Source organism: Zalophus californianus, chromosome 15 (genome assembly GCF_009762305.2).
Source record: "Zalophus californianus isolate mZalCal1 chromosome 15, mZalCal1.pri.v2, whole genome shotgun sequence".
In the NCBI taxonomy this organism is placed as follows: Eukaryota; Metazoa; Chordata; class Mammalia; order Carnivora; family Otariidae; genus Zalophus; species Zalophus californianus.
Genome location: NC_045609.1, coordinates 88922584 through 88981103, shown reverse-complemented (window position 1 = coordinate 88981103; position 58520 = coordinate 88922584). Strand labels below are relative to the sequence as shown.

Genomic DNA, 58520 nt, shown 5'->3' with positions numbered 1-58520 from the left:
ATGATGAACAGAAAAGCTGTGGTAACGTCCTCCCTATCAGCAATAACTTCAGTGTAAATGGTTGAGACTCACTTCAGGTCTCAGGACACACAGACTGAAAGGGAGAGCATGGGGGAAAGACACTCAGGGTAAATAGTGCCCAAGGGAAGGCAAGTGTGGCTATACTCATATGTGACAAGATAGGCATTATGTAAAACATTGTTATGAGAGACAGAGAAAAACATTCTAGAATGATACGAAGGTCAAGTGGCCAAGAAGATATAACATTATGCATATATATGCACTAACATCAGAATTCCTAAACATACAAAGCAAACATTGACAGAGTTGAAGAGGGAAACACACCAATCTACAACAGTAGTAGGAGTCGCCAACCCCTCACTTTCAATAATGGGAAGAACAACGAGTCAATCAATAAGGAAACAGAGGACCTTCAACAGCACTATGGGCCAGTTTGAAGTAACAGGCATGCACGGAAGACATCACCCAACAACAGAAAAATACCCATTTTTCTCAAGAGCACATGGAACATTCTCCAGGAGATACTGCATGTTAGGTCACAAAACAAGTGTGAATAATTTTTTACAAATTGAAGTCATACAATTTAAGTAGTTTTAAATCATACAAAGTATCTTTTCCAATTACATTGGATGAAACTAGAAATCAATAACAGAAGGAAAATTGGAAAATCTAATTTTGTTTGGAATGTGTGGAAATTAAGCCATCAATGGGTCAAAGAAATCAAATGAGAGATTAGAAAATACCTTGACAAAAAAAAATGAAAACACCACACACCATAACTTACAGGATACTGAAAGAATTATAGAGGGAAATATATAGTTGTAAACACTTTCATTTAAAAAAAAATTTAAAAACTAAGAGGCAGCCCACAGAATAGGAGAAGATATTTGCAAATGACATTACAGATAAAGGACTAGTATCCAAGATCTATAAAGAACTTACCAAACTCAACACCCAAAAAACAAATAATCCAGTCAAGAAATGGGCAGAAGACATGAACAGATATTTCTCCAAAGAAGACATACAAATGGCTAACAGACACATGAAAAAATGTTCAACATCACTAGCCATCCAGGAAATACAAATCAAAACCACACAGGGAGGGGGGATTGGTTAGCCTGGTGATGGGTATTAAGGAGGGCACGTACTGCATGGAGCCCTGGGTGTTATACGAAAACAATGGATCGTGGATCACCACGTCAAAAACTAATGATGTACTGCATGGTGACTAACATAACATATTAAAATTAAAAAAAAAGAAATCTGGGGAAAAAAACACAATGAGATAACACCTTACACCAGTTAGAATGGCAAAAATGAACAAGACAGGAAACAACAAATGTTGGTGAGGTTGTAGAGAAAGGGGAAACCTCGTACACTGTTGGTAGGAATGCAAGGTGGTGCAGCCACTCTGGAAAACAGTGTGGAGGTTCCTCAAGATGTTAAAAATAGAGCTACCCTATGACCCACTGATTGCACTACTAGGTGTTTACCCCAAAGATACAGACGTAGTGAAAAGAAGGGGCACATGCACCCCAATGTTCACAGCAGCAGTGTCCACAATAGCCAAACTGTGGAAAGAGCCGAGATACCCTTCAGCAGATGAATGGATAAAGAAGATGTGGTTCATATATACAAGGGAAGATTACTCAGCCATCAGAAAGGATGAAAACCTACCATTTGCACTGACATGGATGGAACTGGAGGGGATTATGCTAAATGAAATAAGTCAAGCAGAGAAAGACAATTGTCATATGGTTCCACTCATATATGGAACATAAGTAATAGCGTGGAGGACCATAGGGAAGGGAGGGAAAACTGACAGGGAAGAAATCAGAGAGGGAGATGAGCCATGAGAGACTCTGGACTCTGGGAACCAAACTTAAGGTTACAGAAGGGAGGGGGTGGAGGGATGGGGTAACTGGGTGATGGGTATTGAGGAGGGCACGTGTTGTGATGAGCACTGGGTGTTATATGCAACTAATGAGTCATTGAACAGTACATCAAAAACTAATGATGTACTATACAGTGGCTAACTGAACATAAAAATAAACTAAAATAAAAATAAAGGATTTCAGTTTTTAAGGGAAGATGTCAGTAGAGTAGGGGTCCTCATTTCATCTGGTCCCTTGAATTTGGCTAGATAACTATCAAATCATTCTGAACACCTATGAATTCAACCTGAGATGTAAGGAAAAAAACTCTGGAATTCTACAAATAGAAAAGTGACCACTTTTTGCAAGGTAGGAGGTGCAGAGAAGTGAATCGGAGGGGATATACTGGAAGATTAATGGTGGGGGGGGGCGAGGGAGCCTCCATAAGCCAGCTACCAGAAAGTGATACAGCACCAGATCACAAAATTGGAACTTTTAGAAATCTGCTCCAGTGAGAGATGCCCCTGCCTAAAAGGTGCTCAGGTGGCAAAGCGGGGCAGAATCTTAGGTGGGACAGTGTGGTCTCAGGATCTCCAGGGTTACAGAAAGAACAGGGTTGCCTGAGCCAGCAGAGTTCACAAGCATTGAGCAGGGAAACTGGCTATTGTCAGCAAGCCCTGGAGGGGGCTGTCACCTCAGTTTGCCATAAACCGTGAACTGCAGCACAATTGGGTGACTGATTTTCATGTGGGGGTTCTGCAAAGGGCAGAAACAGGGTGACCCTTGCCTTCCCTCAGGAGGATTGGTCTGGGCATGCGCCGCAGAAGTCTGCAGAGTTTGGCCCACACAAAAGTGAAAACTGTTTTTCCCTGAGGGTTTACTGAAGAGAGGGGGCTGTGATCTTTCAGCTCTCGGGCTGGAGATCAGGGCATGGCCATTTTTATCTTCATCCTCTAAAGTGTTAAAAGCCTTCAGGGAACAAAAGTCACATAGAGCAACCAGAAGCAGCTTACACTGAGCCCGGCCCCCTGGCAAGGTGCTGTGCAACTCCACCCAGGCAAAGACACATGAGAATCAGTGCAGCAGGCCCTCCCCAGAAAACCAGCTAGAAGAGCAGGCAAATATCAAGTTTAATAAACACACAGAACTGCAAAACTCCAGGGCTAGGGGAAAATAGTATATAGAATTTGAGGTAATTTCTCATGACTCTTTTATCTTTCAGTTTAAAATTTTCCTTTTTTTCCTTTTCAACTAGTTTCTTTATTTTTTTCATTTGTTTGGTTTTGGTTTTTGATTTTTTTAATTTAAATTCAATTAGCCAAAGTATAGTACATCATTAGTTTTTGATATAATGTTCAATGATTCACCAGTTGTGTATAACACCCAGTGCTCATCATATTATGTGCCCTCTTTATTGCCCATCACCAAGTAATCTCATCATCCCCCCCCTACCCAGCTCCCCTTCCGCAACCCTCAGTTTGTTTCCTGGAGTCAAGAGTCTCATATGCTTTGTCTCCCTCTCTGATTTCTTCCCATTCAGTTTTCTCTCCTTTCTCCTATTGTCCTCTACACTATTCCTCATGTTCCATATATGAATGAAACCATATGATAATTGTCTTTCTCTGCCTGACTTACTTCACTTAGCATAATCTCCTCCAGTTCCATCCATGTTGATGCAAATGGTAGGTTTTCATCCTTTCTGATGGCTGAGTAATATTCCATTGTATATATGGACCACATCTTCTTTATCCATTCATTTGCTTGAAGGGCATCTCGGCCCTTTCCACAGTTGGGCTATTGTGGACATTGCTGCTATGAACATTGGGGCGAATGTGCTCCTTCTTTTTATCTGTATGAAAAGATACATCTGTAGCTTTAGGGTAAATACCTACTAGTGCAATTGCTGGGTCATAGGGTAGCTCTATTTTTAATATCTTGAGGAACCTCCATACTGTTTTCCAGAGTGACTGTACCAGTTTGCATTCCCACCAACAGTATAAGAGGGTCCCCCTTTCTCCACATCCTCACTAACATTTGTTGTTTCCTATCTTGTTCATTTTTGCCATTCTGACTGGTGTGAAGTGGTATCTCATTGTGGTTTTGATTTGTATTTCCCTGATGGCTAGTGATGTTGAATATTTTTTCATGCATCTGTTAGCCATTTATATGTCTTCTTTGGAGAAGTGTCTGTTCATGTCTTCTGCCCATTTATTGACTGGATTATTTGTTTTTTGGGTGTTGAGTTTGGTAAGTTCTTTATATATCTTGGATACGAGCCGTTATGTCATTTGCAAATATCTTATTCCATTCCGCGGGTTGCCTCTTAGTTTTGTTGACTGTATCCTTTGCTGTGCAGAAGCTTTTTAAAAAGATTTTATTTATTTATTTATTTGACAGAGAGAGGGAACACAAGCAGGGAGAGTGGGAGAGGGAGAAGCAGGCCTCCTGCTGAGCAGGGAGCCCGACGTGGGGCTTGATCCCAGGACCCTGGAATCATGACCTAAGCCAAAGGCAGACGCTTAATGACAGAGCCACCCAGGTGCCCCTGTGCAGAAGCTTTTTATCTTGATGAAGTCCCAAAAGTTCAGTTTTGCTTTTGTTCCCCTTGCCTTTAGAGATGTGTCTTGCAAGAAGTTGCTGTTTCCAATGTCAAAGAGGATGCTGCCTGTGTTCTCCTCTAAGATTTTGATGGATTCCTGTCTCACATTGAGGTTTTTCATCCATTTTGAGTTTATCTTTGTGTATGGTGTAAGAGAATGGTCCAGTTTCGTTCTTCTGCATATGGCTATCCAATTTTCCCAGCACCATTTATTGAAGAGACTGTCTTTTTTCCATTGGATATTATTCTTTGTTGAAGATTAGTTGACCATAGAGTTGAGGATCCATTTGTGGGTTCTCTCTTCTGTTCCACTGATCTATGTGTTTGTTTTTGTGCCATTACCATGCTGTCTTGATGATCACAGCTTTGTAGTACAGCTTGAAGTCAGGCATTGGACTAAACATTCCTAAAATTTGTATAGAACCAGAAAAGACCCCAAATCACCAGGAGAATGTTGAAAAAAAAAAAAAGACTGGGGGCATCTCAACTATTCTCTTATTTTATCAACTCTTTGTTTTTAAGTCATTTTAACTTTTATTTTTATATTTACATTTTATAGATATATTCTTCATTTTTTACTTCCTTTCACTGTATTCAATTTATTTTATATAGATATAAATTTTGATTTCTTTACAATTTTGGGATTTAGTGTCTTCTAAAGAACAGGCCCAAAATACACCCAGGACCAAGTGGATCAACCTATTTTGTCCACCTGGGAAATTATATTCTCTCTTTTTTTCCCTTCATTTTTTTTTTCATTTTTCTTATCTTTTTTGGTTTCTGACCTTTTCAGATTTGGCTAGTGTGTATTTTGCTTTGGTTGTGGTTGATATTTTTTATTTTGCTCTCTCGTTCATCCATTCTTCTCTGAACAAAATGACTATAAGGAGGAATTCACAACAAAAGAAAGAACCTGAGGTAATATTCTCTGCCACAGATCTAATCAATATGGATATAAGTAAAATGCCGGAGCTGGAATTCAGGATAATGATTATAAGTTATTAGCTGGGCTTGAAAAAAGCGTAAAAGACACCAGAAAATCTCTTAGTGTAGAAATAAAATCTAATTAGGCTGAAATGAAAAATGCTTTAACTGAGATGCACTCTAATATAGATGCTAACAGCTAGGGTAAATGAGGCAGAAGAAAGAGTGAGTGACATAGAAGACAAGATGGTGGAAAGGAATGAAGCTGAGGAAACGAGAGAAAAACAGCTAATGGACCTTGAGGGGAGGCTTCAAGAAATCAGCAATATCATAAAGTGAAACAATATTAGAATTATAGGGGTCCTAGAAGAAGAAGAAAGAGAGAGAAAGAGGGACAGAAGGTGTATTTGAGCAAATCGTAGCTGAGAACTTCCTTAATCTGGGGAAGGAAATAGGCATTAAAGTCCAAGAGACAGAGAGAAACCCCTCCAAATAAATAAAAATAGATCAACACCCCAAAATATAATAGTGAAGCTTGCAGCTTTAGCTGAAAGCAGGTTCTTAACCTACAGGGGTAGGAACATTAGACTGGCAGCAGACCTATCCATAGAGACCTCACAAGCCCAAAGGGCTGGCATGATATATTCAGGGTACTAAATGAGAAAAACATGAGCCAAGAATACTTTATCCAGCAAGGTTGTCATTCAGAATGCAAGGAGAGATAAAGAGCTTCCAGGACAACCAAATTAAAGAATTTGTGATCCCTAAACCAGTCCTGCAAAAAATATTAAAGGGGATTCTATAAGTGAAGAGAGTGCCCAAAAGTAACATAGACCGGAAAGAAACAGAGACAATATACAGAAACAGGGACTTTATAGGTAATGAAATGATGCTAAATTCTTATCTTCCAATAGTTACTCTGAATATAAATGAGCTAAATGCTCCAATCAAAAGACACAGGGTATCAGATTGGATAAAAAAGCAGGACCCATCTATATGCTGTCTACAAGAGACTTTTTTTAGATATAAAGTCACCTCCAGACTGAAACTGAGGGGGTGGAAAACCATTTATCATGCTAATAGACCTCCAAAAGAAAGCTGGGGTAGCAATCTTCATATCAGACAAATTAGATTTTAAACCAAAGACTGCATGGAGCACTGGGTGTTATACAAAAACAATGAATCATGGATCACTACATCAAAAACTAATGATGTATTGTATGGTGACTAACATAACATAATAATATTAGATTAAATTTAAAAAAATAAACCAAAGACTGTAGGAAGGGATGGAGAGGGACACTTTGTCATACTTAAAGGGTCTATCCCTTCTAATAAGAAGATCTAACAATTATAAATATTTATGATCCTAACTTGGAAGTAGCCAATTGTATAAGCCAATTAATAGCAAAATTAAAGAAACACATTGATAATAATACAATAATAGTAGGGGACTTGAACACCCCACTCACAGCAAGAGACAGATCATCTAAGCAGAAGATCAACAAAGAAACAAGAGCTTTGAATGAAACACTGGACCAGATGGACTTCACACATATGTTCAGAACATTCCATTCTAAAGCAATAGAATACACATTCTTCTCAAGGGCACATGGAACATTCTCCAGAATAGATCACATACTGGGTCACAAATCAGGTCTCAACTGGTACCAAAAGATTGGGATTATTCCCTGACATATTTTCAGATCACAGTGCTTTGAAACTTGAATTCAATCACAAGAGGAAAGTTGGAAGGAACTCAGTCCCTTTGAGGTTAAAGAGCATCCTACTAAAGAATGAATGGGTCAACCAAGAAATTAAAGAAGAATTTTAAAAGTTCATGGAAACTAATGGTAATAAAAGCACATCAGTTGAAAACCTTTGGGATACAGCAAAGGTGACCCTAAGAGGGAAGTACATTGCAATACAAGCCTCTCAAAAAATTAGAAAAATCTCAAAACACAAGCTAACCTTGTGCAAGTGTAACTAAAGGAGCTGGAGAAAGAACAGCAAATAAAGCCTAAACCAAGCAGGAAAAGAGAATAATAAAGGCTAGAGCAGAAATCAATGAAATAGAAACCAGAAAAAAGTAGAACACATCAATGAAACTAAAAGATGGTTCTTCAAAAGAATTAATAAGATCAATAAACCTCTGGCCAGAATTATCCAAAAGAAAAGAGAAAGGACCCAAATTAATAAAATCTTGAATGAAAGAGGAGAGATCATGACCAACACCAAGGAAATACAAACAATTGTAAGAACATATTATGAGTACCTATATGCCAACAAATTAGGTAATCTGGAAGAAATAGATGCATTCCTAGAAACCTATAAACTACCAAAACTGAAACAAGAAGAAATAGAAAACCTTAATAGACCCATAACCAACAAGGAAATTGAAGCAGTAATCAAAAATCTCCTAAAAAACAAGAGTCCAGGATCAGATGGTTTCCCAGGGGAATTCTAAGAAGAATTAATATCTATTCTTCTGAATTTATTTCAAAAAATAAAAATGGAAGGAAAACTTCCAGACTCATTCTATGAAACAGTATTACCTTAATCCCAAAACCAGAGAAAGACCCCATCAAAAAGGAGAATTACAGACCAAAATTCCTGATGAACAAGGAAGTCAAAATTCTCACCAAGATACTAGCCAATTGGATCCAACAGTACATTAAAAGGATTATTCACCATGACCATGTGGGAATTATTCCTGGGCTGCAAGGGTGGTTCAACATTTGCAAATCAATCAATGTGATACATCACATTAATAAAAGAAAGGACAAGAACCACATGATCCTCTCAATAGATGCAGAAAAAGCATTTGACAAAATACAGCATCCTTTCTTGATTAAAAAAAAAAAACTTTCTGCCATGTAGGGATGGAGAGAACATACCTCAATATCATAAAAACCATCTAGGAAAAGCCTACAGTGAGTATCATTCTCAATGGGGGAAAACTAAGAGCTTTTCCTTAAGGTCAGGAACACGACAAGGATGCCCACTCTCGCCACAATTGTTCAACATAGTTCTAGAAGTCCTAGCCTCAGCAATCAGACAACAAAAAGAAATAAAAGGCATTCAAATCAGCAAAGAAGTGAAACTCTCACTCTTTGCAGACAACATGATACTCTATGTGGAAAACTCAAAAGACGCCACCCCAAAATTGCTGGAACTCATACAGGAATTCAGCAAACTGGCAGGATATAAAAATCAATGCACATACCAAGGCATACCAAAAGGCAAAAAACACAGTCTGAGGACACAGAACAGCATCAGAACCAGACAGGGAGGGATATTGGCATGGTCATGCCAGAGTCCAGCTCCAGCAGGGGAAGGGTCCTTGAAGGAAAGAACGGCATCGGCGAGTGAGGAGACATGGACACAGGATCAGGTTATAAGCATCTCCTTATATTTATTTATACATTAGAACATTTCCTTGTTTTTTTCATTCTTTCATAACATGTGATTTTATTTTTTACATCTTATCACAATCATCTTAAATCATTTTGGATTTAAAAACAAAGGTACTAGACAGAGCGTGACCATGCAAGACGAAGCGTAACCTATCTGCTATTGTGTCCTAATGTGGAAAAAGTTATATTTTTACTCTTGCTTAAAGGTTATCTAAAGTTTATTCTTCCTCCCAAGGCAACTTACAATGTGTGCACCCTATCCTATCAAAGTAACATAGGGAGGTCCCTGTACTGTGGGAATGACATGAGATTTTCCTTTCCTAGAACTCTGATGTTTCAGAGGTGCCCGAGGAATCTCATCAATAGGGACTTTTACTGGGCCTGGATCCAACAGCTCCCTTAAGCGAAGTTTATTAAAGAACTCTGCGTTGCTCATGTTAGATGAATTATGGATTGGAGGACATTGGGTAATTTTATTTCTTGGCCCATCGTCAGCCTTTTTTTAATCAGTTTCATTGTGATTGCTCACATAGGCATAACAAAATTTATAAATCATTTTATCATGAAACCCGAGGAAAAATCCCATGATTATAAAGATTGCTGCAAACAAAATGAAAGGAAGTAGCAGGAGCCAGCTGTGGAGTCTCCTGATTTTCAGGATTATCCCCCATACTTGGACTTTGTCAAATAGCATGAGCAGCTTGGCTCGCGCCATGGTCAGACCAGGAATTTAAAACAACTACAATTGATATGCTAAGGGTCCTAAGAGATAAAGCAGACAGTATGCAAGAAAAGGTGGGCGATGTAAGCAGAGAGGTGAAAATCCTGAGAGAACCAAAAAAGAAATGCCATATATATGCATTACTGTAACAGAAATGAAGAATGTCTTTGATAGGCTTATTAGTAGACTGGACGTAGCTGCAGAAAGAATCTATGAGTTAGTAAATATATCAATAGAATCATCAAAAAACAAAAAGCAAAGATAACAAAGACTGGAAAAAAGTATCAGAATATCCAAGGATGTAGGACAACTACAGAATATGTAACATACATGTAATGGGAAGACCCAAAGTAGAGAAAAGAGAGAAAGGACCAGAAGAAACATTGAAACAATAATAACTGAGATTTCCCCCAAATTAATGTCAGACACCAGTCAGGAATCTCAGAAAACACAAAGCAGGATAAGTGCCAAAACACTACATCTAGGAATATCATATATCATATTCAAACTGTAGAAAATCAAAAGTAAAGGAAAAATCCTGAAAGAGGGTCAGAGGAAAAAAACATCTTACCTACAGCAGAACAGAGATAAGAATTACATCCAAGTTCTCCTCAGAAACCAGCAAGGAACCAGAGAGTGGAATGAAATATTTAACCTGTTGAGATAAAAACCCACCAACCTAGAATGCTGCACCCTGCAAAATTATCCTCCAAAAGTGAAGGAGAAATACTTTCTCAGATAAACAAAAATCAAAGGTATTTGTTTCCAGTAGACCTACATTGCAGAAAATGTTAAAAGGATGAAAATAACATAGATCAGAAACTTGGATCTATATAATTACATATAATATAAGGGAGAATATATATTATACATATTATATATATATATATATATATATGTTTTTATGTAAGTGAAATGAATGGCAATGATAATACAAGGAAAGAAGGAGTTAGGAATTTGTTATACTACCTGTCAAGTGGTATACTACCACTTTAAAGAGGATTTAGATTAGTTGTAAGTGCAAACTCCCAGGCAACCACTGTAAATTATTTCTTAATTTTCAGAGTACTGATCTTTTACTTCTTTGGTTAGGTTTATTCCTAGGTATTTTATGTTTGGTGCAATTGCAAATGGGACTGATTCCTTGATTTCTCTTTCTGCTCCTTCATTATTGGTATAGAGAAATGCAACAGATAGAAATCTACATTAATTTTGTATCCTGTGACTTTACTGAATTCCTGTATCAGTTCTAGCAATTTTTCAGTGGAGTCTTTTGGGTTTTCTATATAGAGTATCATGGCATCTGCAAATAGTGAAAGTTTGACTTCTTTGCCAATTTGAATACATTTTATTTCATTTTGTTGTCTGATTGCTGAGGCTAGGACTTCTAGTACTATATTGATCAACAGTGGTGAGAGTGGGCATTCCTGTCATGTTCCTGACCTTAAGGGAAAGGTTGTCAGTTTTTCCCCATTGAGGATGATATTAGCTGTGGATTTTCTGTGTATGGCCTTTATGATGTTAAGCTATATTCCCTCTAACCCTACTTTGTTGAGGGCTTTTATCATGAATGGATGTTGCACTTTGTTTATAGTAGCATTATCAACAATAGCCAAATTATGGAAAAAGCCCAAATATCCAACAACTGATGAATGGATAAAGAAGATGTGGTATATATGTACAATGGAATAGTACTCAGCCATAAAAAAGAATGAAATCTTGCCAATTGCAATGACACCGAAGGAGTTAGAGAGTATTTTGCTAAGCAAAATAAGTCAGTCAGAGGAAGACAAATACCATATGATTTCACTCACATGTGGAATTTAAGGAAAAAAATGAACATGGGGGAGAAAAGAGAGGCAAAATAAGAAAGAGACTCTTAACTATAGAGAAAAAACTGATGGTTACTAGGGGGAAAGTGGGGGGCATGAGTTAAACAGGTGATGGGCATTAAGGAGGGCACGGTTGTGATGAGCACCAGGTGTTGTATGTGAGTGTTAAATCACTAAATTCTACACCTGAAATTAGTATTGTGCTGTATGTTAACTAGCTGGAATTTAAATAAAAACTTGGAAGAAAGAAGAATAAGTGATTAACTAAGAAAGGAAAGGAAAGGAAATTATATAAAATACTCAGTTAAAACTAAGAAAAAGAGGGGCATCTGGGTGGCTCAGATGGTTAAGCATCTGCCTTTGGCTCAGGTCATGATCCCAGGGTCCTAGGATCGAGCCCCGCATCGGGCTCCCTCCTTGGCGGGGAGCCTGCTTCTCCCTCTCCCTCTACTGTTCCCCCTGCTTGTGCTCTCTCGCTATCTCTATCAAATCAATAAATAAAATCTTTTTAAAAAACTAAGAAAAAGAAAGTAAAAGAGTGGAAGATAAAAATAGGAACAAAGAACAAGGGCAATGAATAGAAAACAGTAATAAATATGGTAGATATTAATCCAACTATATCAAGTATCACTTTGAATGTCAGTGGTGTAAATGCACCAAGTAAGACAGAGATTGTCATAATGATAAAAAAAATAGGACCCAACTATATGTTGTCTACAAGAAACCCACTTTATTTTTTTAAAGCTTTATTTATTTGCTGGCCTCATAGAATGAGTTTGGAAGTTTTCCTTCTGTTTCTAATTTTTGAAACAGCTTCAGTAGAATAGGAATTATTTCTTCTTTGAATGTTTGGTAGAATTCCCCAGGGAATCCATCAGGCCCTGGACTGCAAGTTGATACAGCCACTTTGGAAAACAGTGTGGAGTTTCCTCAAAAATTTAAAAATAGAGCTACCCTATGACCTAGCAATTGCCCTACTGGGTATTTACCCCAAAGACACAGATGTAGTGAAAAGAAGGGCCATTTGCGTCCCAATGTTCATAACAGCAATGTCCACAATAGCAAAACTGTGGAAAGAGCCAAAATGCCCTATTAATTTGGGGGTGGAGTCTTTTGGGTTTTCCACTGATGTAGTGATAAGAAGGGCCATATGCACCCCAATGTTCATAGCAGCAATGTCCACAATAACCAAACTGTGGAAAGAGCCGAGATGCCCTTCAACAGACGAATGGATAAAGAAGATGTGGCCCATATATACAATGGAATATTACTCAGCCATCAGAAAGGATGAATACCCAACTTTTGCATCAACATGGATGGGACTGGAGGAGATTATGCTAAGTGGAATAAGTCAAGTAGAGAAAGTCAATTATCATATGGTTTCACTTATTTGTGGAACATAAGGAATAGCAGGGCGGACATTAGGAGAAGGAAGGGAAAAATGAAGGAGGGGAAATCGGAGGGAGAGAGGAACCATGAGAGACTATGGACTCTGAGAAACAAACAGGGTTTTAGAGGGGAGGGGGGATTGGTTAGCCCGGTAATGGGTATTAAGGAGGGCATGTACTGCATGGAGCACTGGGTGTTATATGAAAACAATGGATCATGGATCACCACATCAAAAACTAATGATGTGTTGTATGGTGACTAACATAAGATAATAAAAATTTTTTAAAGATTTATTTATTTATTTTACAGAGAGAGAGAGAGCAGTGGGAGGGAGAGAGAATCTCAAGCAGACTCCCCTCTGAGCATGAAGCCTGAGGTGGGGCTAGATCTCATGACCCATGATCTCATGACCTGCGCCAAAACCAAGAGTCAGACGCTCAACTGACTGAGCCACCCGGGAACTCCCACACCTTAACATATTTAAAAGAACAGAAGTCATACCATGTCTGCTTTCAGACCACAATGGAATTAAGCAGAAGTCAATAAGAGAAGAGTAACTAACTGCAAAATCCCAAAATATGTGATTACACAATATACTTCTAAATAATACATGGATCAAAGAATAAATCAAAAGAAATTTAGAAATATCTTAAACTAAATGAAACTGAAAACCCAATTTATCAAAATCTGTGAAATGTACTGAAAGCTGCACATAGAGGGTGAATGACAGCACTGAGCGCACAGACTAGAAAGAAGGAAGACCTAAAATGAGTGATCTAAGTTCCCACCTTAGGAAAATAGAAAAGTAAGAGCAAATTATAGCCAAAGTAAGCAGAGAAAAGAAATAATATTAATTAGAGCAGAAATCAATAAAATTTGAAAGAGTAAATCAATAGAGAAAATCAACAAAACCAAAGGTGGTCCCTTGAAAAGACCAATAAAATCTAACTAAGAAAAGAAGTAAGAGGGTGCGGGCGCCTGGGTGGCTCAGTTGGTTAAGCGACTGCCTTCGGCTCAGGTCATGATCCTGGAGTCCCGGGATCGAGTCCCGCATCGGGCTCCCTGCTCAGCGGGGAGTCTGCTTCTCCCTCTGACCCTCTTCCCTCTCGTGCTCTCTATCTCTCATTCTCTCTCTCAAATAAATAAATAAAATCTTTAAAAAAAAAAAAAAGAAGTAAGAGGGTGCAAATAGTATCAAAAATGAAAGAGAGATGATCCCTACAGATGTCATGGAAGTTAAAAGGATAATCAAGGAATACTGAACAACTCTATGTCACAAACATGGTAACCTAGATGTATGGGCCAATTCCTTGAAAACACTATCTGCCCAACTAAAACAAGAAGAAAAAAAATGGTAGGAATAGACTTATATGCAACTAATGAATCATTGAACACTACATCAAAAACTAATGATGTACTATGCAGTGGCTAATTGAACATAATAAAAAAAGGAATAGACTTATCTCTATTAAAGAAATTAAATCAATAATTAATAACTTTCTAAATCAAAAGGCAGCACGCCCAGATTAATTCTACCAAACTTTTAAGGAATGAATTCTCTGTATAAAAAGAATTGTACATCAGGGCAGTGGATACAGTGTCTGGTGAGAACCTGCTTCCTCACTGAAGGCCATCTTTATGCTGTGCCCTCATGTGGTAGAAGAGGAAAGGCAGCTCTGTGGGGTCCCTTTTATAGGGGCACTGGTCTCACTCAAGAAGGCCTTGCCCTCCTGACCTAAGCCTTTCCCAAAGGTCCCACCTCCTAATACCATCACCTGAGATTTAGGGCTTCGACATGTGAGCTTTGAAGGGACACAGACATTCAGTCCACAGCACATGGAATTTTTTTGTTATGTTAATCACCATACATTACATCATTAGTTTTTGATGTAGTGTTCCATGATTCATTGTTTGTGCATAACACCCAGTGCTCCACGCAGAACATGCCCTCTTTGATACCCACCACCAGGCCAACCCATCCCCCACCCCCCTCCCCTCTAGAACCCTCAGTTTGTTTTTCAGAGTCCATCGTCTCTCATGGTTCGTCTCCCCCTCCAATTTCCCCCCCTTCATTCTTCCCCTCCTGCTATCTTCTTCTTTTTTTTTAATATATATTGCACTATTTGTTTCAGAGGTACAGGTCTGTGATTCAACAGTCTTGCACAATTCACAGCGCTCACCGTAGCACATACCCTCCCCAATGTCTATCACCCAGCCACCCCAGCCCTCCCACCCCACCCCCACTCCAGCAACCCTCAGTTTGTTTCCTGAGTTTAAGAATTCCTCATATCAGTGAGGTCATATGATACATGTCTTTCTCTGATTGACTTATTTCACTCAGCATAACGCACATGGACTTTTAAAGGTAATGCTGGTAATGGCACAGAAGTGGGGAGAGCTCTAGAGAGAGATTCTATCTTTTTAGAGCATTCAAAAGTAATCATGTATGAAATGTGTCAGAAGCATGGATCATAAAGACTGATCTGATAAGGCTCCAGACAGAAATGAGGAACACACTCAGTTGGCAATGCAGAAAAGGCAATTCTTGTAACAAGCTGGAAAAGAACTTGGCTGAATTGTGTCTGATTTGCATTGTTTTGTGGAAGGCAGAACTTGAAAGCAATGACACTGGATACATAGCTGAGCAGGTGTCTAAACAATGTACTGGCAGAACAGACAGGTCCTTCCTGACTGCTCATAGGGAAGTACAAGGAGAGAGAAGTGACTCGAAGATGGAAGTATTAAGCAAAAATCTGTTGGAAATTCTTATCCTATCCTTATTGCAAAAAGAGAGAGAGAGAGAGAGAGAGAGCATGTTCAGAAGAGAGCACGAAGGGTGTGGCCAAGTGACCCTTTGGTAAGGAGGTTTGCAGGGTGGGAACCAGGTGAGGGGGAAAGAGATGGGAAGGAAGGAAGGAAGGAAGGAAGGGAGGCTGTCAGACTTGGATTTTACCAGCTGAAATAATAGAGCTTTTCAGCTGTGAAGAGTGTTGTACTTCAAAGCAAGCGAAGCATGACCCTGAAGTCCACTCAGAGATTACGAGAGCCACCTCCTCAGTTTCAAGGGGGACTATCACCTTGTTTTCACAGGCCAGACATTCTCTGCCTGAAGTCCTTGGGGCCGGGATGCCTGGGGATGCCCACGGGCATGAACCCTACCCAGCAGAGGTTCAGGGGCAGGATCTCCACCCCATTGGTTCTGGAGGGCAGAGCCTCAAGCCAGAGAGGATTCTCCTCAGGTGTTGAGATCCTGTAATTTGCCATGCTGGGCTTTAGACGTCCTGGGACCTGCCACTCCTCCTTTCCTTACCATTTCTCCCTTTTGACATGGGAGTGTCTATCAGGCGCCTGCCCCACCACATAACTCATTTGGTGTCATGGGTAACAGCTGGAGAGAGGTTTTGCTTGAGGAGAAACAGTACCTCCAGTCTCACCCCCATCTGATTTAGTGGATATTTAGGGGAGACTGGATTTTGGACTTAAATGCTGACTGCAAGCAGTAAGACTTTGAGCCTGCTGGGATGGAATCACTGTATTCTACATGTGGGAAGATATGAATTTTGGGAAGCTAGGAATGGAAAGCTATAGACGAAATGTCCGTGTCCCCCAGAATTCTTATGTTGAAGCCCTAATCTCAATGTGATGGTCTTAGGCAGGGCCTTTGGGAGCTGATCAGGCCATGAATGGAACCAGTGCCCTTAGGAGAAGAGCCAGAGAGCTCTTTCTATACATGAGAACACAACAGGAAGTCAGCAATCTATGACCCAAATGCCATCTGCCCTCACTAGAACCCCACTCTGCTGGCATCCTGATTGTGGACTTACAGCCTCCACATCTTTCGGTGATAAACCACAGTCTATGGCAACTTGTTATAGCAAAGAGAACAGACCAAGACATTCCTTCTTTCCCTTGTCCACCCCACCCTTTCTCTTCCTGTTCCACCAAAGGTGGTTCAGATCAGTGGAGGGTTTCTTAAGCTCAGACTAATTTTCAAGGTAGTTTTACCAGGCAGTCCATGCTTGCCCTTGAGGAGACAGCAAGCCTCATAAGAGCTGGGGCTTGGGAAACCACAGCATGGATGCATTTTGGAATGTGCTGACCAAGAAGCAACCCAAGCCTGTTGATAACCAACTGCTGCTGCCTGGATCAGTTAAACACTTACACCCCAACAGCCCTCACTCTCCTCCCAACTGTTTTTCATCACTTTTGAGCACTTTAGAATTTTCCTAGGCATTCTCTCAACTTTAAATCCCCAAAGCAAATGAAAAGACATTTTCTTATCTTTTTCTGCTGGAAGTAGTATTACCCCCATGTAGGTACGGTCATGAAAAAGGCAGGCAACTTTCAGAACGGGGCAGCTGGTCCTCCTCAGTTTGTGATTTGTCAGTCTGTCAATGTTGGTTTTGCTAGTGCTTCATGGTGGGTAAGATGGCACACACATCCTAATCCTAGAACCCGTGAATATGCTACCTTACATGAAGAAGGGGCTTTGAATGTGTGATGAAATTAGGAACTCTAAGACAGGGAGACTATCTTGTGTTATCTGGGTGGGCCCATTACTGTCACAGGACCCATATAAGAGGGAGGTGGGAGGGTCAGCCAGAGAGAGATTGAAAGATGCTACATGGTTGGCTATGAAACATTATTCATTTTATTAAGGAACACTTATGCAGGACTTTCGGTGTGCCCCACAAGTTCCAAAGACTCTGCATACCTACACTGTCCAGCCCTCATACTTATTGCATAGAGGGGCCTCCATCAGGCCCAACCCACAGATGGGCAGTCAAAGCATGAAGGCTGAGCACACAGGGGGCTTTGGTGGGAGCCAACAGGGTGGGGACAGAGTTCTTGTTCCAAATTCCTCTACTGCTTCACCACATTGTTTAGTTCACTGAGCTGATTAATGATTTCCTCATTTCTGCCTTATTCCACACAGATTCCCCCGTGAGGCTAGAGTTTTTGTTCCGGGTACAAAGTCACATTTTAATGTTAAGAGATAATAACAGATGTCTGTGTTGACTTTTCAGACATAGTTTAATCTTTAAATATAGCACATGATGCTGAGAAGTGAGCCCAAAGAAACAACTTCATATCCTAGGGACAGATGGTAGTGGATACATTTTTGACATGGCTAACAAGCTTTCAAAAAATAGAGCTACCCTATGATCCAGCAATTGCACTACTGGGTATTTACCCCAAAGATACAGATGCAGTGAAAAGAAGGGGCACATGCACCCCAATGTTCATAGCAGCAATGTCCACAATAGCCAAACTGGAAAGAGCCGAGATGCCCTTCAGCAGATGAATGGATAAAGATGTGGTCCATATATACAATGGAATATTACTCAGCCATCAGAAAGTATGAATACCAACCATTTGCATCGACATGGATGAAACTGGAGGGGATTATGCTAAGTGAAATAAGTCAAACAGAGAAAGACAACTGTCATATGGTTTCACTTATTTGTGGAACATAGGAATAGCATGGAGGACATTAGGAGAAGGAAGGGGAAAATGAAGGGGGTGGACATCGGAGGGGGAGATGAACCATGAGAGACTATGGACTCTGAGAAACAAACAGGGTTTTAGAAGGGGTTGGGGAATGGGTAAGCATGGTGATGGGTTGTAAGGAGGGCATGTATTGCAATGAGCACTGGGTGTTATACGCAAACAATGCATCATGGATCACTACATCAAAAACTAATGATGTACTGTATGGTGATTAACATAACATAATAAAAATAAATGCAGAAATACAGAAATTCACAAAAAAAACCCAAAGGTATATTATTTTTCCCCTTTTCCAAACTACAAAATAGCATTTGTATTCTTTTTTGTGGACCGTGGTGACTGGGTACTTCTACTTTCCTGGAAGAGGTACATTTACATTACTACAGTCTCACTCACCCTTGATCCAGGGACCCCAACATAGACCCAAGTAGGTCATAGTTTGTTTCAATTTGTTTAATTAGTTTTACACAATCTTTTTTGGACTTCGCTGTCAAATTTCATCTGATGTACGTAACTCTGGAAAGCAGCACCTCTAGCCCAATTTCTTCCCTGTGAAGCCCTGAGTACTTTCACTGAGACTGTGCAGGGAGGGTCTTCCTGGAGGCACCGAGGGGACATGGGGGGAGCAGGAAAACTCCAGGTTTGCATCGAAGAGCCTGGGGCTGGGGTGGGACTCTTCAGCCCGAGCGGGGAATGACACAGAGTTTGTAATGGGGTGGGATCTTGGCAAACCCGACTGTGATGGGATTGAGGTCAATATCCTTGGGGTCAACAAGAGACTTCAGGTTAAAGTGCTGCAGAACAGCGGACAAGAACAGGAACAATTCCATGCGAGCCAGGCCTTCTCCAACACACACCCGCTTTCCTGGAAATGACAGTAGTGCTGCTGAGACTCTGAGGCAGCTTCAAGACACAGCAGCACAGGTGAGGCAGCAGCAGGGGGCGGGGGGCTGTGGCTGTGGGTAAACTGTCACCCTAAAGCAGAATGGACCCCTCCTGCCCCTTGGAAGGAAGCACATAACACCTTTCAGTATAAGAATATCCATGATAGACATATTCAGGGACCAGCCTTCATACAGCTTCTGTCACCAGGACTCAGCAGCATAAACCTACGTGGGGTTGGGAGAGTGATCTCTGCCCAGTGCTCACCCTGACATCTCTCAGAAAAGAAGTAGGGCCACAGCCAGAAGCCAGTGCTCTAACCTTGAGTTATCAAGTTGGTTACATACTTCCCTCCCACCAACCACTGAAGAAAGGCCCTGGAGGAGACCAAGGGCCCGAGAGAGGGCACTGGGACACAGCCTAGGGAAGGCCAGATGGTTCCGTGAGTCCAGGTAACCAAATGTTAGGTTTTGTTTACTAACCTTTGTTTAAAATTATGGAGAATTATGTAATGCAGTTTTGAAAGATTTTCACTAAGTCCTATTAAATAGAGTTTTAGCACTGGATGAAGAGAAGTATCTGCTATGAAGTAAGAATAATTCATCTCATTCCCAGGAACTCTGGTAAGAAGGTGTCATTTAACCTCTGTGAACAGGGGAGAACACACTTGGGTCCCTCATACAGGTGCTTAACTATGGCGGAGAGCAGGAATTGGGGACAGTTCCCTAGGAAAGGCCCTACATCTTCACTCTTCTTACCTGCGGAAAATGCCTTGAAATAGTCACTATACTTGAACTTTCCATTTTCATTCAGAAAGTGCTCTGGCTTAAACTTCTCTGGATCAGGAAATTCTTGGTTGTCAAACAAGACGGAGTCCAGTGTTGGAATTACAACAGTGCCCTAGAAGGAAAAAGGCCTGTGTCAGTCAAGTTAACAAAACATGAGCTTTCCACTGGGATGCCCAGTGGGGGGAGTCGTTTGCTTAAGGACTAGATGGAAGGCAGTCAGGGCTCTGGTCTAAATGGTGACAAGAGCTCTAATCTCATCAGAGGAGGAGCTCACAGGCTAGATGTTAACTGTTGTTGGTTTCTGAGGTTGGGAAGAACCACAAACCCCAGGCATTGGCCCAGAGGGCCCCTTGCAGATTTTCTCCATTCCTTGGTCACCAGGTCCATGTGAGGACTGCTGGGGAAGCAGCACTCTGTGGGGCAGAACGCAGGCCTGTCACCCACCATTCAGCCACATCTGCCAAAGGATCCTTCCTTTTGGTGGGTTAGCTGATGGGCTGGCAGGGAGGTGCTCATGGTGTGCACTCCAGGCTCATATCTGACCTTGGGGATGACGTATCCTCTGAACACCGTGTCCTGGTTTGCTTCATGGGGCAGGTTGGAGGGCAGGAGGTCGATGAATCGCTGAATCTCATGCACCACGGCATCCATGTAGGGCATCTCTAGCCTGTCCTTGATGGCAGGGATTCGACTTGGCCCAATCACCCTGTCGATTTCTTCGTGAAGTTTCTCTGCCAAGATATGAATAGAATAGATGTAAAGGATAATTGCCAGACTGGCTCGGCACCCCTCCACCCAGCAGATGCTTATGGGAGCACTCTCAGCAGTGCTTTGGGGTGTCCTGGATACTTTGGATCCACAAATGCCAATGAGAGCCACACTCTGTGAGGCTATTTAAGTCTCTAACGCGTGTTAGCCTCTAGCTGATCATAGCTAATCCAGTTCTTGACATTACACCACAGGAGTAGAGAATAACAAAAAGGTCTTAAAAATTTCAGTTGAAGGGAAATCTCTGTCTTAATTATGACCCCAGGCTGGTTTACTGCAACCTTCAGGAAGTGTGGAGGTGAAAGACAGGATGGAAACAGATACACGTGGCCTTCTGCATGAAGAACGAGGGAGCACCAGGACTACCCCCCAGGCTGGGCGACCCTTTCTTTGACAAGTTGCTGGGATAGCAATACATTGAGTGAATGACAAAATTGTGTACCATGTGGTTCCCAGGTAAAAATGTAAAACACGTCCAGTATGGCTGGTATGCTGATACTGAACAAACATTAAATGTATAAAGTCGAGCACAGAGATGACACAGTCCTGGGACAAGTCTGGGGGGGCAGACAGGGGTCCCAAGGAGGGGCTTTGGCAACCTGTTTTCAAGAGCCCTGAAGCAGATACTGCAAAGGCTAACACATGTTCCATTTGGCAGTGGTGTAAGGGTGTCAGTCATATTTATTTTCTTTTTCTCTATATTGGAGATTACTCATAATTAGTCATGTAAAAGTTTTTCAGTCTAGTTCCCCCAGTACAGACTGGTCAGAAGTTCTCTCAGATCTGTGAAAGGCTTTGCTCCAGAGACTTTTGGCTCCTTCACCCCTCACCCTCCTGTGAGACAGAAAATGCAATGGCTTTGGGGTCAGATCTGATCCTGAACAGGTGACATTCCACATCCCCGGGGGAAATTACCTCATATCCCAAAACACCTGCCCTAAGAGCACAGTGTATGTCAGGGCTCACGCTATGCCTGGCACATAGCAGGAGCCAAATTATCATTAGCAGCAACAGCCAGCATGCCTCAGGGTAATGGGGCTCCCTGGAGCAGGGCCCAGGGGCCTGGCCGCTAGCCATGAGGACACCCTCTCCCTGGAGCAGGGCCCGGGTGTGAGCCAGTGGGGTGTGAGGAGTTGGTATTCAAGAGTGCCAGGCTCTTGATGTATACCCATCATATACAAGAACACGTCCACTGAATTCATGCAGTGATCCCTATGTCACTGCCATGAGGATTAACAAGCAATGCCAATTTCCATTCTGCAGACAGAAAGCTTCACCCTAAATGCTCCAGCCTCACAATCCATGGCCCCAGAATCCTTGCCTGCTACTTGGCATACCTTCGATCTCTGGGTATTTCATGAGAATCAGGAGCCCATATCTCAGAGTGGTGCTGGTGGTCTCTGTACCCGCAAAGAACAGGTCAGCCACGGTCACAGCAATATTGTCCAAGGTGTACCAAGGCTCTGCACTGTATCTTTTCTGCAGATATTAGAGACAGACAGGGACTCCATAAGAAGATGTCTTCAGGTGGATGAGAGACCTCTGTCTCCCTCAGGTGTGCATGAGGGTATCCCATAGAGACATGATCGTCTCCATGGCACAGTTAGGGAAATCAAGGCTCCCAGAAAACTGGCTACAGGCTCATGCACCCAGCCCCACAGCCACTGAGGGCTCCTCCAAGAAAGCCGTCTTGCTGGCCAGCACCATGGACAGTGTGTGGTGTTTGAGTTTGGCCAGGAAGGCTGGCTGTGTCCCCACACCTTTAGGAGCAGGTGTGATGGTCATGTGAAGCCAGTGTGAGTTCAGACCAGGAGCATCAGAATGTGCTCATGTGGGCCCAGCAGTGTCACAATGTCAGTCTGAAGCATGCACGTGCATGCCCCCACCCCACCAGCAAACACATCTCCCTTCATGGAGTCTGTGGAGCTAGGGTCTGCACGGTACCTTCCGCAACTCCAGGAGCAGGCAGTCAGTGAAGTCTCGGAGGCAGTTGGGGTCCAGCGACTCCTGGTGCTCCTTCACTCTTTCTGAAGTGTAATTTTTTATTTCAGACACATTTTTAAATACTTTTCGATGGCTTCCAGGCAGGTAGTGCAGATAGCTTGGGAACATGTTATAAAGCTAGAAAGAGAGAGAGAGGGAATTTCTATTTTTTTTTCCAGATGCAACATGGTTTTGTGTACTGGGCTAATTATTTTCTCCAACTTGAATTATGGACATCATATTGTATTATTTAGAACATTTTGGCTCACAGTATCTTTTTGGCACCTCGTTGTGGGGTGTGTGAGGTCACGTGTTAATGGGGCCCTGTTTCAAAGGGTAAAACAGCCTCCCGTGGTCAGCAAGGGAAACATCAGGCCCCATCGATGTTTCCAGAAGCAACATCCAGGCTATGGAGTTGCACAAGCCCTGGCCGTCCTCTGGCTTTTGTGGGCCTATCTGCCTGTCCCCCAGTTCCTGCCCTTGTCCTTTTCCTAACCTCAGTGAAGCAACCCCGGGCAGGTGCAAACTGGGGGGGGGCCTCACTTGGAGCCAGTTCGTGCTGAGCAGGCAGAAGTTCTCATTGAAAAGCCTCTGTATCCTCAGACCTGTCTCATCCATGTAGTCAAAGTGCTTGCAGAAGAGGATGTCAGCGATGACGTTGCAGGGGGCAAAGCCCAGGAGAAAGGTGGGGTCGAAGGGCTGGCCTGGAAGACAGGGGAGTGGTCAGGGCAACTCCCACCCACTAACAGTTTCCAGCGCCTGTTAGCTGTCATCCTAAGCACCCCCGTAATTCTACGAGGCTTGTGGGAGCCTACTGGGGGTCCCTATACTTTCCAGTTATTCCAGATGAACACACTGGACATGGAGAGGACCCTGAGCTGCAGACAGTGTCTGTGGATTAAGGCAACCCTCTTGGTGCCAGCTGGGCCTCACGGGTCCACCAGGGCTGCCCCCCAGGCTGAGTGTGCAAGGACCTGGCAGTCACACGCACCCTGGGTGCCCCTGAGCGCCTCCAGCAGGAAGGGGATCTCCCTCTGGATTCGTTCCTCGTTGCCACGTTTCCCCATGCCATAGTCCCGGAGTATGGTCAGGGAGAGCCGCCGGGTGTCCTTCCAGCCGGGTCCATTGTTGAAAGTAATCCCTAGGGAAGAGGGGACAGCAGAGGAGTTACTGCAGACCCCCTGGGGCAAAGTGACAAGGCGAGCAGCTCCAGGTGGGAGGGACCCAAGTGGCAAACTGTCCAGCCTGGGCACCCAAGCACTAGGGCTGCCTGGTGTCCAAAAGCTTGACTGGTACCCCTGAGGCTGGCTTTCCACCTGACATTTCACCTCCCCCAGTGTTCTTCACACCATCAGTTTACTGTCTTTTTCCACTTTGCCCGGAGTCTTTACACATGAAACAAAATCACAGCTGCCCACCAAGAGAAAGCCCCCAACCCCTTTCCCAGAAACTTTCCCATTTCCACTGGTTTCTAACCTCCACACTACAAATCAAAAAGTGTCCTTACTAAAACCTGAGCTGTCACTCAGCTCCCAGACTCTGCCAACCATCGGATTTGGGAAGACCTCATGGACATCCCTCTTGGAGGTGCAAGCAGAGGTCTGAGGAAGGCCGAAGCATGGCATATTCTAGAAGGAAGTCTGGTGGGCCTGAGAGGTACCAGAGGTGTCACATGAGGGGGAGGGGGGGACCTGGAGCTGTGAGATGGGGGGCAGGAGGGACCGGAGGTGTGAGATGGGGGGGAAGAGGGACCGGGAGGTGTGAGATGAGGGGGGGGAGGAGGGACCCGAGGTGCGAGGTGGGGGGGGGAGGCGGGACCGGAGGTGCGAGGTGGGGGGGAGGAGGCGGGACCGGAGGTGCGAGGTGGGGGGGGAGGAGGGACCGGAGGTGTGAGGTGAGGGGGGGACGAGGGCGGCAGCACAGGCTAGACTAAGGTCTAGTTCCACCCTGAAGGGAACATGAGGTAGAGACAAACAGGTGGTCCCACCACGTGGTCCGTAACTGGGTGTGAGTGCTCGGAGGGTACACAGCACCCAGGGCCATACTTAGAGGTGCTGTTTGCCAGGTTAAACACACAGCTAGGGATGGTGTTTGGGGGTCCTGCATCAGGTCTGTGCATGCAGAGCTTTGGATTCCTGCAAGATGCTTTGGAGCCTGCTGGGTGGATGTAGGGGACACAGCTGGGCAGCCGGGGAGGGAACCCAGGGCATATGTGACCATACTCCCGTGTGTCTGTGGGATCCACGATGGTCTCAGCAGGAGGGCAGCCTCCATCTTCCAGTGCCTGCAGCAGAGGGGTTGACCCAGAACACAGGGCAGACAAGCACACACCAGAGTGTGTGCACTCAAGAGGCCAGAGGACATAGCTGTGGGCTGAGGACCCAAGAAGCTGGCAGGGAAGGCAGGAAGAGGGCGTGCCTAGTGGGCCTTCCCAAATGGCTGTGACATGGGGACTGGGGGGGACGGACAGGGAGGCAGACAATTCTAAAATAGTATCGGGAAGAATTGTGTGGCAATGGGAAGGTGGAAGAAGCCAGAAAATGTGAGGAGAAGACAGACAAAGACAGAGACAGAGAGAAAGAAACTGAGAGAGACAAAGACAGAGACAGAGAGATAAGACAGAGGGATAAAGGGGGAGACAGAGAGATTGAGACAGAGACAGAGAGACAGAATGACAGAGACAAAGAGAGACAGAGTGACAAATACAGAGACAGAGAGACAGAGACAAAGAGACAAGACAGAGGGATAAGGGGGTGACAGAGACAGAGAAACAAAGTGACAGAGAGACATATAAACACAGAGACAAAGAGACAGAGAAAGAGAGAGGAACAGAGAGAGAGAGACAAAGAGGGACAAAGAGGGCGACAGAGAAACAAAGAAACAAAGACAGAGACAGAGAGACAGACAGAGACAGAGAGACAGACAGGGAGATCCCAGAGGAGCCAAGACTTTGGAAACCAAAACAGGCTGAAATGGAGACAGTAATGCTTCTGGGTCAGAGCCTCATAAACATTCACTGAAACGAAATTTATTGAAATTAACATGGGCCCTGTGCTCAATATTATGCTGATAATTAACATCTGCACGATTATGCCTGGGGAATCAGAGGTATCCCATTTATAGGGTCTGGCTACATGGGACATGTGAAAATAGGACTTGGGAGCCATAGGCAGGACAAAACCCCCTTGAGTCCAACGCATGGAATGTGAATATGGCCCTTGCCTGGCTGCATTCAGGGGCCCATGACTTGGACCATGAGTGGCAGATAAGGGCTCCCTGGAACCAGGATGGAGCTCCTTAACCCCACAACTCCTGCTCTTGTGGTGCAACAAAGCTCCTCTTGTGTTAATGACAAAGACTGAGGAAGTTAACTTTGTTTTTGACAACCCCAAAGGAGTAAAAACCCACAATGTCCAAGAAAGAAAACGAAATGCCATTGATAGTGACAGGGTATGACCTTGTGAATGTAGATGGGAATAGGGGATGGCACCATAAGAACAGCAGATGCAACTGTAAGCATGTCAATTTGAAATTTCTGCATAAAATGGATACAGGTTTTCTAGAGATTTGTCATCAAAGTTAACTTAGGAAAAACTAGAAGCTTCTGCGTTTTGTAGGGTAGATGGGACACTGCTTTATTTCTAATCTGCTTTAGAATCTCATTAAAACGACAGTGAGCAAGTGGAAAAGAATCAGTGCACAGGGTCAGGAGACAGACAGTGGTGGGCAGCATGCTCACAGGGCTGTGAGCTGGAGGAGCTGTGAGCAGGCGCCCCCATGGGCTCCAGGATGTCCCAGGAGACACAGGAGGTAGGCGCTGGAGTCAGGAGTCTGGACAACACTCAGATAAACATCAGATAAACACTCAGACCACCAGATCCCTAATACAAGGTAACAGGGCCTATTCTAAATATGGGAAGCCAGGGCTCAGGAGACATGGGCTGCAGAAGAAAGAGAGGTGACACTGGCAAGACGGAACCATGTGGAAGTCCCTTTGTGAGCTGGGACTGCTGTGCTCAGAACAGCGCAGGTTGGGTATCAGAGGTCTCCAGGTTTAGAATGTGAACTGCAGCTGACCTAAGCCCCACAAACAAACAGGGTGCCCAGTGGGAGTCAGTGCCTGATCTTAGGTGAGGGGCCTCGGAGCATGGAGCACCAACACCCAGAAGCAGGTGAGGCTGTCAGTGAGAAGAGCTCCCCAGACTGAGGCCTCAGGAGGCTGGAAGGTCTGTGGGAGGAAGGAACAGCTCATTTGCTGGAGGCCTTTCCCCTCTGTGGTATCTCTTTATAAACACATCTGTACTGCTGGTCAGAGTGTGGGTGCTGGAGGTCCTGTTTTTTTGGCTACAAGTCTGTGATAGTAGCTTTCAATAAAGTGTATACTGAGCACCTGAACTGTTGAGGGTCTCTTTACTCTTGTTTTGTTGTGCTATATGCTATGTGATCATCAGCCCTGGTATTTCAGAACCTGGCTCCCACCCCACCATGGGGGGGAGGCGCTCTGAAAAGCACAGCTCACCTCTGTCCTTGTGCAACTGGAACGCAAAGACTTCTCCTCTGCCAGAAAGGTCATTCTTGTGGTCAAGCAGAGCTTCCTTCACCGCCTTGTAGCCATGCAGGACTACGGTGCGCTGGGAGCCCAAGTACACGGTGAACACTGGCCCGTACTGCTCTGCCAGCTGCAGGGACCAGCAAGGAGCCAAGTGAGACCACTGGGAACTTAGGAGGTGAGCCAGGCTTAAAACCCAAAGTTGTTGACCAACACAGATGGATCTGGGGAAAGACAGTCATTGTCCAGCCTGACTTGGGAAGACCCTTCCCATAGAGACTTTCTTCTGCAGGGAGAAAGGTTCCAGCATACCTGGGCTCCTGGGCACAATTAACTTGGTGGGCTGACTCCTGTCCCTCCCAGGAGGATCCTTTGCCAACATCTGCCCTATCACCCCCACTGTTTGCTGTCCCCAGTCAAAGTCCTAGACCCCAGGGTGCTGCAGGAGGGCCTTGAGCCAGCACTGTCCTGACCTCCACAAGCCCAGCCTCCATGGTGCACAAAGTACTATCAACATCTCCCTTACCTCGAACATTTCCCACACATATTAGGTGCCCTATAGCATTCTTTTATTAACTCATGTAATAGATTTAGCAACTCATTCAGTTTTTAGATTTGTTAGCTCATTCACTGTTCACAACAACTGTAGACAGAGGTACCACACAGGTTGGTTGACACCACTTTTCACCCTGTTCTTTGGTGTCTACAGTGTGCATCTGATGTAAATGCATGGCCTTCCTTACACTGCAGGGGGTGAACAGCAGCAGCCCCAGACACACTGGCCTCACCAAGCCAGCCAGTGACAGAGCATTTAACCCATGGCTCAAGCAGAGGCTTCTGTGGCCAGCCATAGCCAATGCCCACTCAAGGGCTCCATGCCCACACTGTACCACTAACTAAATATCATTAATATCACTCTTGGATGCTACTGTTAAGTCAGTTCACTCATAACAAGCTGGTATTGAATAACAACTTGTCTGACAATAAATTGAATGCAAACATACTACATCTAACCCCTGAATTCTCCTCCCCTAACCAACAATATTTCTCTTACCTTGGTGAAAGATTTTGGAATATTCTTTAAATCCAACTGAAGAAGATTCCCTATAATGGGCAGTGGAAAAGGGCCAGGGGGCAGTTTCCAGCTGCTGTAGATCTGCTTCCAGATAGAGATAAGCATTAGGGTGGCCATCCACACCAGCAGGGCAACTGTGATGCCCAAGGCAGCCATGGTGCCCTTGGGGTCACTGCTGACTTGTGGGAATGCTCTGAAGAAAGGCAAAGCTTTTATAATGCACCCTCGGGAAGGAGGGTGACCAGCCAACCAATGCCATCTTCCTTTTCCTCTGGCCCAAGATATTAGTTTATTATTAGCTACGGTTGGCCATCATTTCAAAAGCTGATTCACATAGTGGTTGCATCCAAGAAACTCTATCCTGGCGCCCACCTTATGATGCTCAGGTTCTGTCAACACTGGATGCTGGCACTTGCACCAACGTCAGCAAACACAGCATCCAGGGAAATACCACACCAACCCTTGGCTCAGAAGATCACACTGGTTTGGACAGGAGGATTCAGGTTATGTTTACAAGTGTAGTTCGGGGGCCGGATCTATCTAAGGCAGAAAGAATTATGTGCTGATGAGTGTCTCCATGGCAGAGTGCTGGATCTCATGGTGCAAGTCTCTTCACATCTGATCAGGTTTGCCTAAGCAGCCCCCAGGGGTACCTCAATCACCAGCAGTCAAACTCATAGGGCCAGAACAGGAAAATTCAACATCTGAATTCCACTCTACTTTGTCAAAGCAACTGGCAAATTCAGGGGAGGAAAAAAAAAAAAAGAGTTGACCAATTTTGAAAAAGTTACTACCTATTATGAAAAGGTATATTTTATTGTAGAAAATTAGGGGATAATTATTCTTTAGAATCATTTTTGTCAAATTCTAAAAAAATTACATTAGCATTTTTACTGGAATTCTTTTAAGTCAATGAGTTAATATGAGCAGACATGCTCTCATGACATCTTGCTTTTGTTTACCCACGAACACTGCAGGCTCCACAGTCTGCACCTTCTGCTCACCATTAGTCCACATGGGACCCTCCACCTACCTGTTAGGGTTGTTTCTAGGTATTTCGCAGAGCTTTTGTGTGCCTGTGTTTAGAATGAAGAGAATGTTTTTCATTCTGTCTAATTGGTGATATTAGGAAAGATCTTAATTTTAGGTTGTAATTTTATACCTTTATATAAGTAATGCATTTTTGTGTTTAATGGAAAATAGGATAAAAGATGAAAAAATAAAAACCACCTTCTATACTTTTATTTATATGAAAATGAGGCTGTACTCCATATACCTAATTATGACTCATTTTTTTCTCTCAAATTATTAGCCACACAGGCAGAAGTGCAGCCATGTTACTTGTGTTTTACTTGTTAACTGTCCCACGTTGCGAGGGGGTGTTGATCTGGCAGGATTTTGGGGGGTCTTGGCTCCTATCTTATGTGCTGTGCCCTGTGAGCTGGAGCTGACAAGGCTGGTTGGGTTGTAGACCCTGTGAGGGAACTGACATGGTGGGTTGGATTGTAGACTCTGTATGAGTTGCACTTGACCTTGATTTCCCTTCCAGAAGCTAGTGTGGAGTGGCAGGGCCCACTCCTTGGGATGGGAACTGTGCTATCTGGACCCTCTACCCTCTTCATCTGCCCTGCCAGGCTCACCTGGGTGAGACACCCATTGGGTATATGCACCATTTCTCCTGTTTGCTTCCCCTCAGGCTCTCATTCAAGCCAGGGTGAAGACAGGGTGTGTGTGAGGCAGAGCAGGCCTTGTGGCTCCCATTGGCTGAGAACAGGTGTACCTGTACACCTTTCCTGAGGTGTACATGTTGAGGAGGGAGCCCGAGGGCAGGTGCTGGTGAGCCTGGACCTCATAGGGGTGCAGCTGTGCTCTGGGGCTAGGTCCCACTGTTCTAGGTCCTCTGGCCATAATTCTGTTGGACACCCAAATAATATCAAATTCTAAATACAGGAATACATATCTTTTGAAAATAGTGGAATTTTTGAGTACTTCTTTGCAGAAGCAAGGCCTTTTTATTTGTCTTGCATCTTATTCAGTTGCCTGGACCTTCGAGGACAATGCTAACAAATGGTGATGACAGGGATGGTCTGACAAGAATGAGATCCTTCTGCAGGCTTTCCATCACATCTATTGTTAGTTGTTTGTGGCAAAGACTCAGTCACACCGGAGCCCCCTTCTTGTTTCTCTAGTTAACTAAGAGTACCTAGGATGAGTGTTGAGGTGATAAAATAGTTTTGTAATGGAGATGATCCTGTGATTTTTCTCCTTGGGTCTGCTGGATGGTGCTGGATGAAGACATGGTCTCGTGACGGTACTCACAGCTCTACATCACAGCCAGTGTTTTCAAGGGGTGACTCTCTTTTCACATGCTGATGGACTCAACTTATTAATAATGTTTTAGTGGTTTTGTATCTCTATCCATAAATAAAATTGGGCCACAGATTTTTATGTTTTATTAGGTTCTTGCATAAGAATTGTGCTAACTCAAGAAACAATTGAAATGCCCGCCATCTTTCTTCTGTGTCTGAGATACTTTAAACCCTCAGGAAATTATCTAGACTTTGAAATATTGTTAGAACTCACTAGTAAAACAACATGGAGAGGGGTGCCTGGGTCAGTGGGTTAAGCATCTGCCTTCAGCTCAGGTTATGATCCCAGGGTCCTGGGATCAAGCCCCACGTCGGGCGCCCTGTTCCGCAGGGAGCCTGCTTCTCCCTCTCCCTCTGCCTCTCACCCTGCTTGTGCTTTCTGATTCTCTGACAAATAAATAGATAAAACCTTTAAAAAAAACATGGAGAAGCTTTACTGAAGTTAAACAATTATTTATAAAGATTAACAGACCATCTTAATTAGGAAAGTAAAACATGTTCTTTGTAACAAATTCAAACAATACAGAACTGGATAAAGCAAAAAGTGGGAGTCCCAGACTCTCCCTACAGAGGGAACTTTCCCACTTTAAGACTCATTAAGAAAGAAAAATTGCTACCAATTCTTTTTGGCTATCTCTGATTTTTGTTATACTTATTGAAAGATTTCTTTTGAGGGCATCTTGGTGGTTCAGTCAGTTAAGCATCTGCTTTCAGCTCAGGTCATGATCATGAGGTCCTGGGATTGAGCCCCATGCCAAGCTCCCTCTCCTTCTCCCTCTGCCATTTCTCCTGCTCATGCTTGTGCACTCTCTCTCAAATAAATAAATAAAATCTTTAAAAAGATGAAAGAAAGAAAGACTTATTTTACACTTACCTAATTCCGTGTATTAACCTCATGCATACACTTAAAAGGGAAATTTAAAAAGTGCCTTGGTTACAGTTAACTTAAAACAACTTCCTGTGTGCTGGTATGGCTCCAGGTAGGAGCCACACCTTCAACACTTGCAGAATTAGCAGTAGGGAGTTGAAATAAAGTCCTACGAGAATAGCAGAGCCTTCTTTTTAAAAAGGCTGCCTGCTTAAAATCAACAACACAGGAAACAACAGGTGTTGGCGAGGATGCAGAGAAAGAGGAACTCTCTTACACTGTTGGTGGGAATGCAAACTGGTGCAGCCACTGTGGAAAACTGTATGGAGGTTCCTCAAAAAAATTAAAAATAGTGCTGCCATATGATCCAGCAATTGCACTACTGGGTATTTACCTAAGAAATACAAAAACACTAATTCAAAGGAATACATGAACCCCGGCGTTTATAGCAGCATTATTTACAATAGCCAAGCTATGGAAGCTGCCCAAGTGTCCATGGACTGATGAATGGATGAAGAAGATGTGGTCTATATATACAATGGAATATTACTCAGCCATAAGAATGAAATCTTGCCATTTGCAATGACTAGGATGGAACTAGATGGTATTGTGCTAAGCAAAATAAGTCAGAGAAAGACAAATGCCATATGATTTCACTCATATGTGGAATGTTTTTTTAAAGATTTTATTCATTTATTTGAGAGAGAGAGAGCATGAGAGGGGGGAGGGTCAGAGGGAGAAGCAGACTCCCCGCTGAGCAGGGAGCCCGATGCGGGACTCAATCCCGGGACTCCAGGATCATGACCTGAGCCGAAGGCAGTCGCTTAACCAACTGAGCCACCCAGGCGCCCCAATCATATGTGGAATTTAAGAAACAAAAGGGGAAAGGGGAAAAAAGAGAGAGAAAAAGACAAGCCAGGAAACAGACTGCTAACTCTAGAGAACACGCTGATGGTCACCAGAGGGGAGGTGGGGGGGAGGGGGAATAGGGGATGAACGTGTGCACTTGTGCTGAGCACCAGGTGATATATGCAAGTCTTGAATCACTGTGTTGTACACCTGAAACTAATATTGCACTGTATGTTAACTCTACTGGAGTTAAAATAAAATATAAATATATTATAAATACATAAAAAAGTAGATGTGCCCACAATGCTACTAACAGCACAGAGCACAATATTATGCAGGAAAACCACCACGAACGTTGACAGCTCAGATGGAAGATGTGCTTCCAAAGAGTTGTACCTGAATGACTTGTCCTGGATACAAACCCCTTGTCAGATATGCAATTTGCAAATATTCTCTCCCATTCTGTGGGCCGTCTTTTTACTTCCTTGGTGATGTTCTCTGAGCACAGAAGGTGTAAATTTTGATGAAGTCCAATTAATCTATTTTCCTTTTTGTCATTTGTGCTTTTGGTTTGTATCCAAGAAACCACTCCTGAATCTAAGGTCACACAGACTTACTGTCAGGTTTTCTTGGAAGTCTGTGATACACTTTGGGGTAAGGTTTTTCATGGTATGAGATACGTCTCCAACTTCATTTTTTTGCTCCAACACCACTTGTTGAAAAGACTATTTCAGCAGTGGAGAGAGCCCAAGAGTGCCATTTGTCTTGTCAAAAATCAATCGACCACAGATCTGAGGATTTATTTCTGAACTCTAAATTCTATTCCATTAATCTATATGTCTGTCCTTATGTCATTGCCACACTGTCTTGATTACTGTAGCTTTGCCATAAGTTTTTGGGTCAAGAAGTGAGTCCTCCAAATTAGTTCTTTTTATTTTTTTTCTTGTGTTGACTCATTTTTTAAAATTTTTTTATTATGTTCAGTTAGCCACTGTATAATACATCATTAGTTTTTGATTTAGTGTCCAATGTTTCATTAGTTGTGTATAACACCCAGTGCTTATCCTAACATGGCCTCCTTAGTACCTATCACCCTGTGACCCATCCCTGACCACCTTTCCCTCTGAAACCCTCAGTTTGTTTCCCGGGGTCCATAGTCTCTCATGGTTCGTCTCCCTCTCTTTTCACCCCATTCAGTTTTCCCTCCCTTCCCCTGTGGTCCTCCATGCTGTTCCTTATGTTCCACATATGATTATGATAATTACCTTTCTGTGCTTGACTTACTTCACTTATGATAATCCCTCCAGTTCCATCCATGTTGATGCAAATGGTGGGTATTCATTCTTTCCAATGGCTGAGTAATATTCCATTGTATATATGGACCACATCTTCTTTATCTATTCATCTGTTTAAGGACATCCCAGCTCCTTCCACAGTTTGGCTATTGTGGACATTGCTGCTGTGAACACTGGGGTGCATGTGTCCCTTCTTTTCACTTTTTAAAGATTTTTTTAGCTATTCTGAGTCCCTTGCATTTCCACATGAATTTTCAGCTTGTCAATTTCTGCAAAAAAAGACAACTGAGATTTTGGTAGGAATTGAAATAAATCTGTATGTCAGTTTGGGAAGGATTGCCATCCATATTAATTTTCTGGGGCCGCTGAAACAAAGCACCATCAACTGGGTGGTGTAGCAACAGATATTTATTTCTCACCGTTCTGGAGGCTACACAACCAAGACCACAATGTCTGCATGTTTCTCCCTGGTTTACAGACCACCACCCTCTTGCTGCCCCTTCACATGGCCTCTCCTCTGTGCACAGGCACCCCTAGGGTCTCTCAGTTCTTCATCACCCCACTCTAGTTCATGTGATAAAAAAATCTCCTATGCTCAGCCAGGCTTTATGCGGAGAGGGTGGGCTGCATGAAGGGGCACGTGTGACTACCCACTGAGTCTTCCCTCTGAAGATGGTTGTCAGGCCATAGTGCTCCTTGACTGCCTTCCATTATGCCATTCTCTTCAGTGGCAAATGCTGTGGGGGAAATAGCTTCCGTCAGGATGATTCAGTGTCAAGAGGGGCAGAGGGAGAGGGAGAGGGAGAATCCCAAGTACACTCCCCAATGAGCATGGAGCGCAATACGGGGCCCCACGCAGGGTTCGGTCTCACAACTTTGAGATCATGACCTGAGCCAAAATCAAGAGTTGGTCACAAAGACGGCGGAGGAGGAGGAGACCTGGATTTCGTCTGGTCTCAGGAATTCAGCTGAATAGGGATCAAACCATTCTGAACACCTAAGAACTCAACAGGAGATTGAAGAAAAGAATCGCAACAACTCTCTGAACAGAGAAGCGACCACTTACTGGAAGGTAGGACGTGGGGAGAAGTGAATCCGAGGCGATAATCGGGAGGATAGACGGCGGGGGAGGGGGCCTCCGTCAGCTGCTTCTGGCAAGTGATGGAGCCGCGGAGCACAAAATCAGAACTTTTGGAAGTCGGCTCCGCTGAGGGACGTTGCTCCAGTGGCTAAGCGGGGGGTGGAACCCTCCCGGGACAGTGTGGTCTCAGGACCCTCGGGGTCACAGAAAGACCGGGGGTGCCTGAGGGCGGCAGAGCTCCCAGGGATCGGAGCGGGGAAGCCAGCTGCAGAGACGGAGCTGAGGCGCGGGCTCTCAGCTCGGGGTGGCCATAAACTGTGATCGGCGAAAGAGTCAGGCCACTGCTCCTCCAGCAGGGACTCAACAAGCGGCAGAGCCGGGGAGACTCCCCTTCCTCCCCGGAGAGGAGCGGCGCGGGAGCGCACCGCAGGGATCTGCTGGGTTTGGAGACTCCACACGGGGTCGGGTGCCAGAGATACAAACGCTCGATCACAGGCCGGGTGAGCACGGAGTGCGGCCGGAGACCGGGGACAAGGGAGTGACTGCTTTTCTCTGGGGACGCACTGAGGAGCGGGGCCCCGAGTTCTCGGCTCCTCCGGGGCAGAGATTGGGAGGCCACCATTTTCACTCTCCCTCCAAAGCTGTACCGAAAGCTTCCGGGGAACAAAAGCTCCCGAGAGCAAACCCCAGCAGATTGCTTAGCCTGGACCAACAAGGGCGAAGCAATTCCGACTCCAGCAAAGACATTTGGGAACCACGGCAACAGGCCCCTCCCCCAGAAGATCAGCACGAACAGCCCTCCAAGACCAAGTTTACCGATCAAGGAGAATGGGAGAACTCCAGTGCTAGGGGAATACTGCACATAGAATTCATGGCTTTTTTACCATGATTCTTTAGTCTTTCAAAGTTAATTTTTTTAACTGTCTTTTTTTTTTGAATTTTTCTTTTTCCCCTTTTCAACCAACGTCTTATCAATCCCTTTTTAAAAAAACATTTTTAATTTTGATTTTTAGTGTCATATTCTATCCCTTCATAGTAGTCACCCTAATTTTTGGCATATATATATAAGTTGTTCTCTCTTTAAAACTTTGAGATACAGTTTCTTCTAACAGATCAAAATATACCCTAAATCTCTAGTGTATGGTTTTTTTCTAGTCTCCTGCCTGATCACATTCTCTCCCCTTTTTTTTTTAAAAATCCTCTTCTTTCTTTTTTCAAACAACTTATCTTATCAATTCCTTTTATAAAATTTTTTAAAATTTTCATCTTTACAGTCATATTCCATCCCTTCATTGTATCAACCCTTATTTTGCACATATATAAGTCTTTCTTTCCTTAAAATTTTGGGAGGCACTTTCTTCTAACAGACCAAAATACACCCAAAATCTAGTGTGTGGCACTAATCTATGCACCAGCCTGATCATATTTGATCATATTCTGGGTTTTTGTTTCTTTTGTTCTGTTTTTGTTTGTTTTTATATTTTTCTTTTTTTCTCTCTTTCTTTTTTCTTTCTTTCCCTTACTTTTCCCCTAGTTTCAGGTCTTTTCTGATTTGTTTAGAGTATATTTTCTGGGGACATTTTTACCTGTTAGCATTTTGTTCTCTCATTCATCTATTCTCCTCTGGACAAAATGACAAGATGGGAAAAAACACCTCAACAAAAAGAACAAGAGGTAGTACCGTCTGCCAGGGACCTACTCAATATGGACATTACTACAATGTCAGACCTAGAGTTCAGAATCATGATTTTAAAGATACTAGCTGGGCTTGAAAAAAGCATGGAAGTTATTAGAGAAACCCTTTCTGGAGAAATAAAAGAACTAAAATCTAACCAAGTTGAAATCAAAAAGGCTATTAATGAGGTGCAATAAAAAATGGGGGCACTAACGGCTAGGATAAATGAGGCAGAAGAATTAGCGATATAGAAGACGAAATGATGGAAAATAAAGAAGTTGAAAAAAAGAGAGAAAAACAACTACTGGATCACGAGGGCAGAATTCGAGAGATAAGTGATACCATAAGACGAAACAACATTCGAATAATTGGGATCCCAGAAGAAGAAGAAAGAGAGAGAGAGGCAGAAGCTATATTGGAGCAAATTATAACAGAGAACTTCCCTAATTTGGGGAAGGAAACAGGCATCAAAATCCAGGAGGCACAGAGAACCACTCTCAAAATCAATAAAAATAGGTCAACACCCCGACATCTAATAGTAAAACTTACGCGTCTCAGAGACAAAGAGAAAATCCTGAAAGGAGCTCGGGAGAAGAGATATGTAACCTACAATGGTAGAAACATTAGATTGGCAACAGACCTATCCACAGAGACCTGGCAGGCCAAAAAGAACTGGCATGATATCTTCAGAGCACTAAATGAGAAAAATATGCAGCCAAGAATACTATATCCAGCTAGGCTCTTATTGAAAATTGAAGGAGAGATAAAAAGCTTCCAGGACAAACAAAAACTAAAGGAATTTGCAAACACGAAACCAGCCCTACAAGAAATATTAAAAGGGGTCCTCTAAGCAAAGAGAGAGACTAAAAGCAGCATAGACCAGAAAAGAACAGAGACAATATACAGTAACAGTCACCTTACAGGCAATACAGTGGCACTAAATTCATATCTTTCAATAGTTACCCTGAATGTAAATGGGCTAAATGCCCCAATCAAAAGACACAGGATATCAGACTGGATTAAAAAACAAGAACCATCGATATGCTGTCTGCAAGAGACTTATTTTAGACCCAAAGACACCCCCAGATTGAAAGTGAGGGAGTGGAAAACCATTTACCATGCTAATGGACACCAAAAGAAAGCTGGGGTGGCAATCCTTATATCAGACAAATTAGATTTTAAAACAAAGACTGTAATAAGAGATGAGGAAGGACACTATATCCTACTTAAAGGGTCTATCCAACAAGAAGATCTAACAATTGTAAGTATCTATGCCCCGAACAAGGGAGCAGCCCATTATATAAGGCAATTAATAACAAAAGCAAAGAAACAGATTGACAACAATACAATAATAGTGGGGAACTTTAACACCTCCCTCATGAAATGGACAGATCATCTAAGCAAAAGATCAACAAGGAAATAAAGACTTTAAATGACACACTGGATCAAATGGACTTCACAGACATATTCAGAACATTCCATCCCAAAGCAACAGAATACACACTCTTCTCTAATGCCCATAGAACATTCTCCAGAATAGATCACATCCTAGGTCACAAAACAGGTCTCAACCGGTACGAAAAGACGGATTATTCCCTGCATATTTTCAGACCACAATGCTGGGAAACTAGACTCAATTATAAGAGGAAAGTCAGAAGGAACTCAAATACATGGAGATTAAAGAGCATCCTACTAAGAATGAATGGGTCAACCAGGAAATTAAAGAAGAATTAAAAAAATTCATGGAAACCAGTGAAAATGAAAACACAACTGTTCAAAATCTTTGGGATGCAGCAAAGGCAGTCCTAAGAGGAAAGTATATAGCAATACAAGCCTTTCTCAAGAAACAAGAAAGGTCTCAAATACACAACCTAACCCTACACCTAAAGGAGCTGGAGAGAGAACAGCAAATAAAGCCTAAACCCAGCAGGAGAAGAGAAATAATAAAGATCAGAGCAGAAATCAATGAAATAGAAACCAAAAGAACAGTAGAACAGATCAACAAAACTAGGAGCTGGTTCTTTGAAAAAATTAACAAGATTGATAAACCTTTGGCCAGACTTATCCAAAAGAAAAGAGAAATGACCCAAATCCACAAAATCATGAATGAAAGAGGAGAGATCACAACCACGATCAAAGAAATTCAAACAATTATAAGAACATATTATGAGCAACTATATGCCAGGAAATTAGATAACCTGGAAGAAATGGATGCATTCCTAGAGATGTATCGACTACAAAATTGAACCAGGAAGAAATAGAAAACCTGAACAGACCTATAACCACTAAGGAAATTGAAGCAGTCATCAAAAATCTCCCAACAAACAAAAGCCCAGGGCCAGATGGCTTCCCAGGGGAATTCTACCAAACATTTAAAGAAGAATTAATACCTATTCTCCTGAAACTGTTCCAAAAAATAGAAATGGAAGGAAAACTTCCAAAGTCGTTTTATGAGGCCACCATTACCTTCATCCCAAAACCAGACAAAGACCCCATCAAAAAGGAGAATTACAGACCAATATCCTTGATGAACATGGATGCAAAAATTCTCACCAAAATACTAGCCAATAGGATCCAACAGTACATTAAAAGGATTATTCACCATGACCAAGTGGGATTTATCCCTGGGCTGCAAGGTTGGTTCAACATCCGCAAATCAGTCAACTTGATACAATACATTAACAAAAGAAAGAACAAGAATCATATGATCCTCTCAATAGATGCAGAAAAAGCATTTGACAAAGTACAGCATCCTTTCTTGATCAAAACTCTTCAGAGTATAGGGATAGAGGGTACATACCTCAATATCATAAAAGCCATCTATGAAAAACCTATAGCCAATATCATTCTCAATGGGGAAAAACTGAGAGCTTTTCCCCTAAGGTCAGGAACGCGGCAGGGATGTCCACTATCACCACTGCTATTCAACATAGTATTAGAAGTCCTAGCCACAGCAATCAGACAACAAAAAGAAATCAAAGGCATCCAAATCGGCAGAGAGGAAGTCAAACTCTCACTCTTTGCAGATGATATGATACTTTATGTGGAAAACCCAAAAGACTCCACCCCAAAACTGCTAGAACTCATACAGGAATTCAGTAAAGTAGCAGGATATAAAATCAATGCACAGAAATCAGTGGCATTCCTATACACCAACAACAAGACAGAAGAGAGAGAAATTAAGGAGTCAATCCCATTTACAATTGCACCCAAAACCATAAGATACCTAGGAATAAATCTAACCAAAGAGGCAAAGGATCTGTACTCAGAAAACTGTAAAATACTCATGAAAGAAATGGAGGAAGACACAAAGAAATGGAAAAACGTTCCATGCTCATGGCTTGGAAGAACAAACATTGTGAAGATGTCAATGCTACCTAGAGCAATCTACACATTCAATGTAATCCCCATCAAAATACCATCCACTTTTTTCAAAGAAATGGAACAAATAATCCTAAAATTTGTATGGAACCAGAACAGACCCCGAATAGCCAGAGGAATGTTGAAAAAGAAAAGCAAAGCTGGTGGCATCACAATTCCGGACTTCCAGCTCTATTACAAAGCTGTCATCATCAAGACAGTATGGTATTGGAACAAAAACAGACACATAGATCAATGGAACAGAATCGAGAGCCCAGAAATGGACCCTCAACTCTATGGTCAACTCATCTTTGACAAAGCAGGAAAGAATGTGCAATGGAAAAAAGACAGTCTCTTCAACAAATGGTGTTGGGAAAATTGGACAGCCACATGCAGAAGAATGAAACTGGACCATTTCCTTACACCACACACAAAAATAGACTCCAGATGGTTGAAAGACCTAAACGTGAGACAGGAGTCCATCAAAATCCTAAAGGAGAACACAGGCAGCAACCTCTTCGACCTCAGCCGCAGCAACTTCTTCCTAGAAATATCTCCAAAGCAAGGGAAGCAAGGGCAAAAATGAACTATTGGGATTTCATCAAGATAAAAAGCTTTTGCACAGCAAAAGAAACAGTCCACAAAACCAAAAGATAACTGACAGAATGGGAGAAGATATTTGCAAATGACATATCAGATAAAGGGCTAGTATCCAAAATCTATAAAGAACTTATCCAACTCAACACCCAAAGAACAAATAATCCAATCAAGAAATGGGCAGAAGACACGAACAGACATTTTTCCACAGAAGACATCCAAATGGCCAACAGACACATGAAAAAGTGCTCAACATCGCTTGGCATCAGGGAAATCCAAATCAAAACCTCAATGAGATACCACCTCACACCCGTCAGAATGGCTAAAATTAACAAGTCAGGAAACGACAGATGTTGGTGGGGATGCGGAGAAAGGGAAACGCTCCTACACTGTTGGTGGGAATGCGAGCTGGTGCAGCCACTCTGGAAAACAGTATGGAGGTTCCTCAGAAAGTTGAAAATAGAGCTACCCTACGATGCAGCAATTGCACTATTGGGTATTTACCCCAAAGATACAAATGTAGGGATCCGAAGGGGTACGTGCACCGCAATGTTTATAGCAGCAATGTCCACAATAGCCAAACTCTGGAAAGAGCCAAGATGTCCATCGACAGATGAATGGAAAAAGAAGATGTGGTATAGGGCGCCTGGGTGGCTCAGTCGTTAAGCGTCTGCCTTCGGCTCAGGTCATGATCCCAGGTTCCTGGGATCGAGTCCCACGTCGGGCTCCCTGCTCCGCTGGAAGCCTGCTTCTCCCTCTCCCACTCCCCCTGCTTGTGTTCCTGCTCTCGCTATCTCTCTCTGTCAAATAAATAAAATCTTAAAAAAAAAAAAAAAAGAAGATGTGGTATATATACACAATGGAATAGTATGGAGCCATCAAAAGGAATGAGATCTTGCCATTTGCAACGATGTGGATGGAACTGGAGGGTGTTATGCTGAGTGAGATAAGTCAATCAGAGAAAGACATGTATCATATGACCTCACTGATATGAGGATTTCTTAATCTCAGGAAACAAAACTGAGTGTTGCTGGAGTGGTGGGGGGTGGGAGGGATGGGGTGGCTGGGTGATAGACATTGGGGAGGGTATGTGCTATGGCGAGCGCTGTGAATTGTGCAAGACTGTTGAATCACAGATCTGTACCTCTGAAACAAATAATGCAATATATGTCAAGAAAAAAAAAAGAAGATAGCAGGAGGGGAAGAATGAAGGGGAGTAAGTCGGAGGGGGAGACGAACCATGAGAGACTATGGACCCTGAAAAACAAACTGAGGGTCCTAGAGGGGAGGGGGGGATGGGGGGATGGGTTAGCCTGGTGATGGGTATTAAAGAGGGCACGTTCTGCGTGGAGCACTGGGTGTTATGCACAAACAATGAATCATGGAACACTACATCAAAAACTAATGATGTAATGTATGGCGATTAACATAACGATAAAAAATTTAAGGAAAAAAAGAATAAAGAAGATGTGGTCCATAGATACAATGGAATATTACTCAGCCATCAGAAAGGATGAAAACTCTTGTGTCAACATGGATGGGATTGGAGGAGATTATGCTAAGTGAAATAAGTCAAGCAAAGAAAGTTAATTATCCTATGGTTTCACTTATTTTTGGAACATAAAGAATAGCATGGAGGACATTAGGAGAAGGAAGGGAAAAATGAAGCGGGGAGAATCAGACGAGGAGACAAACCATGAGAGACTATGGACTCCAAGAAACAAACTTAGGGTTTTAGAGGGGTGAGGGGTGGGGGGTGGGTTAGCCCAGTGATGGGTATTAAGGAGGGCACGTATTGCATGGAGCACTCGGTGTTATACACAAACAATGAATCATGGAACACTACATCAAAAACTAATGATGTACTGTATGGTGACTAACATAACATCATAAATAAATAAATAAATAAATAAATAAATAAAGTTAGAAAAGAAATTTAAAAAAGGAAACAGTTGACAAACCAAAAGACAACTGGCAGAATGGGAGAGGATATTTGCAAATGACATATCAGATAAAGGGCTAGTATCCAAAATCTAGAAAGAACTTACAAACTCAACACCCAAAGAACAAATAATCCAACTAAGAACACTACATCAAAAACTAATGAAGTCCTATATGTTGGCTAATTGAATCTAAATAAATAAAAAAAAGAAAGAAATGGGCGGAAGACATGACCAGACATTACTCCAAAGAAGACATACAAATGGCCAACAGACACATTAAAAAATGTTCCACATCACTTGCCATCAGGGAAATACAAATCAAAACCACAATGAAATACCAGCTCACACTAGTCAGAATGTCTAAAATTAACAAGTCAGGAAATGACAGTTGTTGGCGAGGATGCCAAGAAAGGGGAAACCCTCCTACACTGTTGGTGGGAATGGAAGTTGGTGCAACCACTATAGAAAACAGTATGGAGGTTCCTCAAAAAGTTGAAAATAGAGCTACCCTATCACCCAGCAATTGCACTACTGGGTATTTACCCCCAAGGATGCAAATGTAGTGATCCGAAGGGGCACCTGCACACCAACATTTACAGCAGTGATATCCACAATAGCCGAACTATGGAAAGAGCCAAAATATCTTTCAACAGATGAATGGAAAAAGAAGATGTGGTATATATATATATATATATATATATATATATATACACAATGGAATACTACTCAGCCCTCAAAAAAATGAAATCTTGCCATTTGCAATGACGTGAATGGAACTAGAGGGTATTATGCCAAGTTAAATAAGTCAGTCAGAGAAAGGCAATTATCATATGATCTCACTCATATGTGGAGTTTAAGGAACAAAACAGAGGATCATAGGGGAAGTAGGAAAAATAAAACAAGATGAAATCAGAGACCATAAGAGACTCTGAATCATAGGAAACAAACTGAGGTTTGCTGAAGAGGAGGGAGGTGGGAGGATGGGGTAACTGGGTGATAGACATTAAGGAGGGCATGTGATGTAATGAGAACGGGGTATATAAGACTGATGGATCACTGACCTCTACCTCTGAAACCAATAATACATTATATGTTAATTAATTGAATTTAAATTTTAAAAAAATTAAAAATTAAAAAAAAAAGAATCTATTTTCTAAAGTGTCTGCACCAATTTATGTTCCTACCACCAGGGCATGAGTGGTCTGATTTCTCCACATCCTTGGCCACACCTATTATTGTCTATCTTTTCATTTATAGCTATCCTAGTCAGTGAAAAGTAGTGCTTCATGTGGTTTTGATTTGCATCTCCTTCATGACTTGTGATGTTGAGCATCTTTTCATGTATTCATTGGCCATTTATATATCTTCTTTTGAGCAATTTCTATTCAGATCCTTTGCCCATTTTTTTCTTTTTTTATTATGTTCAGTTAGACACTGTGTAGTACATAATTAGTCCTTGATGCAGTGTTCAGTGATTCATTAGTTAAATATAACACCCATTGCTCATCACAGCACATTTTTTTAATCAGGTTATTTGTCTTTATGTTATTGAATTGTAAGAGTTTTTTTAAATTCTAGATACAAGCCCCTTATCAGATGTACAATTTGCAAATATTTCCTCTCATTTGCTAGGTGACATTTTCCAATTTCTTGATGGTACCTTTTGACACATAGTTTTAAAATTTGAAGTTTAATTAATCTATTTTTCTTGGGTTGCCAGTCCTTTTGGTGTCATATCTAAGAAGGCATTGCCAAATTCAAGTCATGATGATATAGATGCCTCTACATTTTCTTCTAAATGTTTTATAGTTTTTGTTCTTAGGCCTTGACCCTTTATGGGTAATTCTTATATATGGCATGAGGCAAGGGTCCAGCTACATTCTTTTGCAGATAGATGTCCAGTTGTCCCAACACCACTTTGTTGAAAAGACTGTTCCTTCCCCACTGAATGGTCTTGGTAGATTTGTCAAAAATCAGTTGGCCATAGTTACATGGGCTTATTTCTGTACTCTGAGTTGTATTCCATTGATCTATATGTTGATCTTTATGCCAGTGTCATACTGCCTTGATTACTGTAGCTTCATAAAAGGGTTGGGTCCACTGGTATCCTGCTGAGGCTTGCTGCCCTGTGGACCTGGAAACCTCTGGAGAAGAGAGACTCTTGTGCTATGCTGAGAATTCTCATAGCCCTGGGACAGTTCTAACCATGTGGCAAGTGCCTACCGGATTGTTATTAACTAAATTATCACACATATTGAGGCTTATGTGCTACAAATTATGGCTACATGTTGTGGGCTATGAGGTAAAGTTAAAGTTCACTGATTATTTTTATGGATAGACATCATCCCTTTAAGGGGATGTGTCAATTAGGAAAATCAGACATAGCCAAATGTTGTATCACATATAAATAAGGTAGAGGAATCGTTCAGATCTTGAGTTGCTGAAACTCTATTGCATTTACTGTCATATGAAATAAATAATTATTGGTCAGAGCCTAAACCTTGTGCTGATGATTGAGGTGAAGGAATTAGGAGGCATGGGACCAGTGGTTATTCCTTTTGTGAAGTTAAGAACCCCTTCAAATTAATAATGGCCCCTTCTTTGGCTCTTTTGCAATGACTAATATCTGTATGTCTTGTTTTCTGAACTTGGTCACAAATATAAATTACTAGATTTTCCTTGTTCATACTATTTTTTATATGTTGGGCATGTTGTAGACAGACCACCAACAGACACTCCAGTTGTGAGCCTCCTGACCATTCAGGTGAAAAAGCCACCTGCAATGAGCTCACTGTGCCTCATCACCCACTGCCAGAGCCCCGAGGGGCATGGGGGCTGGGGTTGAGGAGGACTCTCCTCCCCTAACACTGGAACACCCAGCACTGGGCTGAGCACTTAAAAAATGGTTATGAAAAAAACCATCTCTCCAAACCAACATCAACAGTGAAAATCAATGATGGATGTCTCCTGGTGTGATGATGTGAGGGTGGCACCTCAACCTGTGATCTTCCTCCTGAAACACACCACCCTAGTCTGATCATGAGAAACACAGCTGACAAATCCCAATAGAGGAACACTCCACAAAATTCCTGGCCAACACTCCTCAAAACTGCCAAAGTCATCAAAACCAAGGAAAGTATGAGAACAAGTCAGGCAAGAGGACCCTAAATGCCATGTGATGTCCTGGGTGAGATCCTGGGAGAGAAAAAGGACAATCTTAGGGTAGAAACTAAGGCAATCTGAATCAACTATGGACTTTAGTTGGTGATGATATGTCAATATTGATTCATTACCAATAACAAATATCCTGTAGTAATGAAAGTTGTTACTAATAAGGGAAACTAGGTCTGTACTCCCTGTACTGACTTCTCAGTTCTTATGTAAGTCCAAAGCTGTTCCAAGAAATAAATTCTATTTGAAATAAAATCCTGTCTTTCCTGTGGGGATTCGTTTTACATGGCTCTTATCTGAGATTGTTTACAAGAAAGAGACTGTCACCTCACACTGCCTTCACACCCACGCCCGAGGGAGCCCTGTCCCTGTCGCCCCAGGCACCCTGACCCTTTTCAGTGCCCACAGGGACCTTGCGTACCTCCAAGTGGAGGTAATAGCTCCTTGCACTCTGAGCTCGCCAGCACCCAAACATCCCCTCAAGGAGATTGGCTCCATTTACAGGTTCACAGCAAACAAGGGAGTCACGGAACAGGGAGGATGGTCTCAGCTTCATGCCCCACCCTCTTTCCCACCAGAGTAAGAATTTCCTGTGTCTTTGCATGAAGATATGGGTGTCTTATATTTAGATAGGAGATTATATGGGGTGTACCCCTTACATCCACAGTGTCTTTCTGTCATTATCTCCTCTTGCTTTGGGAATTATCTTCCCTAATTTTCCTTTTGATGTTTCTCAAAAGGCAGATTTGGTTTTGCCCTGACCTATTTTATTGTGGAAAAAATGATAGGAAATTGCTTTGCTCATGGCTTTCACTGCTTCAGTTTGAAATTGCAAAGTCCTCAGAGACCTCCAGCACATCTGCTCATCTGTGACCTATCTGTGCACCACATCAGGAGGAGGGAGAAACCCAGCAGTGTGGTTTGATCTCTAAGTAGGTCAGGATCTTTAAGAGAAAGACCCAATGAGCCTGCAGCTGGGGTTTTATGAATCTGGGTAGGCAGCCAGCCACACAGGCAGATACCGGAGTGCCAGAGGGGAGCTTGGGCAGCTCAGATGCTGCAACCAGAAGAGGCTTTAGGAATTCCCACCTGCACACAGCAGGTCCTGGGTGACTGCTGAGAAGGGGTGTGTGTGGCATCTGGCATGGAACAGGGCTAGCAGTGACCAGCAGGTGGGGAGCCGCATCCTGCTGACTCAACGGCACCTTGGCTCTGCAGGGGTGGGAGCAAAGAGGGAAGAGGGTTAGATATGCAGCAGGTGGGGCTCTCAGGAAACCCAGAGCTCTACAGCCTTGGAGCTCTACCATAACTGATTGCAACTGGTGACATATTTCTGTAAATTAGCGTGTCTTTGTTCAGATTCCACCCAGGATAAGACAAACTTTCTCTGTTTGAGACATGCCATGTTGTTAACACTTGTGCCTGGTAGCCCACAACCCATGTGAGCCCCCAGGGCAGGCCACGGATGCTCCTACCTCATGCCCCTGGGACTGCATGGAGGTTGGCCCCAGGGAGGGAGATCGGGCTGGCCTTGTTTCCCTCATGCACCATCTGATTGCTCCATGGGCAGGAGGAAGATGCTCTCCTCGAATGAGCTAGGCCCTGTCCTGCCCAGGGAGACTAGGTGGCCCAGAAGGGTTGAGGGCTGGGGATACGCAGGCCTGGGAGCTGGGTGGATGTGTTGCCCAAGGTCATGCAGTTGTGCTGAACTGGGTCTGTGCCTTTCTTCCTGTATCCCAGTCCCTGGCCCAGAGAAGGGACAAGCTTCCTGTCCAGCCCAAGAGCAGGGGATAGGGTTAGAACCAGGAGCCTGGGTGACCCACACTCTCCCCATCTCACACAAGGATGCAGCCTGGAATGGCCTAGGCAGAGTTGGGCAGCTGTGGCTTCAACTGAAGTGCTGTGGCCAGGTCAGTCCACAGATGACTCTGATAAGTGAGAGTAACCTTCCCAAAGCAGCCAAACCCTCTGGTGCCCCAGCCATGACCAGCCTGGGCCCCCAGCCACTCACTCCCCTCCAAGACCCTGTGCTCCCCCTGACTGCCCAGCTCAAAGACCCCACAGGTGAAAATTCCATCTTGTCCTTAAGGCCGCAGCTGACTGGATTCTCCTTCCAGGAATCTGGAGTCTGGTGCCTGGCTTGCTGATGGAGACGTGCTCACCATGGCAGTGCCAGGCACACAGTGCAACAGTGAGCTTCTTGTCCCTGGATAATGTAGGAAATGTTCGAAATCAAAGTGAGGAAAGGCTCATGTTGAGTTTTCTGTGTAATTTGTGGTGTGATGTCGACCCAGCCAAAAGCAGGCTGTCATGGGGAGGGGTGTCTGCAGGGCTAGGAAGGGCTGGCAGGGAGGGGGTCCAGGAGGAGAGTTAATTCTCTGTCTCCCTGAGCCTAGGAACCTTCGTTGACATCTTCATTATGTGCTTTGTGCAGCAAAGTTCCAGACAGCAAGCATTCCCACAAAGGCTGCCCTGCCAACCCTGTGCTTTCTTCACAGGCAGGGTTGCATCCAAGGGCCAGAGGGCCCCACCTGCTGAATGGCCACAAACAACCCCACAGCTGTGGAGGAGGTTGTCCTGCAACATTTCTCAGGGGACCCTGGGCTGCAGGGTCTCTTCTTGGCTGTGTCCTTCCTCCTCTACTTTGGGGCTTTCACAGGAAATGCCTTCATTGTCATTGCCATCAGCCTGCATCCAGGCTCCATGCCCCAGTGAACCTCTTTCTCACCAACCTGGCCCTTGTAGACACCACCTGCACATCCACTATTCTCCCCAGATTGCTGGAGAAACTGGTGGCCAAGGGGGACACCATCTCCAACCAGGGCTGCCTGGTCCAGGTCTTCTTCCTGATATGGTTCTTGGGGGCCAAGCTACTGCTGCCCAGGGCTGTGGCCTGTGACCACTATGTAGCCATCTACCACCCAATGTGCTACAGCATGCTGAGGAGCTGGCCCATCTGTGTCCTGCTCTCAGACAGCATGTGGGCAGTCATTGCAGTCAGCATATCTGTGCACACAGGCATGACGACCAGGTTAACATTCTGGGGTCCCTGTTAAATCCATCACTTTCTGCGTGAAGTCCCCAGGCTGCTGCTGCTCTCCAGTAGCCCAACAGCCCTGAACAACACTATGATCATCATTGTGGACATTTATTCTGAAGTAGTCAACTTCCTTCTCACCCTGGTGCTCTACAGCTGCATCATCACCAGCATCCTGGGTATGCGCTCAGTCGTGGGCAAGTGGTGGGCATTTCTCATCTCACCTCCTGGTGGCTGCCTGGTACTACTCCACCATCATCTACACATACATCTGCCCAGGCTTCAGCTCCTCCATGGAAAATGGCAAAAGTTGTTGCCATGCTGCACAAGACAATCAGCCCCACCTTGAACCCCCTCATCTACTCTCTGTGGAACAAGGATGTCAACGTGGCCCTCAAGAAAGTATTTTCCAACATCTAACAAATGAAGGGAAATGGCCAATGTTGAATTTTTGGGTGTTAACCAGCTAATCTCAAAATAGGATTTAAATGGCAAAATGCAAGAAAGCAATAGATTTGTACATAATGTGTTTTCCCTGTAGGAGCTGCAATGTTCCATGTGGCACTTCAACTAAGCTGTCCAAGGTCCTAAGAGCAGGCACTCTCAGGGCTCTGGGGAGCAGGAAAAGTCAATGGCCAGTCTGCCCACTGTCCTGCCCCTTCACCTGGCTTGAACTTTGGTCTCACTCAGGCCCCAGATGAAATGCCACCCACAGAGTCTCTGTTTGTCCCCTTATCTGCAAGTTCTCTTCCAGCTATTCACACTATAGCACTGTGTTTATTTTTTGAAATCTTAATGTTTATTTACCCAAGTATATTTTACTAGAACACAAGCCCCATGAGTACATGGACTTTTGTCTGTTCAGTTCCTTCCATGTTTTACTCCCAGCATCTAGAATAGTAACTTGCATGTGGCAGGTATCTGAAGTCAGTTGAATGCATGAATGCCTCACATTCTCGAATGTAGACTTTGTGTCCTCAAAGTTTCCATCTGCTTTGTTCAAACTGAGCACAACACGATAATCACTTCCTGAGTGAATGATGTCCCCATGTCCTTCTGGAGAACCATGGGGCTGGACTTTACCCTTTATATGTGGTTTTGAGGAGTTTAGAATTGGGCCACACAGTTGTTTGGGGGTTTTAGGGCTGCCAAAACAAGCCTTGCCTGTAACTAAAGTTAAGAAGCAAAGTGCAGTTTTCAAAGCCTGAACTACATGTCCAAGCATGTCTGCATGCAGTCCTTGCAAGGGAGAACTGTCCCCACGAGGCTCCAGTGGACAGGGAGGGAACCCTTTAGTGGCATAGAGGGTGGAGATTATAGGGGGACATTTTCTGAAAACGAGACTTAAAAGTCACATGCATCCCTTTATTTTTTTCATTTATTTTTTTAAATTTTATTATGTTATGTTAGTCACCATACAATACATCATTAGTTTTTGATGTGGTGGTCCACGATCCATTCTTTTCATATAACACCCCAGTGCTCTATGCAGTACGTGCCCTCCTTAATACCCATCACCAGGCTAACAAATCCCCCCTCCCCCCTCCCCTCTAAAACTCTGTTTGTTTCTCAGAGTCCATAGTCTCTCATGGTTCATCTCTCCCTCCGATTCCCCCCCCCTCATTTTTCCGTTCTTTCTCCTAATGTCTTCTGTGCTATTCTTTATGTTCCACAAATAAGTGAAACCATAAGATAATTGACTTTCTCTGCTTGACTTACTTCACTTAGCATCATCTCCTCCAGTCCCATCCATGTTGATGTAAAAGTTGGGTATTCATCCTTTCTGATGGCTGAGTAATATTTCATTGTATATATGGACCACATCTTCTTTACCCATTCATCTGTTGAAGGGCATCTTAGTTCTTTCCACAGTTTCGCTATTGTGGACATTGCTGCTATGAACGTTGGGGTGCATATGGCCCTTCTTTTCACTACATCTGTGTCTTGGGGGTAAATACCCAGCAGTACAATGCTGGATCATAGGGTAGCTCTATTTTTAAATTTTTGAGGAACATCCACACTGTTTTCCAAAGTGGTTGTACCAACTTGCATTCCCACCAACAGTGTAAGAGGGTTCCCTTTTCTCCACAACCTCTCCAACATTTGTTGTTTCTTTCCCTGTCCATTTTTGCCATTCTAACTGGTGTAAGGTGGTATCTCAGTGTGGTTTTGATTTGAATTTCCCTGATGGCTAATGATGATGAACATTTTTTCATGTGTCTGTTAGTCATTTGTATGTCTTCTTCGGAGAAGTGTCTTTTCATATCTTCTGCCCACTTTTTGACTTGATTATTTGTTTTTTGGGTGTTGAGTTTGAGAAGTTCTTTAAAGATCTTGGATACCAGCCCTTTATCTGTAGTGTCATTTGCAAATATCTTCTCCCATTCTGTGGGTTGCCTCTTTGTTTGTTGACTGTTTCCTCTGCTGTGCAGAAGCTTTTTATCTTGATGAAGTCCCAAAAGTTCATTTTTGCTTTTGTTTCACTAGATTTGGAGATGTATCTTGAAAGAAGTTGCTGTGGGCGATGTCAAAGAGGTTACTGCCTCTAGGATTTTGATGGATTCCTGTCTCACATTGAGGTCTTTCATCCACTTTGAGTTTATCTTTGTGAATGGTGTTAGAGAATGGTCGAGTTTCATTCTTCTGCATGTGGCTGTCCAATTTTCCCAGCACCAGTGATTGAAGAGACTGTCTTTTTTCCATTGCATGTTTTTTCCTGCTTTGTTAAAGATTATTTGACCATATAGTTGAGGGTCCATATCTGGGCTCTTTATTTTGTTCGATTGGTCTATATGTCTGTTTTTGTGCCAGTACCATGCTGTCTTGGTGATCACAGCTCTGCAATATAGCTTGAAATCGGGCAACGTAATGCCCCCAGCTATGTTTTTTCTTTTTCAACATTTCCATGGCAATTCGGGATCTTTTCTGATTCCATACAAATTTTAGGATTGTTTGTTCCAGCACTTTGAAAAATGTCATTGGAATTTTGATCAGGATGGCATTGAAGGTATAGATTGCTCTGGGTAACATAGATATTTTAACAATGTTTATTCTTCTGATCCATGAACATGGAATGTTTTTCCATCTTTTTGTGTCTTCTTCAATTTCTTTCATGAGTGTTCTGTAGTTCCTAGAGTATAGATCTTTTACCTCTTTGGCTAGGTTTATTCCGAGGTATCTTATGGTTTTTGGTGCTATTGTAAATGGAATTGTTTCTCTAATTTCACTTTCTACAGTTGCGTTGTTAGTGTATAAGAAAGCAACTGATTTCTGTGCATTGATTTTGTATCCTGCCACATACTGAATTGCTGTATGAGTTCTATTAATTTGGGGGTGGAGTCTTTTGGGTTTTCCACATAAAGTATCATGTCATCTGCAAAAAGAGAGAGTTTGACTTCTTCTTTGCCAATTTGAATACGTGTTCTTTCTTTTTGTTGTCTGATTGCTGTTGCTAGGACTTCTAGTACTATGTTGAACAATAGTGGCGAGAGTGGACATCCTTGATGTGTTCCTGATATTAAGGGAAAGGCTCTCAGCTTTTCCCCATTGAGGATGATATTCACTGTGGGTTTTTCAGAGATGGATTTTATGAACTTGAGGAATGTTCCCTCTATCCCCATACTCTGCAGAGTTTTAATCAGGAAAGGATGTTGTATTTTGTCAAATGCTTTTTTGCATCAATTGAGAGTACCATATGGTTCTTCCCCCTCCTCTTATTAATGTGTTCTATCACATTGATTTATTTGCGAATGTTGAACCACCCCTGCATCCCAGGGATAAATCCCACTTGGTCATGGTGGATGATCCTTTTAATGTATTGTTGGATCCTATTAGCTAGGATTTTGTTGAGGATTTTGGAATCCATATTCATCAGGGATATCAGTCTGAAATTCTCCTTTTTGATGGGGTCTTTGCCTGGTTTGGGAATTAAGGTAATGCTGGCCTCATAGAATGAGTTTGGAAGCTTTCCTTCTGTTTCTATTTTGGAAAGAGCTTCAGTAGAATAGGTATTATTTCTTCTTTGAATGTTTGGTAGAAATCCCCAGGGAATCCATCAGATCCTGGACTCTTGTTTTTAGGGAGGTTTTATTTTTTAATTTTTTATTGTTATGTTAATCACCATACATTACGTCATTAGTTTTTGATGTAGTATTCCATGATTCATTGTTTGTGCATAACACCCAGTGCTCCACGCAGAACGTGCCCTCTTTAATACCCATCACCAGGCTAACCCATCCCCCCACCCCCCTCCCCTCTAGAACCCTCAGTTTGTTTTTCAGAGTCCATCATCTCTCATGGTTGGTCTCCCCCTCCGATTTCCCCCCCTTCATTCTTCCCCTCCTGCTATCTTCTTCTTTTTCTTTTTTCCTAACATATCTTGCATTACTTGTTTCAGAAGTACAGATCTGTGATTCAAAAGTCTTGCACAATTCACAGCGCTCACCATAGCACATACATACCCTACCCAATGTCTATCACCCAGCCACCCCATCCCTCCCACCCCCCACCACTCCAGGAACCCTCAGTTTGTTTCCTGAGATTAAGAATTCCTCATATCAGTGAGGTCATATGATACATGTCTTTCTCTGATTGACTTATTTCACTCAGCATAACACCCTCCAGTTCCATCCACGTCGTTGCAAATGGCAAGATCTCATTCCTTTTGATGGCTGCATAATATTCCATTGTGTATATATACCACCTCTTCTTTATCCACTCATCTGTCGATGGACATCTTGGCTCTTTCCACAGTTTGGCTATTGTGGACATTGCTGCTATAAACATTGCGGTGCACGTACCCCTTCGGATCCCTACATTTGTACCTTTGGGGTAAATATTCTGGGAGGTTTTTGATGACTGCTTCAATCTCGTTACTAGTTATTGGCCTATTCAGGTTGTCAATTTCTTCCTCTTTCAGTCTTGGCAGCTTATAGGTTTCCAGGAAGGCCTCCATTTCATCCAGATTGCCCAGTTTATTGGCATATAGTTGTTGATAATAATTTCTAATAATTGTTTCTATTTCCTTGGTGTTAATCGTGATCTCTCCCCTTTCATTCATAATTTTATTAATTTGGGTCCTTTCTCTTTTCTTTTGGGTAAGTCTGGCCAGTGGTTTATCGATCTTATTAATTCTTTCAAAGAACCAACTTCTAGTTTCATTGATCTGATCTACTGTGTTTCTGGTTTCTAATTCATTGATTTCTGCTCTAATTTTAATTATTTCTCTTCTAATGCATGGCTTAGGCATCGTTTGTTGCTTTTTCTCTAGTTCTTTAAGGTGTAGAGTTAATTGGTGAATTCAGGATTTTTCTATTTTTATGAGTGAGGCTTGGATGGCTATGTATTTCCCCCTTAGGACCACCTTTGCAGTATCCCATAGGTTTTGGACTGATGTGTTTTCGTTCTCATTGATTTCCATGAATTGTTTAAGTTCTTCTTTGATTTCCTGGTTGACCCAAACATTCTTGAGCAGAGTGGTCTTTAGCTTCCAAGTGTTTGAATTTCTGCCAATTTTTTTCTTGTGATTGAGTTCCAGTTTTAAAGCATTGTGGTCTGAGAATATGCAGGGAATAATCTCAGCCTTTTGGTATCGGTTGAGACCTGATTTGTGACCCAGTATGTGGTCTATTCTGGAGAAAGTTCCATGTGCGCTCGAGAAGAATGAGTATTCTGTTCTTTCAGGGTGGAATGTTCTGTAAAAGTCTATGAGGTCCATCTGGTCCAGTGTATCATTCAAAGTTCTTGTTTCCTCGTTGATTTTTCTGCTTAGATGACCTGTCCATTGCTGAGGGTGGAGTATTGACGTCTCCTACAATTAACGTATTGTTATCAATAGGACTGTTTATTTTGGTTAACAGTTGGCATATGTAGATGACTGCTTCCATGTTGGGGGGCATAGATATTTACAATTGTTAGATCTTCTTGTTGGATAGATCCTTTAAGAATGATGTAGTGTCTTTCTGTGTCTTTAATTACAGACTTTAGTTTAAAATCTAATTTGTCTGATATAAGCATTGCTACCCCAGCTTTCTTTTTGAGGTCTGCTGGCATGGAAGATGGATCTCCATCCCTTCACTTTCAGTCTGGATGTATCTTTAGTTTCAAAATGAGTCTCTTGTAGGCAGCATATGGATGGGTCCTGTCTTTTTATCCAATCTGCAACGCTGTGCTGTTTTATGGGAGCATTTAGGCCATTCACGTTGAGAGTGATTATTGAAAGATATGAATTTATTGTCATCATGTTGCCTGTGAACATGTTTTTATAGATTGTTCCTGTAAATTTCTGTTCTATATCACTCTTGGAGTTTTTCTCTTTTTATAGAACCCCCCTTAATATTTCTTGCAGGGCCGGCTTAGTGGTCACATATTCTTTCAGTTTCTGCTGGTCGTGGAAACTCTGCATCTCTCCATCCATTCTAAATGACAGCCTTGCCGGAAAAAGTATTCTTGGCTGCATGTTCTTCTCTTTTAGTACCCTCAATATGTCTTGCCAGGCCTTTCTGGCTTGCCAGGTCTCTGTGGATAGGTCTGACATTGTTCTGATGTTCCTCTCTGTACGTAAGGAATCTCTTTCCCCTTACTGCCCTTAAGATGGTTTCCTTAGTTCTAAGATTTGCAAGTTTTACTATTACATGCTGGGTGTTGGCCTGTTTTCCTTGATCTTCGGAGGGGTCCTCTCTGCCTCTAGGACGCGAATGTTTGTTTCATTCCCCAGATTAGGGAAGTTCTCAGCTACGATTTGCTCAAATACATCTTCTAGTCCTCTCCCTCTCTCCACTCCCTCTGGGATTCCAATTATTCTGATATTGGAATGCTTCATAGTGTCACTTATTTCTCTGATTCTATTTTCATGGATTCTGAGTTGTTTTTCCCTGGCTTCCTCTTTTCCCTTTTTATCTATTATATTATTTTCCAGGTCGCTTATTCGTTCTTCTGCCTCACTTACCCTAGCTGTTAGATTATCTAGATTGGATTGGATCTCATTGATAGCATTTTTAAGTTCTGCCAATTCAGCTTTCATTTTTGCCCTTAGAGATTCTATGTTGCCATTAATTGATTTCTCCATTCTAGCCATTGTCTTCACAATTGCTAGCCTGTATTCCATCTCTGACATCTTGGTTATATCTGCATCCATCTGTAAATCTGAAACATAAGTCATAATCTCTGAGTCTTTTCTATTTTGGGGGTTCTTCTTCCTAGTCATTCTGTTGATGGGTGTTTGAGGGAATGTATAGAGTCCAAATTATTGACCAGAACCCAAGCAAGATGCACCTGTTTTCTTGGGACCTTAGGGTTGCTGGCCTCTTGCCAGCCCATCTTCTGCGGGAGGGGCCTGCCACGCTGTTACTCAGGCAACCCTGTTTGGGTGGAGTTGCCCTGCCCCCTGTGGTGGGGGATGGGCTCAGCGGGAATCAGTTTTGGGTTTTTTTTTTCTCTGGCGGCTTTCCCTGGTGGCTTTCTGTGTCTCTTCTGTGAGTCAGAGCAGAAGAGACCGTTTCCAACCCTCTGCCTCAGAGCAGAGAGATCGCAGTCTGTTTTTCAGTGAGCTCTCCAGGCTACACTGTCTCCCTTTCTGTCCCTGCTGCTATAAACTGCAGCGTCCTGGGTTGTGCGCCCCTCCACAGCGCCCCCAGTCCTGCCTCCAGGTTGGGGCATGTCTCTTGCCCTTTGTGCTTCTAAAACCGCCAGCCGTTCTCAGTTCGCACGCACGACCCCGCCGCTCCAGGTTTCCACCCCAGGGGCTGCCCTAAAGTCCTTTCCCCACCACTACCGGTCTGCGAGTCTGTGCCCGGTCCCAAGTGCATGAGGCTGTCGCTCACCGGTGGTGTAGGATCCCCACGGTCAGGCATCCTCCCACTGCCGTTTATCCTCCGATATCTGCCCGCAGAATCATGACTCTCCACTTCGTACCTTGAAACCAACCACCTGTGATATCCTGTTTGTAGAGATCCAGATCTTCTTACATCTCAGGCTGGTTTCGTGGGTGCTCAGAGTGGTCTGGTAGATATCCAGCTCAATTCCCGGGACCAGTTGTAGTAGGGTCCCCTACTCCTCCGCCATCTTTCTTTCTCCCCTCACACATGCATCCCTTTAAATGGAACTCCCAGGAGGATGGAATTGTGTGGAAGTCCTTGGAAGTGCTGAGCCTGTCTTCGTCCTTGGTGAGCTGGTGCTGCTCCTTCTGTGGTGGTAGCCCCAAAGCTTCCCCGGCACATGTGCTCCCCACTGGTGCTCTTGTCCACTTGAATTGTAGCTGCTCCTCAGCCTGAACACACATCAGCTAGCCATTGCTGACTGCCTCGAGGGGCTTCCTAGAAATAAGCCCTGAAGCAGCACTTTGTGGAAGTGATTTATTAAAGCATCACTCCAGAGAAACCAGCCTAGGGAAGGACACAGAACCAAATCTGAGTGTGATTGATTCCAGTTGAAACCTCAACCTTGGTCTGATCCTGCGGGCAGCTCTGGAACATGAAATTGGCATGGGTATAGGGGTGGACTTTCATTCTCCCACACCCGCTGGCCCCTGTCCACTGGCCTAGGGCAGAGATGTACATGGGCAGGACAGCCTGCTCCTCACATCCAGTGAGGTGGCACTGGAACTGCAGTACAGGCCTTGCACAGAGGGAGGTGCTGGGTGGAGGGAAGTACTCAGGAGTGGGTGCATGGAGGGAAAAAGAAGACCTCCTGCAGGTCCAGTGCAGGGCCCATTGGTAACTGCAGGTGCCATTTGTGTGCTGTATCCGTACTTCAGAAAGGCACAGTGTAGTCAGTCCACCATGACAGTCCTGAGGCCCAGCTGGGGCCTGGCACTGGGCTGTGAGCTACAAATTCTTAATAAATGTATGGTTGGGGGGAGTTAAGACGGCAGAGGAGTAGGGGACCCTAATGTCTGGTCCCTGGAATTCAGCTAGAAAGTTACCAAATCATTCTGAACACCTGTGAAATCAACCAGAAATCTAAGAAAAGAATTGCTGCAATTCTACAAATAGAAAAGCAATGGTAGGAAGGGCAGAGAAGTGAATCTGAGGTGATATATCAAAAGATAAACTGCAGGGGAGGGAGCTTCCTTAAGCTGGCTACCAGAAAGTGTTATAAGCAACGGAGTGCAAAATCAGAACTTTTAAAAGTCTGCCTGAAAGGTGATCAGGTGCTGAAGCAAAATGGAACCCCAGGTGGGACAGCATGGTCTCAGGATCCCCAGGGTCCCAAACAGAACAGGAGTGCCTGAGTGTAGCAGAGCTCCCAGACATCGGAGCAGAGAAGCTGGCTACAAACAGAGAGCCCAGGCACCAGCTTTCTGCTCGGTGTTGCCATAAACTGGGAACCACCCACAGTTGGATGACCACTCTCTGAGCAGGGGCCCAGCAAGAGGCAGAACTGGGGCAGGACCCTTCTCCATTCCCTGAGAGGAGCAGCACAGGTTCACCCCACAGGAGTCTGTGAAGTTTGGAGACTCAAAGGGGTGGTCACGAGTCTGAGATAAAAAACAGTCACAGGCTGAGTGAACACAGAGTATGGACAGAAACCAGGGAGACGAGAGTGATTGATTGCTTTTCTGTGAGGGTGCACTGAAGAGTGGGGGTGCTAACTTTCAGCTTCAGGGCTGACAATAAGGCGCTGCCATTTTTATCCCCCCCACCAGCTCCAGAGCTGCTTACACTGAACCCAGCCCCCTGGCAAGGGCAGTGCAATTCTTCCTAGGCAAAAACACCAGAGAATCAGCTCAACAGGGCCCTCCCCCAGAAGACCAGCAGGAATTTTGGGTGAATACCAAGCTTACCCATCATAGAGATATGTAAGACTTCAGCCTTTGAGGAAAATTGTATGTAGAACTCGTGGGGTTTTTTTTTATTATTATTATTCTTTAATCTTTCCTTTTTTTTTCATTTTTTTAAAGATTTTATTTATTTGACAGAGAAAGACATAGTGAGAGAGGGAATAC

General features: G+C 43.4%; 1 protein-coding gene across 1 annotated transcript; it reads right to left on the bottom strand.

The window, feature by feature from the left end:
* Window positions 1-18724: 18724 nt before the first annotated feature.
* Window positions 18725-28513, bottom strand: LOC113923429 (cytochrome P450 2E1). Its single transcript, XM_027596150.1, has 9 exons — window positions 28312-28513; window positions 27228-27387; window positions 23700-23849; window positions 23252-23412; window positions 22670-22846; window positions 22063-22204; window positions 20501-20688; window positions 19928-20069; window positions 18725-19152 (listed from the first exon to the last, which is right to left on the bottom strand). The coding sequence occupies exons 1-9, from the start codon at window positions 28486-28488 to the stop codon at window positions 18965-18967; spliced, it is 1485 nt and encodes a 494-aa protein (XP_027451951.1). The 5' UTR covers window positions 28489-28513; the 3' UTR covers window positions 18725-18964.
* Between the last annotated feature and the right edge of the window lie 30007 nt (window positions 28514-58520).

Excerpts from the sequence above, each read along its gene's own strand:
- LOC113923429 (XM_027596150.1), bottom strand. The coding sequence starts at position 28,488 with ATGGCTGCCTTGGGCATCACAGTTGCCCTGCTGGTGTGGATGGCCACC. Across the intron at positions 22,847-23,251 it reads TCAGCACGAACTGGCTCCAA|CTTTATAACATGTTCCCAAG; the intron begins GTGAGGCCCCCC and ends CTCTCTTTCTAG. Across the intron at positions 22,205-22,669 it reads TGCTCCTGGAGTTGCGGAAG|AAAAGATACAGTGCAGAGCC; the intron begins GTACCGTGCAGA and ends TAATATCTGCAG.